This window comes from Bidens hawaiensis, unplaced genomic scaffold, assembly GCF_021521415.1.
Source record: "Bidens hawaiensis isolate Kalapana, Puna unplaced genomic scaffold, B.hawaiensis_p1.1 tig00048326_1, whole genome shotgun sequence".
NCBI lineage: Eukaryota > Viridiplantae > Streptophyta > Magnoliopsida > Asterales > Asteraceae > Bidens > Bidens hawaiensis.
The window spans coordinates 80,730-152,818 of record NW_027498657.1 but is presented as its reverse complement, the minus strand read 5'-3'; the positions used below and the strand labels follow the sequence as shown (position 1 = coordinate 152,818).

The window sequence follows — 72,089 nt, the reverse complement described above, 5'->3', positions numbered from 1 at the left end:
ATCTATGACCCCGCTTATTTTTTTTACTTTAAAATTGTTTCTTAATTATAAATAATATCTTCTTTTTTAAAAAAAATAAGAATTAATTTTTAGTATATCCATATTTTATATGATTTTCATATCAAATATTTGGTGAAATCAAATTTTAATTGAGAAAATTCCAATTTGCCTCCCTGAAAAATATCGCCGTGAAGTGGAATAACCACTGAGAAGGAATTTGCGCATGTTGCACCTCTGTGTTTCTCGGGCGGGTTTTTTTGGCTTCTTCCGTCAGTTGACTATTGGATGGTAAGGGTATTTTAGTAATCTTCTTCTAATAAATAATAAATATAATAATAATAATAGTAATAATAATAATAATAATAATAATAATAATAATATAATAATAATATATGTTGACCTGCAAGTATGGCTACTGTTGCCCATCCTTGACGCTTATTATTTCGAAACCAAATGAAACCAAACAGAATATTACTTCGAATATTCTAAACCAAACGTTATCTTCTTAACGACCCTTGTTTATCCGATCTCCGGTGCCGGTTGGATGCTTAGGCGATGGCGGTTGGCTGTCAGACGAATCCGTCAACTGGGGCGTGTTCGGATTTCTTAACCGGAGGTGTTTCGTCACGGACGTACCAGTTCAGGTTGACTATCGGCACCGGCGTCGGGGAGGTTATACGGTCTTGTGGTAACTCAGGCAAGGGATCTAATGGCGGAGATCCGTGTGGTGTTTGTGGGTGTGGTTGTTAACAGGTGTTGGGTAGAGGTACCTTTGGGCATGTTTATCTTGGTTTTAACAGGTGTGAATTTGATTTGCATTAACAATTGCAACCTTGAAAACAGTAGAATTTGATTGAAATTGTATGTTTGTATGTGTTCTTGTTGATGTTATAATAGTAAGGGTGGGCAGATGTATGCAATTAAAGAAGTTAAGGTTGTTTTAATTAATTTTCTGGAATTAAAACTTAGGGACCCTAATTATAATTGGGGAAGATGAAGTGATAAAAGTGATAATATATAGTTTATGTTGTATAGTTATACAAAACACTAACTTAGTTCAACTTGTAGTTTTTGTGGGCTGTTAAGCTGGAGGTCTCAGGTTCGAATCCCGGCATTTACATGGTTTTGGATGATTATTTTCTAAATGAATTAAAGGCTTAGGGGTAAAAACATAATTTCAACATTTTTTAACAGGTCAACGCTTGGTCAACTGATGGAAGGAGCCAAAAAACCCGCCCGAGAAACACATAGATGCAACATGCGCAAATTCTTTTTCAGTGGTTATTCCATCTCGCGACGATATTTTCCAGAGAGGCATATTGGAATTTCTCTTTTTAATTTAATGAGATGTTATAACCCGTTTAAAGGCTATCTGGGCTTGGTGCGACCCATACCCGTGAATTCGGGTCAAATGCATGAGAAGCCTTCATTTACAAATTAAGCAATCTGGTGGCTTTAGAGAATGTATGGAGCAACCAGAGAGTTTTTAAAGGTTTCGTTTATATTTATTTAAGACTAGATTTTGAACCTGTGTATTACACGGGATGTGTTAAATAATAAAATATATAAGGTACGTTATTTGAAAGAAATGAATAAAATTGAACGTAAGAAACTAAGAAGAAAATAAAATATATACTACATTCCTCATAGTTGTCGTATGGCTTTTTCCCAAGCCTTAGTGGGTGCTCTGGGTAAGGTGGCGGCTATGCCAGAGTCTGTTCAGGCGTGGGTGAAACTGTTGTTGTTACCACGTTGCACCTTACGAGTTTTCAGACCTTCTAATCGTCATCAACGCAGGTCTGGCAATAGAAAGTCTGAGCAATGCCGAATTATTCAACGGTCGCTATCCGCTTGGGGTGACCGTGACGGTTTCTTTGAGCTCCTTATATCGCTTTTTAACCAACCCTAGGAGATGCCCCTGGTGGTGATGCGTTTGTACCCGAGTCTGACAACGCCGGGTTGGGCGCCAATGTTAAACAATGTTTGCGAAAAGTTGCGGACGGGCATTTCACTGCTGCGGTCAAGGTATTATACTCTTCAGGGGTTGCACCTTTCGGTAAGGATACTTTGAACGCTTTGTTGTCTAAGCATCCCATCATGGCACCTCCGATTATGCCTGCTTCCTTGCTTTCTGAGTCTCCTCTTGTCGTGGACGTTGATAGTGTGCTTGGGTGCATTAAGTCTTTCCCTAAAGGGACTTCGTGTGGGCGGGACGGTTTGCGAGCCCAACACATTTTAGATGCGTTGTGCGGAGAGGGGTCTCCGATTGCGGATGGTTTGCTCAAGGCTATCTCTGCGGTGGTTAATTTATTTTTGAGGGGAAGGTGTCCTGAGGTGTTGGCAGAGTTTGTTGCGTCTGCCCCACTTACGCCGTTGCTTAAACCGGACAATGGGATTAGACCTATTGCCGTTGGGGCCATTTGGAGGCGGTTGGTCTCTAAGGTGGCTATGAGGGGTGTCGGGAAGGAGATGGTTAAATACCTCGGTGACTTTCAATTTGGGGTGGGAGTCCCCTGTGGGGCAGAGGCCGTGCTTCATAGCGCGAACAGGTTTCTAAATCAGTTTCATTCGGATGGGTCATTGGCTATGCTTACTGTTGATTTCTCCAATGCCTTCAACTTAGTAGATAGGACGACCCTTCTACATGAGGTTCGGAGTCGATGTCCTTCCATTTCTCTTTGGGTGGATTTTTTATATGGGCAGTTGGCTAGGTTATATGTGGGTGATACTTTCATTAAATCCACCACTGGGGTTCAACAGGGGGACCCTCTTGGGCCTCTCCTTTTTGCCTTAGCTTTGCACCCACTTGTTCACCAAATCAGAGATCGGTGTAAGCTTCTCTTTCATGCTTGGTACTTGGATGATGGCACGATTATCGGGGATACTAGAGAGGTAGCCAAAGCATTAGATATTATCAGGTCTGAGGGGCCTCGTTTGGGTCTTGAATTAAACGTTAAGAAAACAGAGTTATTTTGGCCAACATGCAATGGGGTGAAGGCACAGGAGGGGTTGTTCCCTTGCGGGATTGGAAGGCCGGTGCTTGGCGTGAAACTCCTTGGTGGTGCTGTAAGCCAGGATGCGGGGTTTATCAGCAGTTTGGCTATGAAAAGGGCATCTAGCGCTGTGGAACTGATGAGCTGTCTCCCAAGACTTCGGGATCCTCAATGCGAGCTTCTTTTGCTTCGCTCATGTATGGGAGTCGCCAAGCTTTTGTTCGGTTTGAGAACATGCCAACCTATGTATGTGGGGGAAGCTGTTTCTATATTTGACAATGGTCTTCGAAGGGCGATTGAGGACATCGTGGTTTGTGGAGGTCTGTTCTTTGGGGATCTCCAATGGAGGTTGGCGTCACTTCCGATCCGTTATGGGGGTTGGGTCTCTGTTCGGCCGAGGATGTATCTACATATGCTTTTGTGGCTTCGAGAGCACAGTCGTGGTGTTTGCAAGACCATATTCTTCGGGGTTGTGATATTCATAGGTTGGACTCTGATTATGGGTGTGCGATGGATCGTTTACGTACTTCACTTCCATATTTTGATCTTAGCGGGTTCTCTAATAAGGACACCGCCCCCCCTAAAGCCCAACATGTTGTGGCGAGTGCCTTATTTAGTGGAATCGTCAAGAGTTTAGAAGTGAAGTTTGATCTATCCCCTCGCCAAAAGGCGGTGTTTGAATGCCTTCGGGCTCCTCGGGCTCAGGATTTTCTAACGGCTATCCCCATTGAAGGATTAGGCCAACGTATGTCGGGTTTGGAGTATCGGGCTATCCTTAAGTACCGGTTAATGATCCCTATGTTCCCGACGGATGAACCTTGCCCAATTTGTCGCAAGGTCTGTTTGGATTCTTTTGGTGACCATGCGGTGCATTGCAAAGAATTGCCTGGCTTTAAATACAGACATGATCTGGTTAGGGATGTTCTGTGTGATGTTCTTAAACGGGCAGGGATTTCTGCTAAAAAGGAGGCCCCTGTTAACTTTCTCACGGATCCTATTGAAGGGAGGTCTACTTTACGACCAGCTGATATTCTTGTGTTCGGGTGGGCAGGGGGGAAACACGCCTGTGTGGATCTTACAGGAGTGTCTCCTCTTGTTGGGCTCAGGGACCGTGGGTTTGTTGTGGGTCAGGCTGCGTTGAAGGCTGAATCGGGCAAAGTTGTTAAACACGAGAAAGCTTGTTTAGATAATCAACATGTCTTTCTACCATTTGCCTTTGATACATTTGGTTTTCTGGCTCCAGAGGCTGTGAAATTTTTGAGTAGGGTTCAGCGCGTCGTACACGGAACCTCTTCAGCTTCTAGGTCTCAAAGCTTCGTTTTTAGCAGGATTGGCTTTGCTGTTCAAAAGGGGGTTGTGGCGCAGCTTGTTGCCCGTTTGCCCGCCACTTTATTGTAATCGTTTTATAGTAAATTATATAAAACTTCGATTATTTAAAAAAAAAAAACTACAAATAATAAGAAGTCTATAATCTCAAACTTACAAATTAGAATGAGATGACGCATTACAATTATACAACATTTGTCAAAATTGTTTTGACTCATTACTAGGGCTGTAAATGAGCCGATTCGAGTCGAGCTAGAGTGTGCTCGAGCTCGGCTTGTTTTTCTTTATCGAGCTCGTCGAGCCGAGCTCCTTTAAATTCTTTCTTTAAATTCTTTTATTATAAGGGAAATTATAACCAATTTGTCAATATTGTTTTGACCCATGACCCATGGATAAATAGGATAAATAAGATGAGGAATTAGATAATTATAAAGGAAATTATAACCCATTTGCCAAAATTGTTTTGACCCATGGATAAGATAGGATGAATGAGATAAAAGATTAGAAAGAAAATTATAATCCATTTGCTAAAATGGTTTTGCCCATAACCCATGGATAGGTAGAATGAATGAGAAGAAAGATTAGACCAAGAATAAATGTGGGATTGTCACATCCTTGTTATTTCCTTTTATTAGTAAAGTTAGATTAAGATAGAAAACTACTTCTTGGTAAACTTTGAATATTGAAAAGACCAACTACATAAATACCAAAAAGCATCTCAAGTGCATAGTTTTTAGTACATAAAAGAGTTGTCTTCCTTGATAAACATTCGCGATAACTCGATTAGATTTCAGTTAACAAACCGCACGGATTAGGGCTGGGTTACATATCAAATGATTACAGTTCGATGTTATCCTAAAATCTATGATTAACTGTTTGTCATAGACCGTGAGAAAGGGAGAGAGCCAAGGGATCACAATTCCAAGCCACGAATTCTACCTTAAATCATCTGGCAATGTGTGTGACATTCGTCAAATTTGAGTCTCGATTTATATTCGTTTTGTAAACTTTCATATTGTAAACCCGACTTAATACTTTTAAAACCTTATTTAATTATTGTATAATATTATTATATACCTCGACCATAATTATCGATGCTTGACATATTATAGTGTCATTAAGAAAACATAGAGGGTTAAAACTAATTTTCGTAAACTCGTTATAAGCGTTGGAAACCTTTAAACTAATATTAAACATTTATTGAAACTTGGAGGGCCATTTTGTAAATATGTGTTATGCATATATAAAAGCAAAACCCTAACCCAAACCCTTCAAACATGTCAGCCGCCTCATCTTCACCTCTTCTACTCCGCCGCTGAATTTCGGTAGACCTCCATTTCCGGCGACGAACTCCGGCCAGCACATCCGCACCACCACCTCCGGCCGTCCCTTTTCTTCACCTCTGGTCCGCCCCGCAGCCACCACCACCACTCCCTTTCCCCTCCACGATTTTCCGGCGATCTCTCTCTCTCTCTTTACACGTTTTTCGGTGACCGGAAAACCGGCCACCGGTGTACCGCTCACTCCGTCGTGCCTCACTTTCTCTCAGCTCACTCTATCTTTATCTCTCAGTCTCCCTCTCTCTTTTCAACTCTCTCTCACCTCCGGCAGTTTCGGCTCCGGTGGTTTCGGTTCTTTACTCTCCGGTATAGAGCCACGACTCAGGGACAGTTAATAGGTACAATTTAATTTGGGTTTTGTTATTATTAATTTTCATATATCGATTGTCGGATTTAAATTGTTAATAATTGGTTTGTAGTATCAGTTATATTTTTGGTTAAATACTTTGAAACGAGTTGCGTATGTATAGATTGTTTTGAATTTGGGGAAAAGATAAACGATCGGGTAATGGATATGAAGTTATTTTGAATTGGGGAAATGGATATGTTATTTTTACTTGGGTTTAAATTAACAATTGTTATTTTGGTTCGGTCGGTTTGTACATAAGTTGTTAAACGTGAGGTCTCGGGTTCGGGTCTCATCCTAGATCAGTTTTGGTATTGTTTCTTTTTTTTTATACTTAATAAATTTATTATAACTATTTGTATTAACATAAATACATAAAGATTATTATTATTATTACTATTATTAATATTATTATTAGTATCATTATTCTTATAAATATTAAAGTTGTTAATATTACTATAATAATATTATTATTTATTAAAATTATATTTTATCATTTATTAATTAGCAATAATATTATTATATTTATTTTGTGAACTCGTTTAAAACTCGAACCGACATCAAGAGTGGTATCATTATTTACTATCAATATTATTTATTATTATTATTTTTATCAACAACATTATAATTAATACCAAGATTTCTATTCTATAACTATTAATAATTATTATTAATAATAGTATTATTAATAATAATTATTGTTATAATTATTATACTATATTAGTATTATTAAAATAATTATTGTTATTATTATTAACATCATTGTCTTATATATCGATATATATATATATATATATATATATATAACATATTTTAAAATCATTATTATCATTTCTATCTTTATAATTAATAACATCATTATAAGCTTTATTATCTATTCATATTTATACAACCGAGCTCTTGATTTAAAACCCGTATCGCTTCTATTTAATATTGGTTTATAGTTATTTAAAAGCCCAATAAAATAATATTATATTATTTTAAATTATCAATTAAGTGTGAATCCCTAATCATTTACAAATTAACCGGTAATCCGATTTACAACCGAACCTCATCGTTCATTGTTTCCAATATAGTTTCATCATGGTTTCAAGTTCATTAATATATTACATATTTATTTTTAGCTAAGGTGTTTATCGTTTCAAGTTGGGTTCGTTCGTTTTGTTCACAAGCTTTCTATATGTCCATCATTAATTAGTTCTCAATTCATCACTCGAGGTGAGTACTTTCATACCCCTTTTTCCATCTTTCGTTTTGGGGTGACATTTCATACTTATCAAACTAAATGCTTTATTTACTTGAATCTTAAACCCATAAACGTGATTGTATACATTACTTCAATACTTACTTGATTTGGTGTTCTATGCTTATATGCCTATGTGTTTATCGCTTTCGGTTGGTTGAATCTATAAATCCTATACTACTTGGCATCCCCTTGTAGTAAGGTGTCGTTAACGTAATGCAATTAACGATAATCTATTAAATCCTAGACTACTTGGCAACCCCTTGTAGCTAGGTGGCGCTAACGTAATTCTATTAGCGATTGCCAATTTATCCAAGTTGTTGCTTTTATTTATTGTTTTGTATACAAGTTTTGTGGCTTTTTACTACTATATACTTATATGCTAAAACTTATGAATTGCTCACCAACCTTTGTGTTGACAAACTTTATTTTATGAAATGTTACAGGTTTGACTTTTGTTGACTCGAGTGCTTGACGGAAACGTTACCAAGACTATTAGGGTATTAGTAAAATGAACAATATAAATGTTACTTGTATTAAATTCGTTTGTGTGAACGAGAGGTGTTGATTATTGATTTTTGAAATAAATGAGTTGATTAAATATTGTCACTTTAAATGGTGTCTTGTGTATTTGGGCAATCGGTTGCACCCCGGCATGTTTCGCCGCCTTTGGTCGAGGTGTGACAGATTGGTATCAGAGCCACAAGACTATAAGATAGGTGGTTAGACGTAATGACCTAGAATAGTCTTTACTTTATGGTCCTTATACGTGTTGCCTATACGTGTTTACCCTACTTGATTGTTCAATACACTTGTTTATTTATATACTTATTTATTTTATTAAAGCATAAATATACACATACACACACTTTCATAGTACTCCAAGGTATCCTTACCTTAAAACGCAAAAACATTAGTTTCTATTGTGTTTTATGGATCACGAGCTTAACTTGGATCCCGTTGTTTCAAATCTCCTTAAAGATTGTTTCATATGAGATGACCACTTTAAGTAGTCGAATGCGAGCGTTCCGCCCGCCATCCTAATTTTCGGTGTTAAAACAATAGAACTACGGTGATTTTGTGGACTAGTGTTTTGACATGACGTTGTATTCTGATTTATTATTTTTGCTACAATCGTTATTTGAGTCGAAGACATGAAAAAGACGCGGTGGTACGTGCACACGTTTAGACTCCAACATGGTATTTTTGTATTAAAGGTTTTAGTGTCGGAATATCAAGTCATGGTGGTTCATGCACGATTTCTCCGCCTTTAAATCTTAAAACATTATTATTACATTTCGATAAATTTAAACCACTTTTCCTTTATTTTGTTATAAAACCTTATCATAAGTCTTCATTTATAAATGTTATATTTTTCTTACATTGTTAATAATTCTTTTATAGCTCGATTTTATATGGTAAAGTTTACACCAATTTTCTCATTTTGATTTCACAATGATTTTTATTACAAGTTTCGTTCATTATGATCTCTTTGATATAAGTTAAAAATATATGTATGTATATATATAGCTAGTTCGATTTGTTCGTAATGATTTTAATATGCCATTTATTTTTTATTAAGTCTATTTACATACAAAGATCTTATTATATAAATTTTATCATATTAAGAAGGTTTTATGATAAATTCCACCTCAACTTTTCAAGTAAATTTTCCTATTGTATAAACTTTAAATTGTCTTTAAAGTCCTCGTACAAAATTTTATAAAATTTTATTTCTATAACTGTTCCGTTTATTTTGGACGATCACTTCAAAATTTTAATTATTTAAACATCGCATGACATTTTAATTATCCTATATTATATAATACACGTGGAAAAAAAAATTTCACTGCCCAAATTTATTTCCATGACAACTTTTATCATGCAATCTTTGGTTCATTATAAATTTTCGCAAATAAAAGAATTTACATCATACGATTTTCCGCGTTTTAAAAATTCATATGATAGTTTTGCTATGATCTTTCAAGAAAGTCACAAACTTATAACTTGTAATCTTCTTGAAACTCTCATGCAAAACTTCATAGGAATTTTACTTCAAAGACCAAAAATCGTTTACTTGTGAATTCTCGATTTACAATGCCGGTCATTTAACTTACAATGGTATTTTCGTTACACGATATTAAATAATGAACTTAATAAAAAAAATTCATTTCCCAACTTTGGATTCCCAAAAATGACATTCATCATTTAATACTGAGACCTCATAACAAATTTCGACATTTAGTTTATGTATTTTAAATTTCCTTATAAGAAAAAAAATTATTGTAATCCTTATAAAAAAAAAGAAAAAAAGAAAATTTGTTGTGTGATTCACACGCTCGGATCTCAAAAATTCTATTTATATAATACATAGTTATATATATATATATATATATATATTAACATGTAATTTTAATTATCAAAAATTTCTTGGACATTTCAAACATTAATTATAAATTATGATATTTTCAATTTAATACTTATTATTAGTCAAGAAAAATCTCCCTGAACACAACCACAAGTTCCCAAACACCCGTATTCCCGTCTCAAACTACCATCCTAAATCAAACCACCCTTTCACTTCAAAAGTTTTCCCGAGCACTCAAATCTTTCCTCAATATGAACGAAACCTAAACATCCAAAAGTATACCCTCACCTACCCAAACCCCATGCAAGTCCAAGATATAGGAAATCAACCCAACAAAAGGCCTTAACTACCGACACTTCTACGCCACAAAAACCTATCAAACTCACTATCCTAATACTTCAAGAACATCGACAAACACACTCACGAATGCCTTGAACATATACAAACCAAAGCTTACCCAACTATGACTCAAATTATTCGACCCATGCTATGTCAATTCGCCAAACCATATCGCCACGCCGTTTTCATCCAACCATAGAGTTGATGTCAAAATAGTAACCCAAACACTCTTTACTAAATACATGTATATACCGAATCTCAACCCAAACTAGCCAAAATCAAGTTATCAACCCATCAATTTACCCGAGCTCAAATAAGCCAAACTTCACCTATTAGCTCAACCACTATTCACACAAGCATCCAAGCCTAAACCATTCAAATGACCTAAACTCAACAAACCTCATAAATCCAACTCAAGAAAAAAAAACCAACTACGCAAGCCAACCGAAACATACTCACTCTTCACCAAATTTCCAAACCATTCACCATCCGAAGCCTAAAACCTCTCCATACACACGCAAGCTTCACTTTACCCTTAAATTCCTTTATATATATATATATATATATATATACCTACATACAACTAGTGTTTTTATAACAACCTCATGTGTTCAAATAATCACTTTTAAATTATACACTCTAAAATATGTATATATATGTATATATTGTATCGCCATGACAATAAAATTTGATTATGAGGATTTGTTTTCAAAGGTTGTTAAACGATTATGAGTATGATTTCAAGATTTTTAATATTGTCACCTAAGGTGATAAATCTCATAAAAACTTTATAAATTCGAGGTATCATTACGAATGTTGAATGCGTGATTTATCTAGTAACAACTTTCAACTTTCACCATATTGCATAAACTCAATGACTATGGATTTGCAAATCTTTGGGACACGTTTATAAATATTCTATATTGTTATACAAATTTTTGCTTAATAACGATTTACGCAAACTATTACTTCTTATTATCGCAAGCATAATTTTATAAATATCTTTTTTTTATCACAACCGCTTTATGTATACAAATTCCTTAATTGGGCTTACAAGATTTACACTTGACTATGATCAAAACGTTTCTCTAGCTACGCGTTATCGTGATATATTGATATAATTATATTCATTTTCTTGGAAACGATTGAACGACTTTACTTAAGACCTCATTTTCAGTTTTAGTCTATTATACGCTACGCGATTTATATATTTCGTCATTTATTCGAGTCTCACTTTTATTGCGATTTTCTTTTCCATTGATGAGATGTTTCAATGGTAACTTTATGTGACATCTGCCCTGATCCGACCCGACCCAGGTACCCGTTTCTCTGACCCGATCTCTTTCTTTTATGATTTAATATTTATTTATACTTATATTTTACTTTTAATAATAAAAATATATATTTCCTTCCCGCCTCTTTCTCTCTCTTTCTTTCCGCCGTCCCCTCCCTCTTCCTTCTCTCATTCCGCCTTCTTTTCCCTCTTGTCGCCGTCCCGCCCTTACGCCTTGTTTCCCTCTTTTCTTCTAACTCTTTGCTTATCCTTTGGTTCTTCCCGCCTAAGGATGTCTGCAGCTCCACGCGCCAGACTCCTTACATGGAAGCCTGCGTGAAGACATCTTGTTCCTGCGATGCGTGAAGAGAACTCTTCTCGCAGCGCGCTAAGAATGCATGTTCTTCCCGCAATGCGCTAAGAATGTATGTTCTTCCCGCGATGCGCTTAGAATTCTTGTTCTTCACGCAGCACGCTAAGGATGTGATTCTTCCCGCAGTACGCTAAGGATTGTTGTGCCAGCCTTCGCGCTCGCGCACTCAGCCTTCCCGCGCTTAACCCTTGTATCTTCTGTTTAAATCTAGCCGTTTGCTTTTGTGTTGTCTTATCTTCTGTGCTGTTGACCTAACCTATCTAATGTCTGAATAGTTACTTTCGGCGCAGCATGCGTACCAACCCCATTGGTTGACAGATAAAGTGACTGACATAATCTTTTGAGATCTGCTTTTGCCATGCTTGACCAGTACCTTTATCTGATCCGCCCATGCTTTTTACTGTTCCCTGTCAGCTTTATCTTGCCCCCTGCAGCTGCCATATCTTTTGATATCTTTACTTTTCAGAACTTTTTACCGTTGATATCTTTTCTTTTACTTTTTGAGATCTTTTCCCCTTTTTCTAGGGTTTGTGTCTCCTAGGGTTTTCCTATATATAATAATAATATTTTCATAACACATCACACACAAACACTTAATCTCTCCTGTTCTCTTGCTCCTTGCTCTCTCTGCCGTCTTCCTCTCTGCCTCCGTCTTCCTCCCTGTCCTGCCCTGCTTTTCCGGTAATATATATATATTATATAATAATTTACTTATTAATTATGCTAACTTATTATCAAGACTTAAAACAGATCATTAAAACAATAATCTTATTTATAGGTTAACTTGTGCTTGTTTAAAGTTGGTTCTTGCTTTATCTTACACCGCATCGTTTATCAAGTGAGTTATCTCGTATCTAATCCCTTTTTGCTTTTAATGTTTTGGGATGTTCATGTGTTCATACAACTTAGAGTCTTAAACTTGTTTATGAACTTTAGTCGCGCAGTATCCCATGTGTTGAGGACGTAGACTTGGCTGTTTATTTGTATGTGTGGATCATTAACCGTATGGACGGTCTATTCCGCAGTTTTCATGGTACCATTAGATGAACACGGGAGAACATTCGTTTATGATTTTCTCTTTTGTTACACTTGCACAGTTAGTCTTGTTTGTGAGCTCAATTGTGAGCACTGGCAGTCTTGTCTCTTAGAGTTGGTCCCGATCAGATTACACCCTTGTTGAAAACCAGACATACACATGTTGCGCGCAGATTTATTGTTATCTATGTATTGTATTAATCTTGATTTCTCACCAACACGCAAGTGTTTGACGTTTATTTTAACACATGTTCAGGTTTGCAGTAGCTGTTCTGGAGCTTGTGGACACGTAGGACGTTTTTACTTTTGGACCTAGAATTAAAATGTATCAAGACAAGTTAATGTTGTTTGAATGTTATAATTTATAATATATTGATTTATGTTTGATTTATGTTCTTTATTTTCCCCGCTGCGCGTGCGCGATAAAATGTGTATTAATAAATATTGACACTAATAGTGTCACGAGTAGTGAAACAATATGTGGCGCCCCGATGTATAATCCGCCTTTGGTCGGGGTGTTACAGATTGGTATCAGAGCTCGTTGACTTTAGGATAGGTGGTTAGACGTAACGGCCTAGAATACCTAAGAGTCCCTTCTCGCGCATGAGAGAAATCTCATGTTTGCGCGCTTATTGTTAATTACTCGTTATTTATGAATATGCTCGCGCTTGCGCAGTATATGGTTTTATGTTTTATTCCGCGATATTTCGATTTTTGTGAATTTCGATTTTTATTGATTTTACTTACATATTCGTTTGTTGGGATTGAAAATCCGAAAAGTCATGGTGATACATGAATAGTTGATTTTCAATTTCCATTTACGATTATGTTCTGAGGTTGGAGACTTGAAAAGTCATGGTGATACATGAATTGTCAACCTCCAATACTCATTTTCTTGTATATTTTATATTGAAGATTGGAAAGTCATGGTGATACATGAATCGTCAATCTCCAATACTCGTTTACTCGTATATTTTAAATTGGGAATTCGGAAAGTCATGGTGATACATGAATTGTCGATTTCTGATTCGAATTTGTTACCTTTCTTAAGTCTGCATTTAGGGTCATTTAATCTACTTTAACTTTTGATAGCATCTAACTCCGTGAAACCAAGCTTTATAAGATTAAAACTTTGCGATAAAAACCAAGATATTAACTAAAATTAAAATTTTTATAGAATGCCTCCGCTATCTCGCCGATTTCAGAGAAGAGAAGCCTCGCGCATGCGTAGACAGCAACGTTCCCAGGAAATGGCCGCCGCAATAGCCCAAGCTTTGAGCCAAAACAATACCAACACCTCGAGTTATAACATTAAGTCCTTTAATGCGGGTAACCCTCCGAAGTTCACAGGTCTTGAAGGAGCCACCGTGATGCTCCAATGGCTTGAGAAGATTGAAAACACTTTCCTCCATACCCAATGCCCCTCAGAAAGACGAACCCTATATGCTTCCAGTGTCCTGGAATCCAGAGCGCTTACATGGTGGAATGGAGTAGCTCATGCGCGTGGCGCAGAGGCTGCTTCTAGCATGACACGGGAGGAATTCAAGGAAATTCTTACGCGAGAATTCTGCCCTCCCAACGAAGTTAAGCGCCTGGAAGAAGAATTCTGGAACTTGAAGCAATACAGCGGTGAAGCGCGCGAGTACGCGACGCGCTTCCATGAACTAAGCCTGCTTGTCCCTCACCTTGTTACCCCTTCCCGCCGAGCCATCGAGAAATTCCTTGGGGGTCTCCCCATGGAAATTCAAGATTCTGTATGGGCCAGAAACCCAGTTACCCTCTCTGACGCCATCGAGTTGGCCGCTGTGCTTAGCGACAACCATGTCAGAGCAGGAACCCTGTTCCTGCGGGGAACTGAGAAGACCAAAACCACCAAAACTGTCCCTGAACCCGCAGAAACCAAACCAGAACCCTCAAACCGTAACAACCTCAAGCGCAGGCGCAAGGCCTATGCGCTTACCAACCCGCCCATTGTCCAGCAACCCGTTTACCAACCCCCAGTTTACGCGCCTAACCCACTGTCAACCTACCCAGCACCTCCTGCAGTCCATAACTATGCCTTAACCAATCCAGCACTCCCTGCCCCGCCTCCTAAGAAACCTTACACAGGAAACCATCCCTTTTGCCCAACCTGTAGATTTCACCACCCAACCCAAACCCCGTGTCGACTTTGTACCCGATGTGGCCGTACTGGTCACACTGCTGAAAACTGTAGAGTCCTTCCCGCAAATCCAATTGCGCCAACACCACCAGTCTACCCGCAGAACCCACAATCAATCTACCAAAACCCACGACCCAGATCGTGCTTTAACTGCGGTGATCCCAGTCATTTCCGGAACGCGTGCCCGAGACTGCAAGTGCAAATCACACAAGCGAATCCGGTGAACCAGATTTCGAACCAAGTGACGCGTGGACGAGCTTTTAACATAACCGCGCACCAAGCGCAAGCGAATAATGACGTAGTTAATGGTACATTTTTACTTAACGGATTTTATGCTTCTGTACTTTTTGATACTGGCGCCGATCGAAGTTTTATTTCTCGCGCTTTCGAGCAGAAGCTTGCGCGACCGCGCAACGATTTAAAAGAAGATTTTTCAGTTGAATTGGCTAATGGTGAAATTATTTTAATTAACTCAGTGATTAAAGATTGTACGCTTAATCTTAACGAAAACGATTTTCTGATCGACCTCATCCCTATGCCTCTTGGAAGCTTTGATGTTATTATTGGTATGGACTGGCTCTCGCATAATCGCGCCGAAGTTATTTGCGCCAAGAAATTGATTCGCATACCTCGAGAAAATGGTGATCTTCACATCTACGGCGAAAAACCCTCCAGTGGTCTTAAACTTATGTCTTGCGCCGAAGCCCAAAGACTCATGCGGAAGAAGTGTATTGCATTTCTAGCCCATGTGGTTAAACCCGATGAAGGAAAGAAGCTTCGCGATATCCCTGTTGTGCGTGATTTTCCTGAAGTTTTTCCTGATGATCTTCCTGGTATCCCTCCCGCTCGTGAAGTCGAGTTCCGTATTGATCTTGTCCCTGGTGCTTCCCCCGTGGCTAAATCTCCTTACCGTCTTGCACCCGCTGAGATGCAAGAATTGGCCAGCCAACTTCAAGAGTTGACTGCTAAAGGATTCATTCGCCCTAGCTCTTCGCCCTGGGGTGCTCCGGTGTTGTTCGTTAAAAAGAAAGATGGATCGTTTCGCATGTGTATTGATTACCGCGAGTTGAACAAACTCACCATTAAAAACCGGTATCCCTTACCGCGTATTGACGACCTCTTTGATCAACTCCAAGGTGCCTCTTGTTTCTCGAAGATTGATCTCCGCTCTGGCTATCACCAGTTGCGCATCCGCGATGAAGATGTTCCGAAGACTGCTTTTCGAACTCGTTATGGCCATTTTGAATTCTTGGTCATGTCCTTCGGTCTAACCAACGCACCCGCCGTTTTCATGGATCTTATGAATCGGGTGTGTAGGCCTTTCTTGGATAAATTCGTGATCGTGTTTATCGATGATGTTCTGGTGTATTCTAAGACCAAGGCCGAGCATGAGCAACATCTTCGGTTAGTGTTGCAGAAGCTTCGAACCGAGCAGCTCTATGCTAAGCTTTCCAAGTGTGAATTCTGGTCTGATGAAGTACAGTTTCTTGGTCATGTTGTAAACAAGATGGGTATTCATGTCGACCCATCCAAGATTGAAGCAATCAAGAACTGGATTACGCCATCCTCTCCTTCTGAGATCCGTTCCTTTCTAGGCTTAGCTGGTTATTACCGGCGCTTTATTTCGAACTTCTCGAAGATCGCTTTGCCTTTAACAGCTCTGACGCACAAAGGTAAACCGTATATTTGGGGCTCGAAGCAAGAAGAAGCCTTTCTAACGCTCAAGCGTTTGTTGTGTGAAGCTCCTGTTCTTGCGCTACCTGAGGGTAATGATGATTTTGTCGTGTATTGCGACGCATCCAACCAAGGTCTCGGTTGTGTTCTTATGCAACGAGGCAAGGTTATCGCTTATGCATCGAGGCAACTTAAGATTCACGAAAAGAATTATACAACTCACGACCTCGAACTTGGTGCAGTTGTTTTTGCCTTGAAGATCTGGAGACACTACCTTTATGGTACTAAATGCATCCTCTACACTGACCATAAAAGCCTTCAGCATATCTTTGATCAAAAGGAACTTAACATGAGGCAACGCCGATGGAACGAACTCATCAGCGATTACGATTGTGAGATCCGGTATCATCCTGGTAAGGCTAATGTGGTAGCCGATGCGCTCAGCCGAAAACCCTGCCAACTTAACTGTATCTTGCCGCGCACCCAGCTTCACTTCGCGCCGATTCAAAGCAACCTTGAATCGCGTATTCGTGACGCGCAGCGCGCATCCATCAGTAACGGTAACCTTCGCGCCGAGTTAGCGTGTGGCGCGGAAGCGCACTTTGTCCCTAATCTGAGTGGAATTCTCTGCTATCTTAATCGCATCTGGATCCCCTTTGATGAGAATCTTCGCGCTGATATCCTGAGTGAAGCGCACAAATCTCGGTATTCTATTCATCCTGGCGCTGATAAGATGTACAAGGATTTGCGCATAACTTATTGGTGGCCCGGTATGAAAAAGGATATTGCTGTGTTCGTAGCTAAGTGCCTGACTTGTTCTAAAGTTAAAGCTGAACACCAACGCCCATCTGGTTTGCTCGAACAACCAGAAATTCCTACGTGGAAATGGGAATGTGTAGCGATGGACTTTATTACCAAGTTACCTTTGACAGCAAGCAAACATGATAGCATCTGGGTACTAGTGGATCGATTGACTAAATCTGCTCACTTTCTGCCCATTCGTGAAAACTACCGTGTTGAGCATCTCGCGCAGCTTTATGTCAAGGAAATTGTCTGCCGCCATGGTACTCCTTTGAGCATCATATCCGATCGCGATGGCCGTTTTATATCTCGCTTTTGGAAATCTCTCCAATCTGCGCTAGGAACTCGCTTGGACATGAGTACGGCATATCATCCTCAGACTGACGGTCAGTCTGAGCGAACTATTCAAACTCTTGAGGACATGCTCCGATCTTGTGTTCTTGATTTTGGAGGTAATTGGGATTCGCACCTGCCTTTGATCGAGTTTTCTTATAACAACAGCTATCATTCCAGTATCGGTATGGCCCCATTTGAAGCACTTTACGGTCGTAAATGCCGCTCCCCGATCTGTTGGAGCGAAGTGGGTGAAACTCAAATCACAGGACCCGAACTTGTTCAAGAGACAACCGATAAAATCGCCAAGATCCGTGATCATCTGCTGACTGCCAGAAGCCGACAGAAGAGTTACGCAGATCGTAGGCGAAAGCCTCTCGAATTTCAAGTTGGTGATCTTGTTCTCCTCAAAGTGTCGCCTTGGAAAGGTGTTGTCCGCTTTGGGAAGAAGGGTAAGCTTGCTCCTCGTTATGTTGGTCCATTCAAGATTCTCGCGCGTGTGGGAAAAGTTGCCTACAGACTTGACCTGCCGCTCGCGCTCAGTAATGTGCATCCAACGTTCCATGTTTCCAATCTCAAGAAGTGTTTAGCTGACGAGAACCTTCACATTCCACTTGATGAAGTCCAAGTTGATGAATCTATGCATTTCGTTGAGAAGCCTGTTGAGATTATGGATCGCGAGGTTAAGCAAACCAAGCGCAGTCGTATCCCTATCGTGAAAGTTCGTTGGGAGTCCAAGCGCGGAGCCGAGTTTACATGGGAAAGGGAAGATCAAATGAAGATCAAGTACCCGCACCTGTTCTCTGCGCAACCTACTTCGAGATAAATTTCGGGACGAAATTTCTTAAAGTAGGGGAGACTGTGACATCTGCCCTGATCCGACCCGACCCAGGTACCCGTTTCTCTGACCCGATCTCTTTCTTTTATGATTTAATATTTATTTATACTTATATTTTACTTTTAATAATAAAAATATATATTTCCTTCCCGCCTCTTTCTCTCTCTTTCTTTCCGCCGTCCCCTCCCTCTTCCTTCTCTCATTCCGCCTTCTTTTCCCTCTTGTCGCCGTCCCGCCCTTACGCCTTGTTTCCCTCTTTTCTTCTAACTCTTTGCTTATCCTTTGGTTCTTCCCGCCTAAGGATGTCTGCAGCTCCACGCGCCAGACTCCTTACATGGAAGCCTGCGTGAAGACATCTTGTTCCTGCGATGCGTGAAGAGAACTCTTCTCGCAGCGCGCTAAGAATGCATGTTCTTCCCGCAATGCGCTAAGAATGTATGTTCTTCCCGCGATGCGCTTAGAATTCTTGTTCTTCACGCAGCACGCTAAGGATGTGATTCTTCCCGCAGTACGCTAAGGATTGTTGTGCCAGCCTTCGCGCTCGCGCACTCAGCCTTCCCGCGCTTAACCCTTGTATCTTCTGTTTAAATCTAGCCGTTTGCTTTTGTGTTGTCTTATCTTCTGTGCTGTTGACCTAACCTATCTAATGTCTGAATAGTTACTTTCGGCGCAGCATGCGTACCAACCCCATTGGTTGACAGATAAAGTGACTGACATAATCTTTTGAGATCTGCTTTTGCCATGCTTGACCAGTACCTTTATCTGATCCGCCCATGCTTTTTACTGTTCCCTGTCAGCTTTATCTTGCCCCCTGCAGCTGCCATATCTTTTGATATCTTTACTTTTCAGAACTTTTTACCGTTGATATCTTTTCTTTTACTTTTTGAGATATTTTCCCCTTTTTCTAGGGTTTGTGTCTCCTAGGGTTTTCCTATATATAATAATAATATTTTCATAACACATCACACACAAACACTTAATCTCTCCTGTTCTCTTGCTCCTTGCTCTCTCTGCCGTCTTCCTCTCTGCCTCCGTCTTCCTCCCTGTCCTGCCCTGCTTTTCCGGTAATATATATATATTATATAATAATTTACTTATTAATTATGCTAACTTATTATCAAGACTTAAAACAGATCATTAAAACAATAATCTTATTTATAGGTTAACTTGTGCTTGTTTAAAGTTGGTTCTTGCTTTATCTTACACCGCATCGTTTATCAAGTGAGTTATCTCGTATCTAATCCCTTTTTGCTTTTAATGTTTTGGGATGTTCATGTGTTCATACAACTTAGAGTCTTAAACTTGTTTATGAACTTTAGTCGCGCAGTATCCCATGTGTTGAGGACGTAGACTTGGCTGTTTATTTGTATGTGTGGATCATTAACCGTATGGACGGTCTATTCCGCAGTTTTCATGGTACCATTAGATGAACACGGGAGAACATTCGTTTATGATTTTCTCTTTTGTTACACTTGCACAGTTAGTCTTGTTTGTGAGCTCAATTGTGAGCACTGGCAGTCTTGTCTCTTAGAGTTGGTCCCGATCAGATTACACCCTTGTTGAAAACCAGACATACACATGTTGCGCGCAGATTTATTGTTATCTATGTATTGTATTAAACTTGATTTCTCAGCAACACGCAAGTGTTTGACGTTTATTTTAACACATGTTCAGGTTTGCAGTAGCTGTTCTGGAGCTTGTGGACACGTAGGACGTTTTTACTTTTGGACCTAGAATTAAAATGTATCAAGACAAGTTAATGTTGTTTGAATGTTATAATTTATAATATATTGATTTATGTTTGATTTATGTTCTTTATTTTCCCCGCTGCGCGTGCGCGATAAAATGTGTATTAATAAATATTGACACTAATAGTGTCACGAGTAGTGAAACAATATGTGGCGCCCCGATGTATAATCCGCCTTTGGTCGGGGTGTTACACTTTATGCACATGAGATTTCATTTTTGTGTTTTGAATTTTCGTGACCGAATGCAAACTATTCAATGACAATTTGTGTAATACTTTCAAAACCATAACTTCGCCAAAAGTCTCGTTTATCTTTTAAACGATATTTTCATGACTATGTTATTTATATTGGAGCATTTATGTAAACACGATTCTATGCATTATTCTATATCATTTCATCTAATCTATTAACGGCTCATGTGTGGCTGTCTACAAGTTTTGGCGCTATTAGAAACCGTTGTTATAATGACGATTATATAAATTGTTTCACAATAGTGGCCGTATTCACGTTTTATCGCATTTCATCGATGGTTTTGGTTGTTAACTAGATGCTATTTTATTTATATTGATACATGTATGCGTCACCCCCAAAGAAACTCACCTCATCCTCGTGATTCCATGAAATCGTATTCTCAAATACTTATAACCTCAAGTTTGTTCACGTGTGAAACTCATCGTACGACGTTCGTGCAAGTTGTATAATCGTTTATCCCAACTTTATGTGATCATGTATTGGACTTTTCATTTCTATTTATCGGGTTTCATCTTATCAATTTTATTTAGTACCTCAATTTTTATAGACTTTGGTAACTATCTTGATGACTTTTGACTTCGAATCTTATTTCATATTGCTTACCCTAAATATTTTTTTATTTTTTTTATTTGATCGTCTTACTTATTTAAACCAAGATAGCTACTTTCACTTTGGTTATACTTTAAGATTTTAATTATTTCATTTATGTATCCCATTTTCCCACTTATTAAAAAGTCAATCCCGAAAATTTTTAACCGCTAGTACTGTTTTACCAATATTGGTAAAATTCAACAAATTTATTTACACATTTAATAGTTAAAGATTTCAAAATAAATATGTCTCTTAAACCACACAATGGAACGAACCATGTGGACCATACGACGATCGAAATAATTATGGGTGCACACTTAATTATCGAAATCCCCGTATGGAAGTCATGGTAAGTACGGTTGTGTGCGATAACTCAGACCCGAGGATGATGGCAGAAAAACGATAAAAATGCGAATCATGATAAGGGCATGGTGGATACGCCGCTGGTACATCATATATATAAGTGCCTTTATTATGTTTCTCATTTGGAGCGTTTTTCGAGTCATGCAAGGATTTGACGTTATTCTTTTGCTTAAAATTTGTTCACGCAATCATCAAACAAAGGACAATCTTCGTTAACAATTACTTTTTCTTTAAGTTTATTTTAATTTTGGGACGAAATTTTCAAAAAGTTGGGGATACTGTGACATTCGTCAAATTTGAGTCTCGATTTATATTCGTTTTGTAAACTTTCATATTGTAAACCCGACTCAATACTTTTAAAACCTTATTTAATTATTGTATAATATTATTATATGCCTCGACCATAATTATCGATGCTTGACATATTATAGTGTCGTTAAGAAAACATAGAGGGTTTAAACTAACTTTCGTAAACTCGTTATAAGCGTTGGAAACCTTTAAAGTAATATTAAACATTTATTGAAACTTGGAGGGCCATTTTGTAAATATATGTTATGCATGTATAAAAGCAAAACCCTAACCCTAACCCTAACTTTTCAAACAAGTCAGCCGCCCCATCTTCACCTCTTCTACTCCGGCGCCGAATTTCGGTAGACCTCCATTTCCGGCGACGAGCTCCGGCCAGCACATCCGCACCACCACCTCCGGCCACACCTTTTCTTCCCCTCTGGTCTACCCCGCAGCCACCACCACCACTCCCTTTCCCCTCCACGATTTTCTGGCGAGCTCTCTCTCTATACACGTTTTTCCGGTGACCGGAAAACCGGCCACCGATGTACCGCTCACTCTGCCGTGCCTCACTCTCTCTCGTTGCTCTCTCAGTCTCGCTGTGCCTCACTCTCTCTCGGCTCACTCTATCTTTCTCTCTCAGTCTCTCTCTCTTTTCGGCTCTCTCTCACCTTCGGCAGTTTCGGCTCCGGTGGTTTCGATTCGTTTACTCTCTGGTATAGAGCCACGACTCGGGGACAGTTAATAGGTACAATTTAATTTGCGTTTTGTTATTATTAATTTTCATATATCGATTGTCGGATTTAAATTGTTAATAATTGGTTTGGTAGTATCGGTTATATTTTTGGTTAAATACTTTGAAACGAGTTGGGTGTGTATAGATTGTTTTGAATTTGGGGAATAGATAAACGATCGGGTAATGGATATGAAGTTATTTTGATTTGGCGAAATGGATATGTTATTTTTACTTGGGTTTAAATTAACAATTGTTATTTTGGTTCGGTCGGTTTGTACATAAGTTGTTAAACGTGAGGTCTCCGGTTCGGGTCTCATCCTAGATCGGTTTTGGTATTGTTTCTTTTTTTTTATACTTAATAAATTTATTATAACTATTTGTATTAACATAAATAAATAAAGATTATTATTATTATATTACTATTATTAATATTATTATTAGTATCATTATTCTTATAAATATTAAAGTTGTTAATATTACTATTAAAGATCATATTATTGTTATTTATTAAAATTATATTTTATCATTTATTATTAGCAATAATATTATTATATTTAATTTGTGAACTCGTTTAAAACTCGAACCGACATCGAGAGTGGTATCATTATTTACTATCAATATTATTTATTATTATTATTATTATTATCAACAACATTATAATTAATACCAAGATTTCTATTCTATAACTATTAATAATTGTATTATTAATTATAATTATTGTTATAATTATTATACTATATTAGTATTATTAAAATAATTATTGTTATTATTATTAACATCATTATCTTATCTATCTATCTATATATATATATATATATATAAAACATATTTTAAAATCATTATTATCATTATCTTTATAATTAATAACATTATTATAAGCTTTATTATCTATTCATTTTTATACAACCGAGCTCTTGATTTAAAACCCGTCTCGCTTCTATTTAATATTGGTTTATAGTTATTTAAAAGCCCAATAATATAATATTATATTATTTTAAATTATCAATTAAGTGTGAGTCCCTAATCATTTACAAATTAACCGGTAATCCGATTTACAACCGAACCTCATCGTTCATTGTTTCCAATATAGTTTCATCATGGTTTCAAGTTCATTAATATATTACATTATTTATTTTTAGCTAAGGTGTTTATCGTTTCAAGTTGGGTTCGTTCGTTTTGTTCACAAGCTTTCTATATGTCCCTCATTAATTAGTTCTCAATTCATCACTCGAGGTGAGTACTTTCTACCCCTTTTTTCATCTTTCGTTTTGGGGTGACATTTCATACTTATCAAACTAAATGCTTTATTTACTTGAATCTTAAACCCACAAACGTGATTGTATACATTACTTAAATACTTGCATGATTTGGTGTTCTATGCTTATATGCCTATGTGTTTATCGCTTTCGGTTGGTTGAATCTATAAATCTTAGACTACTTGGCATCTCTTGTAGCAAGGTGTCGTTAACGTAATGCAATTAACGATAATCTATTAAATCCTAGACTACTTGGTAACCCCTTGTAGCTAGGTGGCGCTAACGTAATTCTATTAGCGATCGGCAATTATCCAAGTTGTTGCTTTTATTTATTTTTTTGTATACAAGTTTTGTGGCTTTTTATTACTATATACTTATATGCTAAAACTTATGAATTGCTCACCAACCTTTGTGTTGACAAACTTTATTTTATGAAATGTTACAGGTTTGACTTTTGTTGACTCGAGTGCTTGACGGAAACGTTACAAAGACTATTAGGGTATTATTAAAATGAACAATATAAATGTTACTTGTATTAAATTCGTTTGTGTGAACGAGAGGTGTTGATTAATGATTTATGAAATAAATGAGTTGATTAAATATTGTCACTTTAAATAGTGTCTTGTGTATTTGGACAATCGGTTGCACCCCGACATATCCCGCCGCCTTTGGTCGGGGTGTGACAATGTGAGATCAAGAATTAGATTGAGCAGTTAATGTGTTTGAAAATCGATCAACAATTTACCTAAAATCTGAAGAATGGGTTGAATTGTCGATGCTCTAGTTTCTTTCTTACGTTGGTCATAAAGGAAACATAAATAATCATTCTGTAAAAGCCAATGACAAGTTATGCCATTATGGATTCGGATTATGACACAATGGCCTCTCCATGTTCCATGAGATACAAATTAGTCAACAAACTTTGACAAAATAAATAGGAATGTTAAGAATAATTAATCAAAGATTCAAGAACATCATTATAAGATCATAAGCAAGGTTTTGAGAAGGAAAATACTTTATTGATTCATTTAGGGATACATCCAAAAGTACATCATTCATTTACGGATGAGATGCAATAAATATATAACCCTAATCCTAAACGTTGTATCCCTTAAGAAAGAGCATGCACGATGGTTATGAGTAATCGGTGTAATGAATGCTAACGTAATCTAATTGCATCATAATAATAGTAAAGTATAGATTCAATTCTAATATAACATATCTCCTAAGCTAGACTTGTATGGAACAAGTTTTGGGTAGGATTTACAGTCCTTCATCGTTTTGTTCTCTTCCTGGTCTATAGGCTGGTAAAAGACTTTGATTTCTGTCAAATGATGTTGAGTTTTCAATCTTGTTTAACTCACTAAACTGTTGTTTGTGTGCTTAATAAGTATCGTCTTAAGTTGTCTTCACGGATGGTATAGGTTTAACCCCAACTTCAATCTGGTGTGACCACTAAAAAGAAAGTACGATCGGGTTCAACCGGTGTGACCCGCTAAAAATAAAGTTCATAAATACGACCCCAACAGTTTGGAAGATATCTTGAGAATAGGTTTTAACACCGGTCTCTCCTATATGTACTCCAGCTTATTCGAAGTCTCTCAATGGTGTAAGGTCGTCGACTTATTGGGAAAAAGGAGGAAGATCACTTTGATCTCTTATTTCGGAAAACAAAATTGCACCGTCATAATTTTAATGCACCATCATTATTTATTTGATAACTCGAAAGATCGATCGATTTGTACTTTTTAAGTTTCAATTTATATGTGATGATATCCAGATTTGATTTTGGTCCCCGTATTTTCAAAGATTGTGCTCACCAAATTGTTGTGTTGTGTTTAATTTCGTATCTTTGGAAAGAATACTAGTGTGTAGTGAATCTAAATAGACTGACTTTTGGTTGTGTAATTGGTAAATATCCGTGGTAAATTTCTATTCCCTTTGTAAAACATTCTTGATATATTTATATATCTTCTTCAAGAAACAATACCTTCTTTTGCAAATCGTCCCTTATAATCTATAGAATACATATGAAGTCAGAGTTAAGAAGTCACAATGATCCAGTCGAACCAAAATTAAATCCAGAATAAGTATATGAAGACACCAATTAGGGTTTGAAAAAAATGAATGTAGAGTGAACGAGATTGCTTGATGCTCTTTATTTGTGTAGCTTTTGGATTCCATATGTTCATCGCCATGTCCAATGGTGTTGATATTCTTTGAAGTGATGTTGCATTTCCATGTATTTTGATGAAGCCATTCTTCAAAAAGTAATTAATCATTCTTGCTTCTTCATATCCGGGTAGCAGTTTTTTCAAATGGAAATCCCAGAATCATTTTCAGATGCCAAATAATCAAAGATTCAAAAACATCAATATAAGATTATGAGCAGAGATTAAGAAGAAAAAAAATATTATATTGATTCATATAGGGATACATCCAAAAGTAGATCATTCATCTACATATGCAATAAATATAAAACCCTAATCCTAAACGTTGTATCCTTTGAGAAAGAGTGTGCCGATTATGAGTAACCGATGTAATAAATACTTAACCTAATCTGATTACATAAAAAATAAGTCTAGATCAAATTCTAATATTTAAAAATTATTAAGTACGTACAACTTTTACAACAAGACTAATGAGAAATCAGGTGTTACGAATTAAATACACGAGAGCTTAATTAGATTTAAAATGTGGTTAGAGAACACATAATATAAGAATTTGGAATTCTAAATGCATGATAGATCATGGCTTTTCCCTAACCATAAATTCACATAAAACCAATCTTTTGTGTAAATAATAATTTTACGTGGACCATACCTTGTTGTGGGTCATACTTTCACATGATGGAGCATATTTTAACATGAAGCATTATTTCACGTGCAATATACTTTCTTGTCAAAAATACCCGAAAAACCTTTTATGCTCAAACAATGGTGGCTAAGCTAAGCTTGTGCATATAATTTCAAGATCCTAAGTTTATCGTTCGTAACACGATAAATCTTCATCAAACATTATTCAATACATAACAATAAGTTAAGATGCATAAAAGAACATACAGTTCTTACCTAAACGTGATAACTTCTTGATCCAGAGCTGAAAAACAAAGGCTTCGAATCTTTACCCCACTTTTTTGCTCAAACATTTTTCTATCTAGAATATATAAACTACGAAGATTGTGATGATGGTGGCTACCAAATGATCCTTTTATAATAGGGCAAAAACTTTTCTCATATGCCCCTTTTCTCCTCCATAATTATTTTATTTATTAGATAACATCTAAAAATTTAGGATGCTACATTTAAATAAATATAATGGGATACATCTTATGAATAAAAGATATAATTATTGAGACTAAGATATTAGTTATGCATATATACAAAGACATAAGAAAACAAAACCTACCGTGTTGTCACGACGCAGTGGTAACAATGCAGTAAGTATCAGTTATTTGTTATGATAATAATGATAATATAACCAAAACAATAATTAGTAAACTCTAAGAATATTATCTAATTGAAATGGAAAGAGAAAACATAGTAAATTTTAGTGTAATTTTTGATTTAGTGATAAGGATGGTGAGAAGTCCAAATTCAATTTTTGCGGAGGTTGCCTACCATAAAACCAGCTAACCTAAACACTTGGCATGTGCGTTCACCTTACAAAACACGTGCTGAAATTGTGTAACATGTATGACAAAATACGGCGGAGACGACCAGGGTGCTAAAACGGCCGGCCAATCCGCTTATATGTTATTGTTATTATTATTATTATTTACACACACTCATCTTCTTCAGTTACTGGTGATTTCTTTGACAAATCTCACCAAAGCCAAAATGAATCTTTCGAAGTGGGTTTTGATAATCTTGATCGTTTCTGTTGTTAAACCTCAAATTACAAACGGGGTTTCCGAGATTTCGCAGCAGTTTCTTGAATTTGCGAAGAAAGAACAAGTGTTCGAGTGGATGGTAGATATCAGGAGAAAGCTACACGAGAATCCTGAACTGGGTTTTGAAGAATACGAAACAAGTAAGCTTATCAGAGCTCAACTGGATCAGTTGGGGATTTCATACAAACACCCGGTTGCGGTTACGGGTGTTGTTGGGTTCATCGGCTCCGGTGAGCCTCCGTTTGTTGCTTTAAGGGCAGACATGGATGCTCTTCCATTGCAGGTAGATTATTCATGGTCGGGTTCAGTCGGTTTTGACTTAAGTTCTCAACAGCTAAATACTGCGAAACGACATACCAAACTAGTCGGGTTGGGTGGGTCCATCGGTCAGGGCTGGTTACTACGATTTGGCTGTTTAAACTGATTTATAATTTTTTTTTCTTTTTAAAATCACTAATTTATACTAAAACTTTTAATATGATACAGGTGTTCATGATTGTTATACATATACATAACTACATATACGGTGGAATGGGAACATAAGAGTAAAGTTCCCGGAATGATGCATGCATGTGGTCATGACAGCCATGTCACCATGCTTCTTGGAGCTGCCAAGATTCTCAAAAACCATACTCATCTTCTCAAGGTATGTTTGTATGTTTCAATTCAGTATATTTATTTTAATAAAATAAAGTCACCTGCTTGAAGGAGCATAATCAATACTTTGGGGATGTTTGGATAACTGGATGTATGTCTAAACTGATTATTTACATTTGAAGTCATTTTAGAGTGTTTGGCAACTACTAACTATAATCTTGATTATTGATTAGCTATAGTTAAAATAATCAGGCTTGGATAATTAACAAATTAAATATTAGATGCATGAAAAGTTATTATTAAGCTAAATATGAAATTACCAAACTATCCTCAACTTTAATCTACTTAATTATCTCATTGCAACCCTGCAATCATTTTTTTCCCAACTTTAATCTGGTCAAAACAGTTGAATTGCAACTTTTTATTACCACTTGTTGGCTGTTGCCCATATATTATACTTTTTTTAATTTGCTTAATATGACTACAGAAACTATCTCATTACAATTATATACACCTTTTAACAAAGTGATCATGGTTGTATGCATTAAAACTGCACTTTAGATTACCTTCAACCTGTTTGACCGTTGGCAGGGGACGGTAGTGCTGGTTTTCCAACCGGCAGAGGAAGGCGGAGGCGGTGCAAAAGTGGTGGTGGATAGTGGATATCTTGAGAATGTGACAGCCATATTCGGTTTACATGTTTCTCCCGAACAACCTCTTGGTCAAGTTTTCGCTCGGTCTGGTACTATATTGGCGGGAAGTGGTGTTTTTGAAGCGGTTATAACCGGAAAAGGAGGTCATGCTGCTATCCCTCAGCACTCGATCGACCCGATTTTAGCGGCCTCAAACGTTGTTGTCAGTTTACCACTTTTATGTTTAAAGAAATATAAGGATTCCGATGCATTATCCATATCATCAAGCTCATTCACCGAGGACGAGATGATCTTTGTATTGTTCGTACCCATGTCGCTTATGCGGCATCATTATGAGAGCTCCGTTCGAGCCCGACCTCGACTCGGATGCCAATCCGCCAAGCACCAAGTTTTCATGATCGTGAAGGAGCTCATAATTGGTTAGTAGAAGGCTATTTTACCGACAGTTGCACGTTTAACGACATACAGTTTCGATGCTGGTTTCGAATGAGGAGAGAACTATTTTTTAAAATTTAAAAATAATAATTTGTTATATAAAAGTTTTGTTATTTTTATAACTTGTCATTTTCATATTTAAATGTTTAAAATTAAATAATATTATATAAATACAAATTTTACTAGTTGGTTTTAAGTTGTGTGGTCCTTACAAAGGGGATGGAAAAACGTTTAGAAGACAATAAAGAGGATGAAAAGACGCGTTAAAAGTTATCATTTTAGGGATTTTTTTTTCAATATTAAAAGTGGTAATTTATTTGGATTTTTCCTTAAAAAGTTAACGGTAGGGAGCATTGTACACTTTAAGTTTGGCGCCACAAGACTCAACTTTACAAGCAAACTCAATTTCATCATCAAACCGGTTCCTCACATCCAAAAAAAATGATTTTTTTGAAATGGGTTTCGATGATCTTGTTCGTTTCTGTTCTTAAACCTCAATTCACAAATGGGGTTTCCAAGATTTCGCAACAATTTCTTGAACTTGCGAAGAAAGAAGAAGTGTTTGAGTGGATGGTAGGAATCGGGAGAAAGATACACGAAAATCCTGAGCTGGGTTTTCAAGAATACGAAACAAGTAAACTTATCAGAGCTCAGTTGGATCACTTGGGTATTCCTTACAAACACCCGGTTGCAGTTACTGGTGTTGTTGGATTCATCGGCTCCGGTGAGCCTCCGTTTGTTGCTTTAAGAGCAAATATGGATGCTCTGCCATTGCAGGTTTACTTTTATTTTTGAATTTGGAATTCTGGTAATAATAGGACAGGCAAACGGATTGGTTAAGAGAACGGGTTAAGGTTGAAAGGAGTCTGATTAGAACATAGTTCGGGTTAAAACGGGTTGGTTTTAAAAATGATTTTTTTCTGAAATTATTGTTCATTTCAGCTTTGTTTCTGGTTTATGGAACCGCTTACGTGTGGTCGGGTGTCGGTTACTCTTAATCTGATTCGGAAATTCTTATAAACGTTTTCAATCTTCTTGAACTCGGACTCTATAGAAATAGAAATCTAAGAATTTAAAGTTATATGTACCTTGAAAATATCTATCTCAGCTATGTGTTTTTACTTTTTAGTCTAGAGGGTGGTTCATGGTCCGTTTAGGTGGATATTGTTAAAATTCGAGACCAAACTGCTAACTAAGATTTTATGAAAAGACAAACCAAGCTTGTCTAGTTGGGTGGGTAAACTAGAGAGGCTGGTTTTGATGGTTTAGTGTTTTGAACCTTTTTTATCTATATATAAAATCTCTTTTGTTTCTATTATAAATTTAAAAATGATAAAAATGGTTATGGATTATAATACATGGGTTAAATTATTCTACAAAGGGAACAAAAATGAGAATGATTTTTAGCCACACAAAAAAACCCCTCAAAATTTTTTAAAAAAAATCAGAACTCAAAATTTAATAAAAAACCGAAAAAATTAAAAACAAAAAAATGTTTCCAACGTCTTTCTCGTTCATATAAAAAAACACAATGTTAAGTGAAAAAAAGTCGTGTCTTTTTGTTTATCATTGTGTTTTGTGTTTACTTTCGTCATTGATTGTGTCTTTTTCCTTGACATTGTGTCTTTTTTTTATTTATATTGTGTTGTATTACTCAACATTGTGCTATATTTTGTCGGCATTGTGTTATATTTTGCGATCTATTGTGTCTTTTTTAGTTATAATTGTGACTTTTGTTCATTTTCGTCATTGTGTCTTTGATCTCGCCATTGTGTCTTTTCGTCAATTTTTTTAACATGAATGTTGGCGGAAACATTTTAGTTTTTAAATTTTTTTTTTGTTTTTTATTTATATTTTGAGTTATGACTTTTTTTGAATTTATTTTTAAAATGTTTTTTGTGTGATCACAAATCTTTCTCATACTTCTCGTTTTTGTCTCCCTGTTTTAACTTTACCCTATAATACATGTACATAACTAAAAATGAAAGAAGATATATGAATAATAAAGGTTAAAAAGCCTATTCCAAATTTCAAACCAGATTGAAGAGGTAGGTCCCAGCAGAGCCCAGTTGGACCCGCAAGACTCACCTTGAAGAGGGACGTCTGCGCAAGGACCAACTGATTCCGCAGGACCCACCATGCTCAGAGAGAAGAAGACCTTACGCGCAATACGCTAGCTGTTCCAGCAGGAAAAGCCTCCAAATGGTGAAGTAACCCGCCTGTTCCCGCAGCTGCGGATACAAGCCATCAGGGAAGGCTACCCGCACTAATAGCAAGGCTACACGCACAAGGCACTAACTCTAAATAATTCAGTAATGTCACCTGAAGGAATGAGCAAGGCGGGAATACTCCCGCCCAAATGAGCCAGTCCGTACGCTTCTGGAAGATCTTTCGTACTATACCTGCCAAGGTATGGACAAAATAGACAAGATCTGACCAGAGCAGCCCATGAGCCAATCACAGGGTGACAGCTCACCGACAACAGTACGAGGAGGAACATGCTCTAATACGGAATGTCACTATCAGCCGCTGCCTACCCACCAACCCTCATCGTGGCACGTACATAGCCCATAGTTGGTGGAAAAGGAATAGTACACAGCCGGCAATGTCACTATCAGCCGCTGCTTACCCACCAACCCTCATCATGGCACGTACGTAGCCCACGGTTGGTGGAAAAGGAACAGTATACAGCTGGCTGTACCTGCTTGGAAACCTTCATTCGACTATAAATACTCCAACACCTTGGAACGGTATCATCATCTTATCTTCACTAGCTATTTCTCTTAATATACACTTATATTCAGAGCAATCTAGTCTGATTCTCACGCCGGAGGGTGGTCACAAGGAGGAACCCCCCCTTCTCAGTGACGAGCTTACGGTGTCTGTTTTGCAGGTCAGCAGAAGAATAATCATCTTGCCAGACCTAACCCTCGTGGGAAACATCTATTTAACTCCCAGATTATCCGTAATCTGCCCGGGGTCGATTAGTGTTTCTTCATTGGCGCCATCCGTGCATAAAAAGCTAGAACTTATTCTTTTTCAGTTTTTTTTTCAAAACTTCTGGAAAAATGGTTAACGTTACTCCGGTCCCAAGGCCAGCGAGTGACCAAGAAACCCCGGTAACCACAACCCCAGCTACTGGGAGGAACACCGGCGAGTACACAAATTTTACGAACACTACCCCGGTTACCCGAGCCGGGGCAAGTGCAGTAAACAATCATTCACTGGGATTCACTGATACCCAGTTGGAGAGACAACCGACGAGGCCCCCCCACCAAACACTTGATCAAGTTAAAGCGTGGGCAGAAGCACGTCAGAAGGAATTCCAAGCTGAGTTGGACGAACGCTTACGTTCCATCCAACAGGCTGATGAATTCGGAAGCACTCGACAACAGCTCAACATGAGCGAGTGCGAATACTCGGACGATGATCGGGAAGAATCCGACACCGACGCAAACCCTCGCCATAAGGCGAAAGGGAAGCGTAAGGAAACGGACTTCCAACCGAGAAGGAATTTCGGAGAAACCTTCAAACCAAGGAACGCGGGGGGAAACCCACGTGACTTCTCGAAAACCTTTAGACCAACTGTTGCAAATGCGGGAACGTCCAAGTTTGCAAGGACATTGCGGAAGCAATCGCCCCGAAGAGTGCCAAACAGATGTCCAACATCGGCACTTATGATGGTATATCCGACCCATACGATCACTTGAACAGATTCATAGCGGGGGCAACCGTCAGCAACTGGACGGAACCCACGTGGTGTTATATGTTCTAGATGACGTTGGTCGGGGCAGCCAGGGCGTGGTTTGCTCGTCTACCGGTCCACCACATCTATGATTGGGCGGACTTCCAACACAAGTTCAGCCAGCACTTCAGTCAACAAAGGAAGTATACTGAAGAGCAGTGGACGATCCTCAACTGCGTTAGAGAAGAGGATGAATCTTTACTAGACTTCATCACTCACTTCAACTCGAAGAAGCTGAGTCTGGGCACCATAAGCGAAGATCTTGTTTGCGTCGCTTTCATCCAGGGCGCCGAATACCCAGAGCTTATCCGCACGTTGACGGGTAAAGACGGCATGCCATCCACATGGGATGCCATCATGACGGCGGCCAAGCGCTTTGCCGAAACGGAGAAGCAACTGGGAAGGGATCTTCCCCAGAGTACACACCTCTACACGCAGAGGACTAGAGAAAACAACGTCCGGACCGCCTGGCAAAACAAAAAGAGGAAGCTAGGTATTTGGCAGTAAAGAGTAACGTTTGACACTTCATCCAGCTCTCGCTCTCTAGTAGGCGGAAGGGATAACACGCACCCATCAAGCCGACACCCCCGGTGGACGCCACTCACCAAAAGCGTCACGGAGATATTTGCCACCGAAAAACTCCCATGGCCAAAAGCTCCAATGATCCGGCAGCGACCTAGTGCGGATCAGAGCAAATCCTGTGACTTCCACGGGACAAAGGGTCACACCACTGAGGAGTGTACATCCTTGAAGGATATTATTGAAACATTCGTCAAGGATGGAAAACTTACACACCTGGTGGCATCAATCAAAGGTGGAGGGAGGAATGATAACCGATACAGAGGCAACGGACGAAAGCCCGTTGACATCAGCATCCACATGGTTCATGGTAACATCAGAGGAAGAAAAAGACGAACGACAAACCATGCACGTGGAAGGAAGCTGAGGTGCGCTTCCCGCGAGTGCCAGGAGGACCCAGCAAAGAAGGCCCTATCGTCATCAAAAGCCAGCTGGGGCACTACATCACTTCCCGCACTCTTGCTGACAAAGGCGCCTCGTCAACGGTTATGTACAGGCAGTTCTTCGACAAGCTAGACGACGAAGACAAGGAGCGCCTGGAAACGGTTTACGCCTCGATGGAAGGGTTCGACGGCAGCGCAAACACCCCCCTGGGTATCCTATCTTTCCCCGTCACTCTCACGGACGGGAAACACTCCCGCACAGAAGACGTGGACTTTGTCGTAATGAGGAAGCCACACCACACATACGACATTCTCTTCGGGAGAGACGGGATGGCAAGATTCAATGCCGTGGTATCTTCAGTCCACGGCATGATGGGATGGCCAACAGCTGAGGGTGTAGCGATGATCACCGGTATTCCCCAGGTATGTATCGCATCTGTCTCATCTAAACCCAAACCAAAAATGGCTAAACCAACCATCACCGAACCAGAAGAATGGGCCTTCAATGGCAAATATCCTGACCAGGCTGTTACCATTGGCCCAACAGTCACTGATCCTACGCGTACCTTACTCAAACGCTTACTACAGAAAAACGCTGACATCTTCGCGTGGACACCAGCTGACATGACTGGTGTACCCCGAAGTAAGGCAGAGCATAAGCTCAAGTGTGACCCGGCTTTTAAGCCGGTCATACAAATGCGCAGAGTAATGGGGGCGGAACAAGCTAACGCGTGTAGAACCCAAGTCAAGGAACTCCTTGACGCAGGCATCGTACGCGTTAGCAGATATCAAACATGGGTTGCAAATCCCGTCATGGTACCGAAGGCTAACAAACAATGGCGCATGTGCATAGATTTCAAAGACTTGAACAAAGCATGCCCCAAAGATTGTTACCCGTTACCCGAAATTGATTTTAAGGTAGATTCGTTAGCACCGTTTCGCCTTAAATGCTTCCTTGATGCGTACAAGGGGTACCATCAAATCCACATGGCCGTTGACGATCAGGACAAAACCGCATTTCGGACGCCCGATGGCACATTTTGTTATCAAATGATGCCATTCGGACTTAAGAATGCCGGGTCCACATACCAACGCCTGATGGACAAAGAGTTTCACGCCCAAATCGGGAGGAACTTGGAAGTCTACATGGACGACTTGGTCATCAAAAGCCCTAACCCAGAAGCGATGTTGAAAGACATCGAAGAAACTTTCAACACGCTTAGAAAGATAAACATGAAGCTCAATCCGAGCAAGTGTTCCTTTGGGATGGAAGAAGGGAAGTTCTTGGGAGTCATCGTTACTAAAGATGGCTTCAGAGCGAACCCTGAAAAGGTCGAAGCCATTCTCAAAATGGAATCACCTACTACCATCAAGCAAGCTCAGACACTGAATGGACGACTAGTCGCACTTAACCGCTTTTTGGCAAACCATGCGGATAAGTCGTTCCCATTCGTGTCAACATTGAGAAACTGTTTAAAGAAAACGCACTTCCGCTGGACACCAGAAGCGGAAGCAGCTTTTTAGGAAATTCGGTCACGCTTGATCGAACTCCCAACGCTCATAGCACCAGAAGCGGGGGAGGAATTAATCCTATACCTTTCCGCCACAGATAGAGCAACCGGGGCAGTCCTGCTAGTAGAACGAAAAGGCATCCAGATGCCAATCTATTATGTTAGCCGTGTCCTAACAGACGTAGAAACCCGGTACTCTACCCTAGAAAAATTAGTCTTAGCACTTGTACAGGCTTCACGCAGGCTAAGACGATATTTCCAGGGTCACCCAATCACCGTTCTCACCAACTTCAAACTTGCAAACGTTCTAGGCAAACCCGAACTGTCGGGACGCCTAGCCAAATGGGCAATAGAATTGGGAGAATACGCGATAAAGTACAAGCCGAGACCAGCCATAAAAGGCCAGGTCTTGGCCGACTTTATTGCAGAAGTCCCCGCTTCGCGGAAAAAGAGTGCCAGGAGGAGGCTCAACCCTCCCCAGCACAGGACATCGATGATGTCTGGCGACTCTACACTGATGGAGCAGCCAGCAACGAGGGTTCAGGTTCAGGGTTGAAACTAACCAACCCAGCAGGCCAAGAATACACTTACGCTATTCGACTGGATTTTCCAAGTACGAATAACGAAGCGGAGTATGAAGCATTCTTGGCCGGGCTGAGAATTGCGCGTAAGATGGGAGTGAAAAACTTGGAAGCCCACGTGGATTCCATGTTAGTAGCCAACCAAATAAACGGGACGTACACGGCCGTGAACGACACAATGACCCTGTACCTCGCACAAGCAAACCGCAAAACCCGAACCTGCCAACCTAGGAGTGTTTGGATTAAGGTTTAATTTTTGTGATTAGGAAATGGTGGAATGGGAACATAAGAGTAAAGTTGCTGGAAAGATGCATGCATGTGGTCATGATGCTCATGTCACCATGCTTCTTGGAGCTGCCAAGATTCTTAAAAACCATACCTTCTCAAGGTATGTTTATGAATATTGATTTCAATCATCTTTTTATTACCACTTTTTTATACATTTTAATTTGCTTAATATGATTACAGAAGCTATATTATTACAATAACAATCTATACCTCTTAACAAAGTGATCATATAGTTGTATACATTAAAACTGCACTTTAGATGACTTTCAACATGTTTGACCGTTGGTAGGGGACGGTGGTGCTGGTTTTCCAACCGGCAGAGGAAGGCGGTGGTGGTGCAAAAGTGGTGGTGGACAGCGGATCTCTTGAAAATGTGAAAGCCATTTTCGGTTTACATGTTTCACCCCAACAACCTCTTGGTCAAGTTTCCACTAGGTCCGGTACTGTATTGGCGGGAAGTAGTGTTTTTGAAGCGGTTATAACCGGAAAAGGAGGTCATGCCGCCTTTCCTCAGCACTCAATCCACCCGATTTTAGCAGCTTCAAACGTTGTTGTCAGTTTACAACATCTTGTGTCAAGAGAAGCCGATCCTCTTGATTCTCAGGTAACGTTTTTTTTGCAGTTATTGGTTTTGACCCGTTTACTTATAATCGGGTCGGTTCAGATCTTTTAACGAGTAACATGTCAACTAAGAAAGTTGCCACGAATAAACGAGTCAAATGGGTTGAACAAGTCAAATAACGAAAGGGGCCTAAGTTGTTGTGTTAATTAGGAGTGTGCTTAAAACCGAAATAATCGAACCCAATAAAAAACCGACATGTTGGTTTTATGTTTTTTCTTTAAAGAACTGATTTTTGGTTCGTTAAAATATTTATGGATCAAATGTGTAATAATCATCAATTAAGCTTAAGTATTAATTAACAAAAAACTTTTAGCCCCGAACACTTTCAAAATTTTTTGGATCCATATGTGTAATAATCATCAATAATAAAATGGTCTATCCCAAAAGTTTCCGGTTTTTGGTTTGGTTCCCAAAACCGACCCATGCACACAATGTTAACGCTTACAACCTACTAAATCACTTTATCAAGAAAGTAGATTACTACCGTAAAAAGGTATACCTTTTGTAATTATATTTAGAAAATACCTTATATTTATTTTTTTATAAAAAAATCAGGCAGTGTGTTTCATGGATTTCTGACCCAAAACACCATTTATTTTGACTATTACAAAAACTACCCATTTTGCCACCTATAGTTTTAAATCTCCTATAATAATTATACATATGATACATTATTTGTTTGTACTAAACATGGACACTTTGGCAGGTTGTTGCAGTTGGCAAGTTTCAAGGTGGCAATGCGTTCAATGTTTTTCCGGATTCCGTCATCATTGGTGGAACCCTTAGAGCTTTCTCCAAAGAAACTTACATGCATCTCAAGCAACGAATAGAAGAGGTACAATACCGTTGTCATTTTATGGATCCATGGGACTCACAAGATGACAATGGTAAATGGTTATTGACAGTAAATATTATGTAAAGTTAGAACCCCGAGTTATTTCATAGAACTAGATGGGGTACCGCATAAGAGGTCAAAATGCGTAAACGAGCCAAACCACTCGTAAACTATTCTAGATTGGCTCGCTAAAAGCTCGAACTGAGCCGAGCTTAAACAAGCTTGAGCCTATAAATAAGCTCGGTTAATAAACAAGCACAAGCCCAAGCTTTACTTATCAAGCTCGAGCTGTCTTGCGAGCCTATACGAACGTATTATTTGTACAAGTTTAATAAAAATAGTTAAATGTATATAAACAAATAATAAAAATAATTGAAAAACTACTCATGAATGAACTGAGTTCGAGCTCTCTCCAGTTAAACGAGCCGAACAATTGTAACTACTGATAGAAATGCTCTTTTTTTCGTGAAACTTATAAGAAATTTATTTCTCTTAAACAGGTGATTGTAAGTCAAGCAACTGTACATAGATGTAACGCAACAGTAAAATTTGGTTCAAAAGACAAACCGTCCTTCCTGCCCACCATAAACGATGCGGGCTTGCACAAATTCTTCCAAAAAGTTGCAGGAAGTATTCTTGGTCCCAATAATGTTAAAGAAATGCCTGCATTAATGGGATCAGAGGATTTTTCATTTTACCAGGAGGTTATTCCTGGTCTTTTTTATTCTGTTGGACTGAAAAATGAAGAGGATGAAAAATCCCATTCGCTGCATTCCCCATTTTTTCAACTAAATGAAGATGTTCTTCCTTACGGGGCTGCAATGCAAGCGTCTCTGGCTGTAACGTATCTACTTGAAAGTCAAAGTGAAGGCCAAAGTCAACATCCCGAGCGCAAGGATGAACTGTGAAGTGTTTTTTTCAAGTGTTAAAGTGTTATGATGATTCTGCTAATGAGGAGACTGGCCTAAAGTTGTAAACAAGTGATGCTGATTAGAAAGATTAGTTAAATGTTTAAGTCTTAAATATTTACAAGATTTGGGAAAAAAGTCAAATCAATCTAATTTTATTATGACAAAAGCATTTAAAACTATTTAACATATTACATCGTTTGAACTTTTTTTTTATAAGTATGTTGTATGCATCGTTTAAAGTTTAAAGGGAACAACAAATTACGTTTTGGTATCTTGCAGGCCAAATCAATGTCTCTTTACGTGAAAATCCAAATACCTGGTCAGTATGACTCTTTTATCGGGATGATTGACCAAGTTAAGACATTGAGGATAGGGGTGGAAAACAAAGCTGATTTATGCAATTTTTATGCTTATGTGTTGAAGACGATGACTAGGTGGCAATGGTAAAGTCTTTGAAGGGTGAGCAACGTTAATGTACAACACAAGGGGGAACATTAAATACGAAGGGTTTAGAAGAGGTTGGAACTACGTCGGCTGATTGGCGTAGTTGGGCAAGCATTAATTTTAATTTTTAAATATTTTGTAAAGTTGGTGTTAGTTTCTTTGCTTTAACGAGTGTGTCTAGGTTTTTCAGTTTTGGGTTTTTGGTTTTTGTGCTCAATTCGATTTTGGATTTTGTTTTTTCAGATTTGTTAATCGAGGTAGTAATTTTCGGGCCAAAGAAATTTGATCCATGATATTTTGAATTTGGGCATAATACTTTTTTTTTTAAATAATTAGTAAAATATTATGCATTTTAGCCTAAAATACTAAAAAGCTAGTATAAGATACTTACATTTAAAATAATTTAATCTTATTCAAATTAAAAAACATAACTAACTAACTAATGTTAAAATAAAACAAATATCGAAGTTTTTAAAACATTAACTGTTCAATGAAAAAGTAATTTTAACCGATGGATTTTTCCGGTTTTTCACAAAACATAAACCGAAACAAAATCAAACTATCGGTTTCTTATTCGGTCTCGAGTTCGATTTGTGCAGATTTCTTAATAATAAATTAACGGTGTTAATGTCCACGTAGGTTTGGCGCTACATGTTCAGGGTCCCACGACACTCAACCTTACACACTCAATTTCATCATCAATGATCAAACAGACAAACACCAAAAAAAATGAATCTTTCGAAGTGGGTATCGATGATCTTGATCGTTTCCGTTCTTAAACCTCAAATCACAGATGGGGTTTCTGAGATTTCTTGAATTTGCGAGGAAAGAACAAGTGTTTGAGTGGATGGTGGGAATCAGGAGAAAGATACACCAGAATCCTGAACTGGGTTTCCAAGAATACGAAACAAGTAAATTTATCAGAGCTCAGTTGGATCGTTTGGGTATTCCTTACAAACACCCGGTTGCGGTCACCGGTGTGGTTGGATTCATCGGCTCCGGTGAGCCTCCGTTTGTTGCTTTGAGGGCAGACATGGATGCTCTTCCATTGCAGGTTTATATATGCTCTAAAACTTTATATGACATCTATTTCACTTTTTTGAAATCTTTTTATAATTTCTTGAACGTTGACTTTCTAGAAATTTGATAATTTGAAGTTATATTATAGCCTTGTTGATTACATCTTGAGCATATCTATCACAACTATGCTTTTTTATTAGATGGTTGATCATGGTTCGGTTTTGTCTATTTTGGTCAAAATTTTCGATTGAACTGCTAACTATGGTTTAGTGAAACAACAATCCAAACCGCACAAGTTAGGTGGGTTGGTGGTTCCCCCGGTTTCGGTTTGATTTTTACGGTTTTATCAAAAAAGTTTTTTTGAATGCATTTCTTTTTATAAATTAAAATCATTAGTTTGTATTAAAAGTTTTATTATGATAAAGAGTTAGAGATGTTCATGATTGTAATGCATGTACATAACTGCATATTTCAAAAATGAAAGACAAAAAATGTATAAAAAGGTTGCATGGCAGGTTCCAAGTTAAATCCTGAAAACCGAACCATGAACTGAACTGGCGGACCGGACCTGCTTTTGTTTGGATGGTTCAATCTATTTCTAATAGTTTTTGAAAGCTTGACCCGAAAGTACACCCAAATAGAGTAACTATGGTTTCGCAAAACAACAAACCAAATCGGCCAGGTTGGACGTGCCAGTTTTGATGGTTGGACGTGCCAGTTTTGATGGTTTGACGGTCCGGTTTTGGTGGTTTGACGGTCCGGTTTTGGTGGTTTGACGTTTTGAACCAATTTTTTTAAATATATAATTTTTAAAGAAGGTTCATGAGTAAAATACATATGCATAACTGCTTATCCCAAAAATGAATATATATATATATATATATATATAATAAGGGTTTAACAACTGCTTTAAGTTTCAAACGAGACCAAACCGTGAAAACCAGACCGTTTGGCCTTTGGACTTTTAACCAGCTGACTTGCTTCTGTTATGTTACTGCGACCTGCACAATTGCATACACCAAAACTTTGATGAATAAAGTTTGTGATTAGGAAATGGTAGAATGGGAACACAAGAGTAAAGTACCTGGAAAGATGCATGCATGCGGCCATGACAGCCATGTCACCATGCTTCTTGGGGCTGCCAAGATCATCAAAAACCATACTCACCGTTGGCAGGGGACTGTGGTGCTGGTTTTCCAACCTGCGGAGGAAGGCGGTGGTGGTGGATAGTGGATATCTTGAGAATGTGAAAGCCATATTCGGTTTACATATTTCTCCTGTACGACATTTCGGTCAAGTTTTCTCTCGGTCTGGTGTTGTATTGGCAGGAAGTGGTTTTTTTGAAGCAATCATAACCGGAAAAGGAGGTCATGCCGCCATTCCTCAGCACTCGATCGACCCAATTTTAGCAGCATCAAACATTGTTGTCAGTTTACAGCATCTTGTGTCAAGAGAAGCCGATCCTCTTGATTCTCAGGTAACTTTTTGTGGTTCAGGTCTTTTTACATGTAATGGGTCAAGTAAAGAAAGTTTCTACAGATGAAACGAGTCAAATGGGTTGAATTAGTCAAACCACGAAAGTGGCCCAGATTGTTGTGTTAATTAGGGGTGTGAACGAAACTGAAATAACCGTAACCGGAGTAACTGACGTAAGGGAACCCAAATGAACAGTTGGTTTTTTGTTTTTGAAAAACCGAATTTTGATTCGTGTTTTGTTTTGCTGTATACCAAAAATCGAAACAAGTGAAGCGAACTGAATAGACCGAACCGGACCAATAAAAAAACCGAAAAATACCGCATATTAGAAATTAATAAATGAGTATAGCCCAAAATTTTTAGTTCCAAATGTCTAACAAACAAAATTAATCATTCATTAACAAAAAAATTAGGCCTGAATGGTTTTCAAAAACCCGAAAATCAAATTTTCGGTTTTTGTTTCAATTTGAGCCTAAAACTGACCTACTAGATCACTTTATCAAGAAGCTAGATTATTACTGTAAAAATATAGCTTTTTTAATCATATTTTAAACGTTATTTGCTTTTTTTATATTTATAAAAAACCAAAGTATGTTTCAGGGCATTCTGATCTGACCCGGCTTATAATTACAAAAACTACCCGTTTTGTCTCCCATAGTTTTGAACCCGTATAATAATATACATATTGAAGAAACATGGAATGGGTCCGGGTCGGATCCAAGTCCAAGCTCCCCGGTCTTCGAGATGAACGAACCACGAGTCCGTCTCCGGTAGCTCGAGATCTGCCATAGAAAAGTGGGGGAGTGGAGGTGACTGCTAAGAGAATGAACTCTTGTTTACAGACACAAAAATATGTATGGGAGCCAAGGGTCCAAGAGAAGGTCCTTCAAATGAATGATGAAGACTCCTTATATAGGGACTCCATGGCTACCATCATGAACCCTAACCTTTATTGGGCCAGGCCCGGTTAGGGGTTACCTCCACAAACCCCCAGCCTAGTGGGCCTGATTAGTAGACAATAATAATAATGTAGTAAGGATAATACACAATATAACAATTAGTAGACAAATTGTTTGTCTGCACAACACTTTCTCAGGTTGTTACAGTTGCCAAGTTTCAAGGAGGCGGTGCTTTTAATATTATTCCGGATTCTGTCAACATTGGTGGAACCTTTAGAGCTTTCTCTAAAGAAACTTTCTTGCAACTCAAGCAACGAATAGAAGAGGTACAAATTTATTCATCTTTTGCCATAATAAAATTATTAATCTGTTAAACAGGTGATTGTAGGTCAAGCAAATGTACATAGATGTAATGCAACTGTAGAATTTGGTTCAAAAGATAAACCGTTCTTCCCGGCCACCATAAACGACGCGGGCTTGCATAAATTCTTCCAAAAAGTTGCAGGAAGTATTCTTGGTCCCGATAATGTTAAAGAAATGCCACCATCAATGGGAGCCGAGGATTTTTCATTTTACCCGGAGGTTATTCCTGGTTATTTCTATTCTATTGGAATGAAAAATGAAATAAATGAAAAACCTCATCCAGTGCATTCCCCATTTTTTCAACTAAATGAAGATGTTCTTCCTTTTGGGGCTGCGATGCAAGCGTCTCTGGCTGTAACGTATCTGCTCGAAAGTCAAATTCAAGGTCAAACATTACTTGTGTAGGGATGTAGAAGACTTGAGCCATTTGTGAGTTGCTAAAAATTTACTTTCTAAAAGCTAGAATTAAGACAAACTTAAACAAGTTGAAACTTAAATTAGAAATTTTTTAGTAAAAGATCTCGAACGTGAGGTTCATATACTGAGATTGACTAGACTCACGAGTCTAAAGAAATCCATTATTCATATAATAGATAATAACTTATATTTAATGCAATAAATATATAATTACATGACAAACTTGTAAGTTGTAACCATGACAAAAACAACCGGATACTAAATTTTATTTTACATATATATAAAATTATAAAGATAAATATATATATATATATATAAATTTATTAATTAATATATAACGAATGACTCAAGCCCAAACTTGTAAAATATCTCATATACATAGAGTTGAAACAAGTTAAGTTTGAGATAGATCTCTCTTAAGTTAAACAAGCCTCAGTTGAGCTCACATTTTAATTTAAACGAGCCGAGCTCAAGTCTCGGGATCCGATCAACTCATGTACACTCTTGGTTACAATAATAAAGTGTTAAGACATGTACATTACATTAGTTATTTTATAAAATTCAAGAAACAGACAAGAAAGTGTTATGGATCTGCACAAAAGATTTCATATAAATACAAACACTCATTTTGTATTATAGTTATACAACTGTCTAGGAACAACAAAATTATTATTCAGCCATAAGCTGTTCAATAATACCTAATAAGGTCCCATCTATTCCAAAATCATCAACTAATCTCAATTAAAAACCAAAAAAATCTAAGGAATTTTGTAATAATGGTTCTAGAGCACTAGGAGCAAACTTCCTTGCAAAAAGAAAGCAAACCGAAGTCGGCTGATTATTATAAATACACGCTTGATCTTCACGTATTTTCTTGAAAAAATTCTTTGAAATATCATTCTTCCCAAACGTAGCCGGATGAGCACCACCCCTTGACCAGTCAACATAAGTCAAAGTCCTATTCGCCAACAAACTTGGAGATTGAATAGTAAGCATAGTAGGAAAATAATGTTCATCAACATAGCATGCGGGCCTACAAAACCGTTCAAATTTAGGGTAAAATTTGGTGTCTTTAATGATGTCGACTGCTAGATTTCTGTTGGTTTCAAACCACTGAGACCCTTTTCTCCACTGACTTATGTTGACTTCTGGTAACATGTTGATGTCATACCGACCCCTGCCATACGGGCCGAGCTCATCAACTGCACCCATGAAGGAGAACCGTGATCTTGAAATGTAACGATAAATAATGCTGAAATTATGAAGCGGTATGCATGCTTCTGATAGAAGTACAAACCACTCGTTTGAAATGTCAAGTAATGCGTTGGCTAAAAGGCGTCTTTCTGCATCACACATACTCATTCTTCCCCATTCCACCATCTAAAAAAGTTAAAATAAAGTTAGTTCAAGTTGTTTATATATAGATATATAAAGAACAAAATTGACATTTGTAATTAGGATAATTATGTAAGAAACCTATGGAGTATGGACTTTTAACTGAATTTACACATTAGTCCTTTACTTTTGCAGGACTTTATCCTTTTAACTTTTAAAACTTAATGATAAAAGTGAGTTTGAATTCAATATGCAGAAATCATTTTCAAGTTTTAAGAGAAATCAAGGGTGATTTTCACCCAAGCGAACATAGTTTGGGTTAAACAACATATTTAAACAAGGTCTAAACTCTAAGGAAGCCAAAATTTAAAATATTGCTCTAAATTTTGTTGGTGAAAATTGTGTTAAGTCAAACTGTGTTGACATGTAATATATGACTACAAACATTATACCTTTAAAGTAATAATCACATTTCATTTGAATATAACTTAGGTGAGGCTGTAAGCACTTGATACATCTAGCCCATAACATCAGTCCAACTCGATCTGACCGATGCCCATTTAATGGCCCATTTGACCCCAACCCAAATATGGCACGCTACACAACCCACTAATATTTGTCCTTTATACCGAAAGCTAAAGAATAAAATTATCAAATGCATAAGTAAAGTAAAAGCCCTGGTCAAATGACGTATATTGAAAAAGTCAATGAAGTCACCAAGGGTATGCAGCAACAATAATTTGTCTATTCAACAAGACAATACAGTGAACTATAGAGTCAATATCATGAGGGTGAAATGTACATGCAAAACACTATCATTTTACATGTCAAGTTCAATTCGGGAAACTCTTATAATGTAAATACAAACTTCACAACGTATTATAGTTAATTGTTTTTTTGGAATATGTGGCTTCTTAAAACACTTCAATAGATAATGGCAGTGAAAGAAAAGTTTTCAAACCAAGTGGCGGAATGCGAGAAAACACACATCTTAGCATAGTTTTTTCACCAAATTTGAGAAAGTAGGTATAGCTAGTAAAACAAAATGTGCAATTTTAAGCCTTGATAGGAAATGATGTATACAGGTTGCCAGGTTGGATAGTCAATATTTACTTTAAGCTGAGCTCAAAGATGAAATCTAACAATCCAAGGGTCTTAAGCTCATTACTATCAAACCAATGATTCTATAATTGTCTCATAAATACTGAATACATAGACCTAATGACTTGAACTACACTCAATCTTCAAGGAAGCTTAAACATTAAACTTAAGCATTTGATAATTACATTGGGTCACAAGTTGACAAATCATAACATTAGTGACTAAATGATCAACATTAAATTAAAAGGTAACTTCCTAGGCATTCACTTGACTTTCATAGCAGAAACAAGAACTAAGGAACATAAGTATCAACGATATCCATGAAATCCTAAAGACAAACTTGAATACACTTATACAAGAACAAGAATTAAAACATACATATGATTCTGTACTAACTTCAGTTTAGCATACAAATATTACTCTGTGCGTTTATTTTGTCTTTTTATCAGACAAACTAATCACTTTTAGTGTATGCCATCTCGTGTGACACTATACTCTAATGCTATAAATAAACAGGCTACCTTCAATTTAGCTGATTTAGCATCCATATTTCTTATAGCACTAATTCAACCCATATTATATTTTCATAATAACTCAACTAAATATTAAAGTCAAACCATTTTATAAGAATCTCATAGTAGTAAATTAATAACCTCAAAAAACAATATTAAACATAAATCTTGCTAACCTGACCCGGAATTTGCCTCCCGTAAAACACCGAAGACGTCGAAAAGTTCGAAAGATAACCAGGCAAAGAATGAACATAAATAGAATAAAGCCCTTCATTCCCTACAAAAAACTTCTCCCACAATGGCGACATCGGCAAAGGCCCTCTTGTCAAGAACATAAACGCAATTTTCGGCACTCGTTTAAACGGATAATCTTTAACCTGAGGAACAAATGAAGCTCTCCACAACAACTCAGCATCATTCATGTTATGCATATAACTTAATGGAGGCTTAATCACACTCTGAAAACTAACAGGTTCTTGAAAACAAGACTGTTGTATTCCAGAAACAATATTCTTAACACCTAGGTTTCGGTTCATGCGAATAGTAATAATCGAAAGAACAATGCCTGCAACTAAAAGAACCAGCATGGATCTAAGCAATCTTGATGGCAAAACCCTAGATTGGCTTGGTCTAATTGTATTAATAACTAGATCCTTACCTTCCTCCATTGTTACTAACCTTGATTGCATCTTTGGGAAAAACAAAAACCAAAGATTTGTTCTTTGGGGCAATCTCACAAACACCTTGTTTGCATCCTGAAATACCCAAAACCCAGATGGGGTTTTGAGGCTAATTATGCAAAGTAAGTGGCTTTATTATGTATCTTACGTGAAAGAGATGTTTCTTGGTGAAATAAGATTGTGAGAGTGCTGAAATCTAAGGTGATTTTGTTGTTGGGAAAGAGTGAGATTTATAGAAGAGGAGTTTGGAGTGTGTTTGTTATTTGTTGGGAGTGTGATTGATGCGAGTGTGTTGGTGAATGTGCACGAAGGCAGGACAGAAATCAAGAAACAACAAAAGAATGACCAATTTAATAAATATTCTAATGTTACTCTAGATGTTTTGGACAGCTATAGTCTAAAGAATCTTTCTACATAATATTTTAGAATTTTTTTTTACTTATAATTTACCATAAGAGTTATTAAATACAAATTAACATGTTTGGAATTAAGTTTAAAAACAAATTATTGACTTAAAGCATTCTTAGCTCGTTCTAATATATATATATATATATATATATATATATAATATAATAATAATAATAATAATAATGGAAAATTCTCAAAATCGCCCATTATAAGAGAGAGAATCCATATTTGGCCCAAAAATTTTGACAAATCCCAAAAAGTCCCACTCAAAACTCACGAAGCCGTGACATTTGGGTTCGTGCCGTGAGTTTTCACTATCTAATAAAATAATGCCATGTGTTTGATGTCTAACACGGGGCGTGAAATTTCAAACTAAATCTATCGGACCCGGGAATTTTGAAACCAAAACCATCTCCTTGAAAACAATTTTCTCCGTGATGTTTTACCATGCTTTTGTCTCCTTAGTGAGATTTTGAAAAAGTTTGGTGGTGGTGGCAAATGGCGGTGGTGAATCAATGGTGGTGGTCGGGTTGGTTTTTTTCTTGGTTTTTTCATCAATGATTGATCGCACCTTTGCCATTGTTGGAGATGTTAATTCCGATGAGCTAATAGCTTTCTCCGACTAGTTTGTATACATGTTTTTCATAGCCGAAACATTTTCACGGTTAACTGGAGTTTGGAGATTAACCCCACCCTTCGGTAGCATTGAAGATTTTGATTGTGTTTCCGATCGGGCTGGCATGAAGGTGGTGGCGGTGGTGTGGTGAATTAATGGTGAGTGCATCAAATCTCACAGATGAGACAAAAGTATGGTGAAGCATTACGGACACGGTTTTGCTTTTAAAATTCACGGATCCGACGGATTTAGGTTGAAATGTCATGGCCCATGTTATACATCAGACATATGGCAGTATTTTATTGGATAGAGAAAACTCACGGCACGAACCCAAATGGCACGGCTCTATGAGTTTTGAGTGGGACTTGTTGGGATTTATCTAAAATTGTTGGGTCAAATATGGTTTCTCTTTCTTGAAATGAACTATTTTGGAAACTTTTCTTTATAATAAAGGTATAAAAATATATTATTTAATTAAAAAAAGAAGAGAACATATAATGATTTTTAGTGTAATTATATGGATATGGTACGAAATGAGTTGAGAATGTTCTTATTGCTTTTTCAAAAAGTCAATAAGTTAAAAGAGTGTTGGCAAAAACAAAAGTCTCACTTATTTTAGATTTTTGAAATGGTTAAAAATCTATTTTCAAAAAGCCACAAATCATGATTTTTTAAAATGACTTTTTGAAAAAGCTAGTAAGTCAATAAGCAGTTTTCAAAATCTATCCCAAACATGCTTTAAATATAACGTGTTGAACGTGAGAAGTGAAGGAAACGACTAAATCATGCGGACTTAACTAATTGAAGTTTTGAAAGTCGTAAATACAAATACAGATCAATCATTTTGATAAACGTGATTTGAGCACTCTCTTGATTTTGATTTCCATTTCTTTTTAGATCGATTAGTTGAAGCTCCTTCAACATGGAATTTTTGAAACCATCTATTTCTTCCACTCGTCGCAACTCATCAATCAATTGAAACCTAATCGATCAATACCGACCAACCAATCTACTAATCAATCGATCGGTTGAAGAAATCGATTTGAAACTATAAATACCTTATCAATTAAAATGTGAATCAAACCAATCGATTTAATAGTTTATTAATCATTTTTAAGCTTCTAGAACGAACGGCAATTTGCAAGTCACTATTTGATGATGATGAAGAAGAATATAGTGTAGTGTGATTACAACGTGACAAAACTATAAACAACATAATTACACTACATACAAAACACTGCATGCAAAACAACTACCTACATAATTACAATTATTATATATATAATTACACTATTTGATTCGTAAGGTTAGCACATTTTAATTTGTTTGTATGTTAATCTTCCCCATATTATAAAATATTTGAAATAGCCATTTTTAACAATTTTTTTTTATTATTTTAAGGAATTGACAAGTTTTGATGAATACATGGGTGTTTAGTATTAGCAATGAACTTGAGGAACTAAAAATTCAACTCGACTCGCATTTGAATTTGAAGATTCAAATTTGGTTTTTAATCATTTAAATTTGATCTAGTAATCAAATTTCGAATTTATACAATTCGTATTATATATTTTATTGTTGTAATTGATGTTGTGTGTTTGTGGTCGTGTCGTAAAATATGATGGATTTAGTTTTCGCACAAGATCGTGCTTTAAATTTATAAAAGTGATAGATACTAAGACTCACCACACAAAAAATAGGCAAGTGTACATATCGTATATGTAGAATAGTATTGGTAAGAACCAAATATTGATCCGTGGACACAAATATTTCTAATAATAAATCTTCATTTTAACTTAATGGGAGAAGATAATAATTTTAGGGTGATTTTTAACCTTTTTTAAAAATATATATACATATACATATAAATATATATACATATACATACATATATATATATAATATAGGTGAACAAGAAGAGAAATTCTAAATGAGCAAATCAATTATATGAAGGGTACCATCTAAAATCAAGAATCCACTCCATTCTTTCTTGATGAGTATAAAGTAAATATGTGATAAACTTGCTTTAATAATATATGATAGAATAGCCACTCATTTCTAAGTAAACTTACCCTATGACATAAAAGAAAGTAGCATACATAAGTTCATGTCTACCACGAGAATGTCAATTTAAGTAAACAAGTAATTTTAGTAAAGTATAAAGATTAGGATTGACTTCGATTTCTCAAATACCAATTCTAACAACTTCGGGTGGTTATAGTTTAGTCACACAACCTCCCATTGGTTGATTTAAGTAGATTATAATTACACATTCCTTTAACATATGATTTCTTTAATTAGTATGATAACCTAAGCAATTGTGTTAACAATGTTATTTCAGAATTATCAAAACTAGAAAAATAGATCATAGCTTATATCTCATCATTTCTAAGTACAATATAAGGATCCATGTTTTATCTTAGATAAGTTATCAAGATATTCTTTTTACCATTTCTAGTCTCCAAGACATGAGTGAATCATGAATGAGTGTTAATCATCAATCTTGATTTGTTGAGTTAAAGTGACAAAACATTTCTCATCAAAGGATAATTGCAAAATAATCATGTACTTTACTAAAAATAAATCACATATTTAATATAATCATCAAGTAAAACAAAGCTTCTTCATAGAAATTAGATGGTAAATGGAGTTTTAGCTCATGATGAGCATAGTTATGAACATCAAATGAGATGAAGATAACAGACACATGATTAAACTAGAACAATCTAACAAAATATGGATGAATCTTTCTTCTTTATTGGTGATGGATGATGATGATATATGATGATGATGATGACCTCCAAGCCTTCATACTCTCAACAAGATCTTCAATATGAGTGTAAAGTGGGTGTTTTATAAGTGAAACTCGTATATAAATCTCTCTAAGCACACCAATTGAATGCAACATGCACATCTATTTATAGGTTGTCTAGGAACTCAGGGACGGCCCCGTGTTTGGTGAGGCACACCCCCGTGCCCAACTGTACAGTTACATTAATTGCTTTGTTAGATGGTACATGCTGACTCACCACGAGGGCGTGCTATGTGAGGCACGACCCCGTGTTTTTGGGTATCTATTACATTTTCTTTTGTTTTTTCTGAAAGGTGACCCCGGCCCCATGTTCCCTAAAGCATGGCCCCGTGTCTAGTTGTCCAATATTTTGTCTTTTCTTGTACAGGAAAACATAGGGGCGTGTTCCATGAAGCATGGGGGGGGGGGTGTTTTGCTGTTTTCTTTGATATTCTTTGATATTTCTTTGCATTTTCTTTCGTTTCTTCATTTGAGGCTTGAATATATCTGAATATATATTTAACATGATAAATAGTTATTTGAACTATATTGTACGATAAAAGTTGCAGTTTTTAGAGATTATTTGATGCTTTAATGATGTATAAATTTATATACATCAAACATCCCCACACTTGAATCTTCCTAATTTACAAGCAAGCTACTTATAAATGTTCTCTAAAAATAGAAAGTTAGGACCATAGCTTAAACATCCCCGAACAAGTTACAAGAAAATAGGAACAAAATAACCAACCTTGAATCATAGGAATATATGTAGTGATATATAAAAAGGCGATTTGTTTTTATGAGCTTCTGTTTATGCAAAATGTCACGTTCTCACAATGTTCACTCACCCTAGGTTTTATATCTGATCATACCTGTGATGTATGTATGTGAACACTCTTAGCCAAAATGTGACCCATGATAAATAAGCTTGTGACGAGTTCAAATCTCCCCCTTGTGAAGGGTTGCATAAGTCAGAAGGTAACAAGGGTTGGTGGTTGGTTTTGTGAGAGTAGGGATTTGGTGTTTTGTGGTGGTTCAAGGGTTAAGGTTAATGATGGTAAATATGGTAAATACAACTTCTGCTGCTTATCGGGAGTCTCAAAATGTATTCAATGGTCTAGTTCCTTATCTCTTAATTTTTATACAAATCTAGTGACTCTGTTAAGGTCAGATGGTCAAGAACAGTTTTGTCAAGGATGTGGATCAGTTCTTCCTCAATCCTGTTTTGAACATAACTTCCAACTCTAATGGATCGTTCGTCTTTGAGCCTAATAGCACCCACCCTCATTGGTTCGATCGGTATATTCATATTGAGACTGAGTTTGACTTTTTCTACATCTTCCTTCGTGGGACCAGTTTTCTCATCTTAAGCATCGTTCGTATCTTTTTGCTCTTCTTTTCATTGTGCTTTTGGAAACTCCACAAAATTTTGGCCTTTGTTCGTCTTGACGCCACTTTTTCCTCTCCTCATTGCTAAAGAGAAAAATTCTCTCGCTAAGTTCTTAAGGCAACCCAGGTTTTGCGAAATGTATGTAGCAAAGAAAATTGAAATCGAAAGAATGCATCCCAGTTCTTTAGGGTTTGCCGGTAAACGACCAGTGTTGTATTTTACCGGTGCGAGGGATAAAGTGGTAATGTAAGGATTTTGGTTTTTGTGTTGTAATTTGGAGAATAGTTTGAGGTAATTGTGATAATATTGCCTTCTTTCTTATAAAACTCTTCGTGCGATATTGAAAAGAATACTTGAGACAAGTTTTAAATCACACGAAACATATGACTCACTCAATGCTTCCGAAAAAATATATATATGGCATGAGGTTTATCTCACAGTAACGGAGGGATTGGGTACAAATACCATATTTTGCATAAATTTCTTCTCACTATTACAAAACTTCTTTTTACTTTTTCATTTTTTTGGTTATAGTAGATTTTTAGTTGGTTATTTGCAAAACTTTTTTTTGAATTTACTTTTGGTTATTGTCAAAACAGAGCGTCCCCTGTTTTTCATCCGTTTTCTTGTAGTGTACCCATATTATAAAAACTGCACACAACCAACAAACATGTAAGGCCCCGTTACCGGTAGCCCTACTTTGTACGTTGGATTTACTCATAAACGCAGTTCTAAATATCAGAGTTAATAAAAACTTTCGCGGAATAATAAAACTTCAACCATAACATTTTTCATAACCATCAAATCATGTCTTATAAAACATTCGTAGTCAATTAAAACAAAACATAGTCTTTAAAACATCACAACATTTCTCCGAGATGCCAGTATCTTCGATTCCATGCCATGTGTCTTCAGTCACGCCAGCTGCCTCAACCTATTTGCCTGCGTGCATACTAAAAGTCAGCTACGTTGAGTGAGTTCTAATTAATTACATAACTTACTTTTCATACACATATACATGCCCGAAGGTACGCATTACATACATATCATGATCAGCATTCGTCCATACACATTCATATCTAATCATACATTATAAAGGGCGTTTCACCCTACATACCTCGGATATTATTAGGGTCCGGTCACCCTTCATCCTCGGATATTATTAGGGTCCGGTACCCTTCATCCTCGGATATTATTAGGGTCCGGTACCCTTCATCCTCGGATATCATTAAGGTCCAGTACCCTTTCTTCCATCGCTTCGTACTACACCTATTCTTAAATACTCTTCCTGACAATACGTGCAATCTCCGAAGAGCGTTCACGTACCATTAACATATCATACGTACATTATGCATACATCATATATATTCATTCATGCATTTTATCTTACATCGTACATAGCAATCACATCTTTAGCTACCACCTGACGGTACATGCAATATCCGAAGATCGTTCAAGCACCATCAAGCAATCATCATACATACATCATACAAGGCATACACTTACCACTTGAGGTAAGTGTATTAACTATCACATCGAGTATGCACACAGCCCCGAAAACATAACAAGGAAGTGGGGCTAGAAACTCACCTGAAGTCGGTTACGTTCACCGTTAATAGTTATTCCTTTCTTCAGTTGGGCACGACTAACTGTATAATAATTTACATGAATCAATTAACTATTGCTACTCGTATCGTACATCTATCTTTATATAACCCACAATGAACGGGGGTCCGGGGGCAGCGCCCCTGGCAGCGGGGTTCTAGGGGCGGCAGCCCCTAGCGGGGTCCAAGGGGCAGAGCCCTTGGTTGGGGTTAAGCTTTGTATTTAACTGTCTTAACACATTTTCCATTAGGATTTTGAACCATTAAATAATTTGCTACTTAAAGTCCAAGGGCTTCTTTGTATTTAAATCATTCTTTTCTAAGTCCAGGGACCATTTCTGCCATTCTGGTAAACTTCTAGTTCGTTACCTATTCTTAGCGAATTGGGTTATCATAACGAACTACTTCTCATAGCGAATCGACCCCTTTAACGAACTGAACTTCTTAACGAATCAGTCCATAGCGATCCGGTCCAAGTAGCGAACTGGACCTTCTAATTCGTTATTTCCTTTAACGAATGACTATAACGAATTTGGGACTAATTCGTTATCTTTTAGCTATAGCGAATCAAGGGTAATTCGCTATCTTTTCCCTTAACGAACTGAAGATAATTCGTTACATTTCCACAGACGAATCAGCTTAGCGAATTACTTCTAATTCGCTAATTACCCTTAGCGAACTAGGGTTAGGTCAGGGAATGTCAGAACATTCCCTGACATTCCTTATCCTCGTACCACTATTCCGGCGCCGCCTTTGCCGGAAAGCCGCCGGAAAACCGCGAACACGTCGCCGTTTTTCGTCCTGTTCGATCTAGATCTGAGCTAGGTGACCCCTAAGCTCATCATAGGTTCGGTTTATACCCGATTCCACCCGGATCTCGTGACTTAAACGGTTTAACGGTGTCGGCTCGTCGTTTCGTGACCATAACTAACAGATTTAAGCTCATACAACAAAATACTATCATACCTTGGGTCGGGATCCGTTTCTTCCTCTATATTTCGGCTAGAGTGAGAGAGAAACTAGAGAGAGAGCTTAAGTGTGTGTTTTGGTGGTGTAAGGGATATGTGTAAATGAAGGATTAAATGGGTAATTAATGGTTTATATAATTATTGATCATGGGCTTAAGCCCATGGTCTTTCCTTATTTCTTCCATAACCCAAATCCATTTACCCAACACTAGACCGACTCATAACAACTTATATTTCGTTTATTAACTGAAATCAGAAAACGGGATGTTACAAAACATCCAAACATAATAATACTGAAAATCTGGTGTGGAATCATCCACATCCCGCCCTACACGTGTCACACCCCAACCTAAGATGGAAATGCCGGGGCGTGAGCTGATTGCTCACAGTTCTCAAGGTACTATCATGTAATATTAAAGGTGACACGACGGGCGTATGATCATACTAGTCTGCGAATATGTTGGACCTCTCCAACATGTATTCAAGTAAAATATATAAGCATATAACACGTTAGGTATAAATTGTTAAACACACATGACTTAACAGTTGCAAGTTTTAGTATGACATAATAGTAGAATATCTACGAATGCATATGTCCCCAAAACAATATAAATGGGTAAAAAGAAGGGAGTGGGACACTCACCTTAACAATTAAGCAAAGCGGGAAAGAATACGAAATGAAGCGATAAATTATGCTCTTCGGGAATTACCGACAATAAATCCTAAGTAAAAATAATTGCGGAATAAATAACTATAATTTAAATGACGAATCTAAAACTAGATAGAGAATCGGAAATTCGATGATCGAGTGAGTACTAGCGGAAGTTAATCATTACTTTAATTTATTACTAATTTTATTATTTTGGAACATCACTTTTATTTACCAATTTTATAATATGTAGCATATCTGTAATAAAGTTATAATTATAAATAAAATACTTAATAATACTTAAATAATATTTATAAAACTATATGGTTTATATAAATAGATTTGTTTATTTAAATCTAAAAATACATTTAATGTATATATATATATATATATTTTTCTATTATTAAGAAAGATTAAATATCATGAATAATAAAAGATAAATAATAGATAATATATATATATATATATATATATATATATATATATATATATATATATAATATGATCTTTTATAAAATTCTTACACTATAACTTTAATACGTTAATTAACAAGATTATATCATATAAATATTTTAGATTAAAACCTTATTAAAAATAATTTTTGTACATAATACATATTCATACATATATTCACACACACACACACACACACAGATATATATATATATACACAAATATATACATTTATATATGGTTTTTATAACATAGGTTCGGAAAAGTTATCGGTTAATATATCGGTTTGATAAAAATATTGATTATTCATGAGGTTTTATAATATTTAAAATATTAATTATTGGTTTAGTATGATTAGTTAATAATTAAAGAAACAAAAACCAAAAATAAAACAAACAAAACGGAGCTTGGGGGGGGGGGGGGGGGTTTCGAACCCGTACCCCCAGCGGCCCTAAACTTTAACACAACCACCCTAGCCATCAGGGCTAGGGTGTTTAGTTGAATACAACTTGAAGCAGTTTACACTAAACCACATAAATACAAACCCAGAATATTGAAGGAACCCTAGAACAATCAATCAGTCAAATCATTCAACGATTGGCCGATTAACCATAAGGTTAAAGAGAGCAGATCACGACGAGTAATCTAATATAAATAATTACTTGTTAAGATGTTAAATTGATGGGTTAATCGATCGTTAAAGGGTCGGCCGATGGTTTATCAAGAACACGATACAACAAACAATTATAATCCAATTGACTATGGGGGTATTGTAGGCAATGGTATAAAGATGGTTTCTACAAGTTTAATTAAATTATGGTGGTCAATATATTGCGTTTTGAATATCAGGTTGTGTCGGCCTAACCTAATAAGCTATACAAATCTTTATAGATCGTTTTACCATAATAACAGTGTCGGTAGGCCGGACTTGGAATGTATAACATCTCCAAAGATTCAATTACCATGATTGTGATGAGAATTGAGGTCCAAGCATGTTAAACGGGTTCCGGGTTGTGAAGTGGGTCGGGTATGGATGATGGGTATATGGGTATGGGTTTAGAATATAATAATATAATAAATATTTGCCTAAAGGTCCCTATATTATAAGGGTGGGAACAAAAAGGGTTAGGGCATAGTTTTTGGGTTAAAATTGTTTAACTTCAAAGTTATTTTGTACATAATAATTATTTATAATAAACAATTAAATAAAATATTAGTTACTCGATAAAAATGATAAAATTTCCCTAATAGCGAATTGGGTCGGGTATTTAATAAAAAATAAATTTGAAAAGTCCGAGTTGTTACAACACGGGCCCAATAAGTTCCAAGTCTAATGGCTCGGTATAACCAGCCATAACAAACAAAGCAAACAAAATAAATGTGTCTTAAACAACCATAGTGAAATAATAATAATAATGTCATGAAATGTTACCACCCGCCCTTAAGACCATGCCTACCGTTTACAGCTGCTCGTCAGTTACCCGGATGTGCTGGGTCAAATGGTCCCCTGTTAGGCCCATTTTGTGTTTAGTCTTTTGTAATTGATTATGCCTTAACATTTATGTATGTTAGCTAGTAGGATTATGTTTCTTTATATGTTTGGGCCCAAGGCCATGTATTGTGAAGCCCATTGGGCCGTTAATAATATAGAATGTGCATGAGAACACACACTATAAATTGTGTGTGCATCTCATGCAAACAAACCTTTTGTCAAATCTACTAAACTTATCCTAAACAAAACTCTCTCATTCTCTCTTCCTTCTCCTCACCCTCACGGTAATAATCAATACCAAACAAGATCCGAGATCTCGGTCCTCACTAGTTATATCCTCTAGCTAGTGTTGAGATTGATCCAAGTAGACTAGTGTTGTGTTGTTTGATTCATCCAAGGGACCTACAATTGGTATCAGAGCTTTCGGGCTCTACTAGTTGTGGATCTTGGGTCACAATTTTGAATTTTGGTTTTGTTTGTGTTGATGACAGATTTTCAAGTATTGAAGTGGGTTACGGGTACCTTAACGTGAAGATAAAGTGTTCATAAGTTCAATTTTTCAAGTGTTCAAGCTTCGGGTTTAAGTTTGTGTGTTAATTTGTGAAGATTCAAGTGTTATAGTGCTTCAAAATTCAATATATGGTGTTTAAAGGTGTTAAAATATGGATTTTTCATAGATCCATAAAGTGTCAAAGTTATTGATGTGATTTCCTTAAAAAGGAGTTGAAAAGGTGACAGAAAGTACAATCCGTACTTTCATTAAGTACAAGCTTCTCTAATTGAATCAAGTGTTCTGTAATCGAATTGAAGGTTTCCTTGTTGAATTGAATGTAATCGAATCAAGTATATCAAGAAATCAAATCGAATCTCCAATCTAATAGAGTCTTCAAAGTTTTCTAATCGAATCTCTGTGTAATCGAATTGAATTTAAGAAACATCTCTGATCGAATCACACTTCTAATCGAATCGAATCACCATTTGATTAGATTAAGATATTCGATTAGAAAATAATCCCAATCGATTAGATTTGAACCATTCTATTAGATTACTCTGTCATTCAGTTACTTTCCTATTCTGTTACATCACACTTAGTCAGTTTTTCCTCTGAAACAGTTAACGATTCAATTACATTTGTATTCGATTACTTTGGACTTGTATTTTTCCGCAGAATATGTTTGAACTTGTGATTGATCATAAGTTTGTTTTAGAAATGGCTAATTCAAATGAAGAAGTTAGAAATGAAGCTGTAAGAAGTTACTTGATCTTTGAGAACGAGGCCGGAACTATAACTAAGCCTCCAAAGCTGCTGAATTGGGACCATGACTTTGAAGAGTTCAGAAGGCGTTTTAAGAACTACATTAGAATTCTCGATTCCCATGAATTCTTAGACCAATTGAGAAAGGTCCTCACATTCCCATGACTACCACTGCTGATGGCCAAGCTCCTAAGCCCGTGACTTCTTATGTTGATAATGATATAAAGATGTTTAGTGAAGAACACAAAGCGTATGGTGTTCTTAGTGTTTGACTCTCACGTGAAATTGCTCAAACTTTGATAGACTATACCACTGCTAAGGGTCTTCGGGATGCCTTGGTTAGTAAGTTTAAGGGAAATACTGAGATGAGGAATAGCAGGAAAGGAATGTTGAAGGGTGAGTCACATGTTCAACCATGTGAAAGGAAAATTGGTGACTATCCTCATTCATAGATTTGAAACGTTGATTACCAAGATCAAGAGTATTGGATATGACCACATTGAAATTAATGACAAGTTGCTTAACTCCCTTCCATATACCTGGAATAGCAGTGTAATCACAATCAAGAGAACAACCAACCTCCTGATTACTTCTCTTGCTGATTTGACATCAACTATCAAGTCATTTGAGATGTATGACAAACTCAGAATAGGTAATCATATTAGTTCTCTCAATCAAGCAGGGATATCCACTGGATCAGGAATAAGAACAACATTTCTAAGCCAAACACACCCTACTGTTCATACTACTAATTCTACCTTCAAGAAAACTGCAACCCCTCAAGCACCATCAAGTTCAAGCTCCTTTCAAGACGCAGTTGACAAAGCCGCTGCACATTCCTTAAAAGCCCATGGAATCAAGAAACCCACAAGCAGTGAAGCTCAGTCTGCTCCTCAAACTCTTTCAGCGGATGACTCTAACGCGACACTGTTCCATGCCTTTATGAAAAGCCATGAAGAGTTGTTACAAGGAAAACTACTTCCTCCTTCATTTGAGCAAGGAGACCTTCTCGAGATCAAAAGAAGGATCTCAAGAAAATGGACATCAAATACTAGATGGCCATAGTTGTTCACCGAGCCTCAAATTTTATGAAAAATTATGGAAAGAACAGTTTCAGAGATTCAGATGGGAAGTGTGTTGGGTTTGAGAAGGAAAATTTACGTTGCTACAACTGTAATGAATCGGGTCATTTTGCAAGATAATGCACCAATCCACCTATGGCTATTAATGACATCAAGATCACCGAGATGTTTGACAATGAGGGTGCTAAAAGAAATGACAAGAAGCACGTTCCAAGTTACTCCTCGAAGTCACGAGTCCCGAAAATTGGTCAAGGAAGTACATCCAAAGGGAACTTCGAGTCAAGCTCAAAGGCTATGATCAACAGAACTACTGAAGCAACTCAACCAGATTGGGAAGATGACCACTTTAAAGAGCTGAAGAATCCTCTGACCTTTGCTGGAATGGTCTTTGCACATGAAGCAATCTCCTCATCAAACCCACCTTCTGGAACACCTCCACTTGCCTCTAACATTCTCGAGGTACACAAAATTTGCTCACAAGCTTGTATTGATAAAGTTATGAACTATAGAACTCATAATGATGCCCTTATAGATGATAATGTTAGCATTAAATGCCAGAACGATGATCTTAGGAAAGCAGAAAAGATATTTGCCACTAGGATTAAAACTCACAATAATGATATGGCTAAGCTTAATGAAAAACTTTTCCAAGCTGAAAAACTAGTTGAACATCACAAAAGACGTGTTATTGAACTAAATGATAAAATTGAGAAGTTAGAGTTAGATTTTGCTCAAAGGAAAATAGTTGTTGATCAATTTGAGTTAGCTTCTGATAAGCTTAATGGAATAATTGGGGAACAGATTGGGGTGAGACAAAAGACGAGAATAGGCTATTATAATAATACTGTTGTTCCACCTTCTTTTAATGAGAATTACACTAGCCTTCCTCACTTTAGTTTCAATTCCCCACCCGAGGATGAAATGGTCTATGGTATTGGACACGTGCCAAAACCAAAGACATTTACTCTTGTTTTCCCCAAGACCATTGATCCCATTCTTCCATCAATTAGTCCTAATGGTAATTCATCTTCTTCGGCAGGTTGTGTAGACATAAGTGATTGTGTGGAAACGAACAAGGGTTATGGAGATAAAAAATTTTAAATTCACTTTATGATTCAAGTGTGAATCTAAAACCATCTGTTGTTAACCCTGTTGTAAGTCCCAGAGAAGGATCTTTCAATGTGTTAGGCAAAATCTAACAATGGATTGATTCAGTATAATCACAGACAAACACTAAGAACACAAGATTCCTTCAAAGCACACGTTCTATTCAATGTCGGGTGCTTAAGCCCTTTAACAATGATTACAATAATACTATCAAGCTCTCTCGTCTCTCACTATTTTTCGACTCACCCACCCCAACAACCTAAATACATCATGTATATATGGTATATGCTAACCCTAAGCCCACCAAAATCGTATATTTCGGTTTACATTGGATATCCCAAAACCATGCCCAAGTACATAGAGTGTAAACCATTAAATATAGCCCAACACCTGTCTGTAATAATAATACTTTAAAAAATATTTTGAACAATCATGTACTTCGTGAGAGTGTTGATGTTGGCACTTCTCTAAATTGTGTGAATGAAAATGATGTTTCCGCTTTTGATAGTGATTGTGAAACAGTATTTGACGAAATTTTCAGTAATAGAAACGTGCAAGAAAATATTTTTGTTGAAACAATCATACATGGGTTATCATCAAGAGATTGTATAGTAGAGGAAGATAAAATCAAAAGACATTGTTTTGAAAATGAAAAACCCAGTACTTCAAGTAAATATGTACCGCCACATAGAAACTCTTTCTTTCAATCAACTAACCAGTTTAATCATCCTCAACTGTACAATCACTTTGACAACATCTATTATGGTTTTCATCAACAAGATTATGTTAATTCATTCTATTCAAATGTTTTTGATGATCGGGGTTATAGATTAGATAACTTGTTTGTTCCTTTCCAAGAATCATCATATTCTCCACAACCAGTATATCATACTTCTGACGAGTTCTATAGGGATAATAGAAAAAGGCTTTGTTGTGTTTGTGTTAACCCATCTCACCCAGAACAGTCAGTTTAATCAATTCCGATCCAAGGCTACACCAAGCCCAAGAACAAGAAATGATCAATCTGATAATTCTGCCAGTGAAATGGATATAAGATCCATGAACAAGAAAACCAGTAAACCACCTTTTTAGATAACCAAAAAGGAAATAGCAAAAAGGAATTCTAAGATTGAAAAGTTAAAGAATTCACCAAAAAGAAACCTGAAAAGGAATCCAAAGATTTAGAAATATGAGGATTTTGTTTTAAAATCAAGAAGAAGACAATCCGGAAAATCTTCTAAAACCAGGAAACCTGAACGTGCATGGGTTCCTAAGGACTGCTCTTCTGACTCTAACACATCCTAAAACTTCATAATTGATGACATGGAAATAAAAGATGGTAATTCGATGGTCGACCTTCCCGAGACAACTAAGTCTTGGGAACCCATGTCTAATTAAGATGTTAATGTGTGTAGGGTCAGTCAAGAAGGTCTATCAACAATATATGGTACCTAGACAGTGGCTGCACCCGACACATGTCAGGAGACGAGTCCTTGTTGTTCGACGTTAAACCGTTTAATGGTGGACATGTTTCTATAGCTGGAGACGTGGGTGGCAACATAAAAAAAAGAGGAAGAGTTTTAAATGGGATCTTGACGTTTGATGACGTCAATTTGGTGGAGAAACTGAATCACAGTCTACTTAGTATCTCACAAATATGTGATCGACAATACTCCACCTTGTTCACAGGAAATGAATGCTTGATTCTTAAACCAGGTTTCAAAGTTCCAGAAGAATAGATTTTGATGCGTACTCCAAGGCAAAATGATGCTTATATACTGGATATGAATAGCTCTTACTCATGCAGGACCGCTTCATGTCTTAGATCTAAGACCTTGGAGAATGACTCATCTCTGTGGCATAGACTCTTGGCCACATAAACTTTAAAAACTTGAATAAAATGGTCAAATGTGATTATGTGAGGGGATTGCCTATTGAAACTTTCTCTTGCATTGAAAAATGTATTTCGTGCTCTAAATGCAAGCAACACAAGCTCCCTCACAAACCCAAGATAATCAATTCCATTGATTCCATTCTTCAACTGTTTCATATGGATTTGTTTGGTCCTATCCATCCTTTGGCAATCGGCCGAAAAGCTCATTGTCTTGTGATAACTGATGATTATTCTCGTTTCAGTTAGACTTTACTTTTAGGGCATAAGGATGAAACCACTCAGTTTTTGATCAATTTCATTACACTTGTGGATAGGCAGACAGACACAAAGTTGAAGTGTATAAGAAGCGACAACGGGACAGAGTTTTGCAACCGAACAATGGATCACATCTGCAGTTCAAATGGAATTGACCGCCATTTCCGTGCACCTTACACTCTGCAACAAAATGGGGTTGCTAAAGGTCGTAATCGAACACTGATTGAAGTTGCTAGAACAATGTTGTCATACTCCAAACTTCCTTTGTTCTTTTGGGGTGAAGTAATCGATGCTGCTTGCTTTATTCAAAACCGTGTGATAATCAACAAACGCTTGAAGAAGACTCCATTTGAAGTATACTACAAGACAAAGCCGCATTCCGACTGCTTCAAGACATTTGGATGTCCATGCACTCTACTCCACACTGGTGCTCAGCCTGATCCAAAGTTTGTTGAAAAGGCAGATGAGTGTTATTTTGTGGTTATGCTGCAAACAAAACCACTTATCGTGTCTACAATTGGAAGACCATGCTGATTCTGGAATCTTTCAATGTTGACTGGCAAGAGCTTAACAATACTGATGTTCGCACGCGAATCGACTGATTGTTTGACTATGGCCTCTTGATCAAACAGTTCCGTGGCATGTATACTCCACCACCTGCAAACACTCAAGTTCCTTTTCGTTACCCGAACCTCTGTTGATGCAATCTGTCACACCCCCATCTAAGGCCTAGGAGTATGATCAATAGTTGGTACCACAATTGTAAATAAATCAGAGTTGCGTGTTTAAGCGGAAGTCTTGTTAAACTTGTGGATTTAATATTTACTTTTACAAAAGACGGAATTATAAAATACCCGTTTAAGTTATATCAAAAGCATTACTTGTTATTTACAAACCACTATTTTAATATTTTAAAGTTTATACCAAAAGATCCGAGCCATCGGATATCTTGAGCTTCTTCGTTCATCAAGCGCTAACTTTGATTACCTGCAAAATGTAAATAAAATACGTCAGCAACGAATGCTGGTGAATATGCTGACGCTAAAATATTTTCTTTTACTTTATTACCCCTCGAGACTACGCATGCCTCGGCCCATCGTGGTTTAGGAATAACAAAGTTAAAACAACACGTTTATAAATTCGAGTCTCTACACTAAATACCTCAGCAAACACCGCAGCGTTCGACTTAGTTAAGTACCTGTATGTATACACATGGTCGTGCTCCCCGCAGGAAAGCGTCCTATGACCAGGTGTGGTGCGATGTGCCCACGGAATAATACCACATATGTAAGGATCCAGACAAACGTATACTACAGCCTGAGGGCTAGGCATATACTCTTATTTATAACGGTTTTAGGAACACATAGTCCCTTGTAAATCATTTTCATATAACACATTTGACTCATTTAAAACATGTTTGTAATGTTTGGGGGCGTATTCACCTTTTCAATTTGGGATCGGCTTCTAACACCGTCCGAGGGTCTTTCCCTTGCTATCTCTCACCTATAGTACGAGTATAACCATTTGTTAGTCGGATATACAATCCGGCTTAAGACCTTTAGTCTTATTTTATAATCTTTACCTCGTTGAACCTTTAGTTAAAAATTTATTTTACTTTAAAACCTTTAGTTTAAAAGTAATTTATAAACCTTTAGTTTATTTATAAAACCCTACGTTTCTTCTTCTCTAAGAAACGTATTCTTTTCTTTTCTTTATTATTTAAGAATAGTTATTTATTCCTTAAGTAATATTTATAATAAAGAATATATATATATATACACACTTACACACATATATGCATATTTATAATATTCATAATTTCTTTTATTCTTTCTTTGTTATATTTTCTTTTCTTTTATCGAGGTATCGAGTATAACCTCGACTTAAGGTTTAAGCCTTTATAATATTTTATTATTATTTTATTTGGGCATCATGCCTACCTTTTCGGCTTACAAACCCTAATTATTCAAGCAACACTTCAACGCCACTTTAGCCTTCTTTATCTTTTTGTTCAACCCTTCCTCTTGACACTCGTCCTTGGCACGCAATACGATGGACACCAGTACTTCACCAATCGTCGGCATGCTTTTCGTGACTAATCGCCATGGTGTCGGAATATAACAAACGTTTTCTTGGTTGATATGTTGGTGGAAGATGGTACGAACAATTGAGGAAACAGTGACACGGAAAACGAGGAATCGATCAATGGTTGGCACGAACTTCGAGATATAAAGCTAGAGAGATTTTTAAGTGAGAGAGTGATCAAGTTTTGGAATGGATTGGAATGGGGGCTCAAACCCGATATTTATAGGCAAAATTTGGAAGCCCATCGCGATACGCGATGGCCTCCTTGTCACCCTTTGCCTATTGCGACGTAGCTCAGGCCAGTCACCATATAGGTCTGCCACGTGTCGCCACGTGACAGACGTGTACCACGTGTTGACACGTGGCGAGCGACGTGCCACGTGTGACCACGTGGCGGGACACATGGAGAACGGTGTGCCACGTGGCAGGCCACGCGTCTCGCTGTCAGACAACCCATCGCGATACGCGGTTGGTCTCTCTTCTGATGTGGTAGAATCTGTTGCCACACCGCCCTCTTCTGATGAGATTGCTCAAGCTGCTACTGGTATTGAATCTGATAACACTGCATCTACTTCGGTTAGCACAGTTGTTGTTTTTTATGGCAAACATCTCTGGGATGAACAAATTCCACAAGAACATCTGGTTGATCAACCTGACTCTATTCAATCAGCCAATGATGTTCTCATAAATGCTCCTTGCATTTTTCATCCCATGGAGAATCTAACGGTTAATCTTCAATCAGAGCCTGCTACCCTTGTTGAAGATATTCCCCAACTGCCCATACATCGAAGTCATCCCACAAAAAAAATCATTGGTTCTCAATCTGTTGGCATCGAAACAAGGAGAAAATCTTGCACCATTAACATATGTATTTTTGCTTGCTTTATTTCACAGGTCTAACGGAAGGACTACAGAGTGGCCCTGAAGTAAAGCTCATGGGTTGAAGCAATGCAAGATGAGCTGTTGCAATTCAAGAAACTTCATGTTTGGAGGCTAGTTAAGATGCCTGAGAACAAGAAAGCTATTGGGACGAAATGGGTATTCAGGAACAAGAAATATTATACGGGGGTGATTATAAGAAACAAAGCAAGATTGGTTGTACAAGGTTTCTATCAATGTGAAGGTCTTGATTACGATGAAACTAATGTACCTATAGCTAGGCTTGAGGCAATACGTCTCTTCTTGGCATATGCTTCGTACATGAATTTCAAAGTACATCAAATTGATGTAAAGACTGCCTTCTTGTATGGAAAAGTGAAAGAAGAAATTTATGTCAAGCAACCACCAGGTTTTGAAGATCCTGATCGTCCGAATCACGTTTACCGTCTTGATAAAGCTCTTTACGGTCTTCACCATGCACATCGTGCTTGGTATGCTACACTAGCAGAACATCTAATAAAGAATGGCTATAGAAGAGGTGTTATCGATCAAACACTCTTTATCAAAATGGTGAAGGATGTTGAAATTCTGTTCCAAGTGTATGCTGATGACGTTATCTTTGGATCTACATCTGATAGACTGTGTAGAGAGTTTGCCAAGGTCATGTAAAGCCGGTTTGAGATGAGCTCATTGGGGGGGGGGGGGAGATGACTTTCTTTCTGGGTCTCCAAGTTGAGCGAAAGGCGAACGGGATTTTAATACATCAAGAGAAATACGTTTATGACATTGTCCATAAATTTGGCTTCAAGGATTCCACTCCTTTCCTCACTCTGATTGCTACCAGACTAGTGCTAGCTCCAGATCTATCGGGAATTCTAGTTGATCAACATCTTTATCGATCAATGATTGGCTTCCTGATGTATCTCACTGCTAGCAGACGGGCATCATGTTCCCTGTCTGTCAGTGTGCTATATATCAGTGTAATCCAAAAGATCCCACCTAATTTCCGTAAAGTGTATCTTTCAGTATCTAAAGGGAAAGCCTTGCTTAGGTCTTTGGTATCCCAAAGACTCCCCTCTAGTACTGCATTCTTACACCGATAGTGATTATGGGGGATGCAATCTTGATAGAAGGTCAACATCAGGTGGATGTCAGTTCCTGGGAGATAGGTTGATCTCTTGGCAATGCAAGAAGCAAGTCACCATGTCCACCTCCACTACTGAAGCATAATAAATTGCTGCCTCTGCTTGTTGTTCACAAGTGATATGGATCCAACATCAGCTACTGGAATATGGTTTGAATTTCTTTAACACCCCTATCAAGTGTGATAATGAGGCCGCAATTTGTATTGTTAAAAAACCAGTCCAACACTCAAAGACAAAACATATTGACATTCGAATGCATTTTATTCGTGATTGTTATGACCAGAAACTTGTCACCATTGAACGGGTCGACACAAATTACAACTTTGCAGACATGTTTACAAAAGCTTTTGGCCGTGCCCGATTTTTATATCTTGTTGAGTCTTTGGGCATGATCACGTTTGTTCAAAATTGATTTTATCTTTATATATTTGGATATAAAATTGTAATTATTTTTCAAATATTTCACAATTTTAGAGGGAGAAAATGAGTTACATGTAACTCACCCAAAAGAGTTTCATTTTATTTAAGAAAAACAAAATTGAGACACTTGACTTGCCAATAATATTTTATATTTTATTATTTTATTATATTTAGTATTTTTAAGAAAAACAAAAAACATTTAAAAAGGTATTTTCTCGTTTAGAGGGAGTCGGATAATTAAAAATTATAAAATCTTGAAAAATTGATCCGAGATCCTAGCACATGAAAAGAGAAGATCAAAAGCCAACAAGATCATTGCTTGATATGTAGATAGGCTTGACATATGAGTAAGCGTCAAAATAATATAAACCTAAATTCTCGCCTATGCTAGTATTTACACTCTCATGAAGCTATTTCGGACTCCAATATAAGTCACATAGATGAAGGCAAAAATGTTATTAGTCAGTCATACACAAGCCCGTTAGTGATTGATCACCAGAAAAATTATTGCTTTAAATAAAATTATTGAAAATCAAAATGATAAAGCAGAAAAATTGCAAAATCCTTAAAAGTGTTTAGATTCAACACTACAATGTTGATAAATTGTCAAACAAAAAGGGGTATATTATAACCACGTAACGTGGGGCAAACAAGTAAGTCCTAAACACTTTATATGTAAGGCCCCGATCCGGGTGCCTCACTTTGGACGTTGAATTTACTCATAAAAATAGTTCTAAATATTAGAGTTAATAAAACTTTTGCGGACTATAAAAACTTTCAAGAACATTTCATATCATTAAATAAACTTAAACTTGACTCAAATAACATCTTCTGTCTTCATAAAAAAAACATCGTTCGTAAATATATCATAATTCTTCGGATGCCAGCTTCTTTATTCATCTGCCATGTGTCCTCCTCAAGCTAGCTGCCTCATCCTACTCACCTGCGTGCATACCAAAAGTCAGCTACGCTGAGTGAGTTCTAGTTAATCAGGCAACATACATTACCTTCACACACATACTTATACATATCCAAAGACACATATTAATTTCTTAAGTTGCTTATACTTCATTCATTCATTACATACATACATACATACATACATACATACATACATACACACACACACATACACACATACATACATACATACATACATACATACATACATACATTCATACATACATACATACATACATACATACATACATACATACATACATACATACATACATACATACAGGTACATTCATACTTCATACTTTCTTTCTTTAATACATTCATACTTTTCATATTTTCATATTTTATCTTACTTTACATACATACTTATACGTTTTAAAGAGCATTTCGCCCTACTTTCCTTGAGAATTATTAGGCCCGGTTCCCTCTTTCCTCAAATATTATTAGGGTCTGGTTCCCTCTTGTCTCGAATATTATTAGGGTTCAGTTCCCTCTTGCCTCGAATATTATTAGGGTTCGGTTCCCTCTTGCCTCGAATATTATTAGGGTTCGATTCCCTATTGCCTCGAATATTATTAGGGTCCGGTTCTCTTAATAACCGTACAACCATACCTTACCTTTCTTTGTCTTTATAATTATAAACTTTATACATACTTTCAATATTTGCATTAGCATACATACTTTCTTTTACATACTTACTTCACATTACCTCCCTTGACATACGTGCAATATCCGAAGATCGTTCACGTACCGTCAAGCATGCATTTATAACACAAATATAACTATCACATCTATCATTATGAAATACACTTACCACTTAAGGTAAGTGTATTAACATTCACATTGAGTATGCACACAGCCCCAAAAACATAACAAGGAAATGGGGCTAGAAACACACCTGAATCCGGTAACGCTCGGAGTTAATAGTAATCCCCTTCTTTAATTGAGCACGACTAACTGTATATCAATTATAGGTATCAATTAAATAACCCTATAGACATCATTTAAGTTTCATCAGAAACTGTTAAGTCTGGACTTATCCTAATCGAATATCTTATTTCCATTCGAATGATGTACCTAATCGAACGACAAGTTCCATTTGGGCGGTCCTTCCATTCGCATGACATATTCCACTCGCATGGGTGTATTCTATTCGAATGGGGTATCCTATTCGAATGTGGTATCCTATTCGAATGGGGTATTCTATTCGAATGGGGTATTCTATTCGAATAAGGTATCCTATTCGAATGGGGAGTTCTATTCGAATGGGGTCCTTTGGGTCGAATGGATTTAGAAGCCTTTTTACTTCTTTCCTATTTTTATTTCTTACATCCCCCATATTCGAATGTTTTCATTCGAATACCCTCCAGATCAAACCTTCATTCGAATACTGTTCTTATTCAAATGCCACTGTAGAATTTAAAATTATCATTATATATTACTTCGTAGTTTGTTACCCGTTATCATATTTTTACCTTTGTTTTACCTTTTCTATCTTAGACCAAGGTCTAGCTCGTTTAACCATAAAGTCTAAACCATTATTGATTTTATACGCGCTTAAGCTAGATCTAGGGTTTCCATATGAACCCCACCTACTAACAAGTTCACATTGTCCATTTTAAACATAAACTTTACATTTTTATGGTATAAAAATGCTCGATTTACCATAGTACCAAGTCTTAGGGCAAACTGTTCCTAAAAACACCTCCTTTATATATAAAGAACGTACCTTTTGATGTGCTATTGGCTACGACTAGCTTCACGTACACTACGAACTTGTCTCTTGCTCTTTTAGGGTTTGTAGGGATACTCTAACACCCACGAGTCTTAGTTCGTCGTTGGATCTAGGTCCGGCCAAGAGAGGCGGTTTTTGTCTGTTTTGAGTGTGTAGGGAGGCTACAGGATAAAAATGAGGTTTTAGGATTACATGGAGGTTTAAGGAGTATTTATACTCTCTCAAGTCCATGGACCTAAAACCCATTACCATCTCCTATTCCATTCTTTTATTAACCAAGCCCACACCCTATTATTTTATTTTACTTAGTTATATATAAACACACTTTTAAATAAACAAAACTATTTTTGTTTATTATTATAAAAAGTAGGATGTTACATTATATGAAGGCTCGTAAGTCCGTATGGCAAGTAAGTCCACGGTTCAACCTTTAAAATTGTTTGAAAGAAAATTTGCAAATAGATTAAAATTAAACTCAAAATGTTTTGATCAATAATTAGGGGGTCGGAGTCAATTCGGGGTGATACTGATAAACAAAAATTATACCTGAGGTATGATGGAGTCTGTAAATTTTCGGAATAACAGGGACCACATAAATGTTGTGCTTAATTCATATCTTAAAGTATCTCAATGACATCAAAATACTTGTTATGTTTAAAGTGGACACATTATATCCACAATCGACTTTGGGTTCTTGGCATAATAATATTCAAATAGAAGTGTGATCTAGGACGTTATAGATAATGTGATTCCATGTCGAGAACTTTCTCACAAAATTATGCAATTCGTTTAATATGTAAATTAATTAACTATTAAGTTAATATAATTATATAATATTAATTTTATCTTTAATTCAAATTCATTTTTATTTTTTTCTTTTGTTTTTGTTTTGATTACATCGTAAGCATTCTTAAGTTGTATCGTCTTTTATTTTTAGTTTAAATTAATTTTTAATTTTTGTTGTTTTAATTTTTCTCAAACTTTAAAAATGGTATTTATTTTTTTTGAATTTTAGGTTCTGTGTAAAGGTCATTATGCAAAGTTTGTTAAGTGTCGGTCCAACAAAATATATCTTTTATATATTTAAAGTGTTTGGATTCGGTGGGTAAATATTTTGCGGGTTAAAATTTGTAAATATTTTCAGAGTTTGGGGGCGAGAGTTTAAAATCGTTTAAAACTCGAGATATTTTAACCCTATCGTGAGATAGGCTGACCCTATAAATTCATTTTACAAAATCATCTTATCCAAACACTCTCACTTTCTCTCTCTCTCTCTCTCTCTCTCTCTCTCTCTCTCTCTTATTCACTGCCTCCCACTACCATACTTTGTATATTGCCCAAACCCTAAATTAAAACAAGCAACAATTTGCTTCATAATCATACTTAATTATCATCAAAATGAATCATCCTCCTGTGGTAAATCATCTTCATGATGTTATTCATCTTGTTTATGGAATCTCGGCTCACGAACGATTCTTGAAGGAACTGTTCATGTCCTATTAGGGTTATATACGTTGCTTTTTGTTTGTATTTATAACCTTATTTGCAATGTCTTTAGGAATGTACCTGTTGATTCAATTGAGTTTTTGTTAGAGTATGGATAGATTTTGTGTTTTAAGGTTTTTTGGACCATTTGGGGTTAATTAACCCATAAAAGGCATTTGAACATGGATTGTGATAACCCAGAAGTTCATATCGGGTGTTTATGAGCCCAAAAAAGTGAAAAAGGGTTGAGGTTATGAAGTTTGAAAGTGTTTTTATTTCCAATCGAATATACAGTCGATTAGAATCAACTAGGTAACAAAATTACTTAAGGATGGTGTAATCGAGTGAATACGTATTCGATATGAAATAGTTTGGATTAAAAGGTACATAAGGGAAAATTAATCTAATGCCACTCGATATGAAATTGGGTTGGTCAGCAAGCTACAAAAGAAAAGGT

At 37.0% G+C, this 72,089-nt stretch overlaps 2 protein-coding genes and 1 pseudogene across 3 annotated transcripts; 2 read left to right on the top strand and 1 right to left on the bottom strand.

Moving 5' to 3' along the window:
* Positions 1-29,692: 29,692 nt before the first annotated feature.
* On the top strand, positions 29,693-38,792 carry LOC143597462 (IAA-amino acid hydrolase ILR1-like 4). The gene is made up of 5 exons (XM_077075961.1): positions 29,693-30,031; positions 36,320-36,445; positions 36,631-36,945; positions 37,670-37,798; positions 38,299-38,792. The coding sequence occupies exons 1-5, from the start codon at positions 29,696-29,698 to the stop codon at positions 38,704-38,706; spliced, it is 1,314 nt and encodes a 437-aa protein (XP_076932076.1). The 5' UTR covers positions 29,693-29,695; the 3' UTR covers positions 38,707-38,792.
* Positions 38,793-39,882: 1,090 nt separating this feature from the next.
* Positions 39,883-43,316, top strand: LOC143597459 (IAA-amino acid hydrolase ILR1-like 4; annotated as a pseudogene). The gene is made up of 4 exons (XR_013146913.1): positions 39,883-40,207; positions 41,224-41,650; positions 42,746-42,874; positions 42,927-43,316. The product of XR_013146913.1 is annotated as an IAA-amino acid hydrolase ILR1-like 4 (transcript).
* Positions 43,317-44,010: 694 nt separating this feature from the next.
* On the bottom strand, positions 44,011-46,965 carry LOC143597463 (glycosyltransferase BC10-like). The gene is made up of 2 exons (XM_077075962.1): positions 46,453-46,965; positions 44,011-44,708 (listed from the first exon to the last, which is right to left on the bottom strand). The coding sequence occupies exons 1-2, from the start codon at positions 46,963-46,965 to the stop codon at positions 44,070-44,072; spliced, it is 1,152 nt and encodes a 383-aa protein (XP_076932077.1). The 3' UTR covers positions 44,011-44,069.
* Positions 46,966-72,089: the final 25,124 nt, after the last annotated feature.

Coding starts and splice junctions, on each gene's coding strand:
- LOC143597463 (XM_077075962.1), bottom strand. CDS start 46,965: ATGCAATCAAGGTTAGTAACAATGGAGGAAGGTAAGGATCTAGTTATT. Junction 44,709..46,452: donor GGAGGCAAATTCCGGGTCAG/GTTAGCAAGATT, acceptor TAACTTTTTTAG/ATGGTGGAATGGGGAAGAAT.
- LOC143597462 (XM_077075961.1), top strand. CDS start 29,696: ATGATTTTTTTGAAATGGGTTTCGATGATCTTGTTCGTTTCTGTTCTT. Junction 36,446..36,630: donor ACCATACCTTCTCAAGGTAT/GTTTATGAATAT, acceptor GACCGTTGGTAG/GGGACGGTGGTGCTGGTTTT. Junction 36,946..37,669: donor CCGATCCTCTTGATTCTCAG/GTAACGTTTTTT, acceptor ACACTTTGGCAG/GTTGTTGCAGTTGGCAAGTT.